General features: G+C 38.9%; 1 protein-coding gene and 1 long non-coding RNA gene across 2 annotated transcripts; one reads left to right on the top strand and one right to left on the bottom strand.

Moving 5' to 3' along the window:
* Window positions 1-14,002: 14,002 nt before the first annotated feature.
* On the bottom strand, window positions 14,003-21,732 carry LOC129051501 (uncharacterized). Its single transcript, XR_008515815.2, has 3 exons — window positions 21,476-21,732; window positions 19,201-19,863; window positions 14,003-15,217 (listed from the first exon to the last, which is right to left on the bottom strand). It is a non-coding gene; the product is annotated as an uncharacterized LOC129051501 (long non-coding RNA).
* On the top strand, window positions 20,517-63,026 carry VAPA (VAMP associated protein A; the record flags this gene model as incomplete). Its single annotated transcript, NM_001133171.1, is given in 6 exon segments — window positions 20,517-20,865; window positions 38,084-38,236; window positions 42,404-42,507; window positions 43,275-43,355; window positions 56,706-56,879; window positions 60,349-63,026. Coding segments are annotated over 6 exon segments (729 nt in total). The 3' UTR covers window positions 60,508-63,026.
* Between the last annotated feature and the right edge of the window lie 9,063 nt (window positions 63,027-72,089).

Raw genomic sequence — 72,089 nt, 5'->3', positions numbered from 1 at the left:
TACAGATGGGGTCTCACTGTTGCCCAGGCTGGTCTTGAACTCCTGGCCTCATGCAGTTCTCCCACCTTGGCCTCCCAAAGCACTGGGATTACAGGCATGAACCACCGCACCTGGCCAAACATGTATGTGATTCATGGATGGAGAAAGGATTTTTCTAGACACAATTGCAATTAAAGAAGTAGATTTGAACATATAAAACAATTCAACTTTTTTTTTTTTTTGAGATGGAGTCTTGCTCTGTTGCCCAGGCTGGAGTGCAATGGCGCGATCTTGGCTCTCTGCAACCTCTGCCTCCTGGGTTCAAGCGATTCTCCTGCCTACTCCCGAGTAGCTGGGATTACAGGCACCCGCCACCATGCCCGGCTAATTTTTGTATTTTTTAGTAGAGACGGGGTTTCACCGTGTCAGTCAGGCTGGTCTTGAACTCCTGATCTCAGGTGATCCACCTGCCTCAGCCTCCCAAAATGCTGGGATTACAGGCGTGAGCCACTGCGCCCGACCCCAACAATTCAATTTTTTAAATAACAAAATATAAACAAAATTAACAGGAAACAGAAAAAGGAAATAATATTTGCCAAATGTACAACATTGGATTTAATACATGTACTATAAAAGTACTCTTACAAATCAGTAAGAAAAATAGAATATTCTCATAAAAATAGGGAAAAGACATAGTTCACATTAGAATAAAAACAAGTTTGTAATAAAAATAAAAATAAAGCCGGGCATGGCAACAGCTCAGGTCTGTAATCCCAGCACTTTGGGAGGCCGAGGCGGGTAGATCACTTGAGGTTAGGAGTTCAAGGCCAACATGGCGAAACCCCTTCTCTACTAAAAATATAAAACTTAGCTGGGAGTGGTGGAGCATGGCTGTAATCCCAGCTACTCCAGAGGCTGAGGCATGAGAATCACTTGAACCCAGGAGGCAGAGATTTCAGTGAGCTGAGATCATGCCACTGCACTCCAGCCTGGGTGACAGAGTGAGCTCCTGTCCCAAATATAAAAATAAAAAATCTTCACTAATAGGGAATAAATAGGAAAATGTAAACAGAAGTCAATGAGATTTTGACAGTAGGGATGTAGGGAAACAGTTACTCATGTACTGCCAATGAGAGTTAAGACTGCTACCAGCCCTTCTGGAACATAGCGGTATGTTATGGGGTAGAAAGATGCAGAACTTTGCAAACTAGCTTGTGTATTTGTCTGCTCAGGCTGCCATAGCAAAATACCACAGAAAGGATGGCTTAAACAGCAGACATTTACTTCTCACAGTTCCAGGGCCTAGAAGTCTGAGATCAAGGTGTTGGCCGTTTTTACTTCCTGTGAGGTGTCATCAGCAGCACAAGATCAGACATAGCCAGGTCTACACAGGCTTGTGTCTTTCCACAAGGTCACTTTATTGATGCTTACTCAATTAGAAAAGCCATGAGCCAGGCGTAATGCTGAGATGCCTGTAATCTCAGGAACTCGGGAGGCAGAGGTGGGAGGATCACTTGAGGCCTGGACAACATAGTGAGATTCTCGTTTCTAAAAGAAAATAAAACAGCCAGGCACGGTGGCTCACGCCTGTAATCCCAGCTACTTGGGACACTGAAGTAGGAAGTTCACTTGAGCCCAAGAGTTTGAGGTAGTGGTGAGCCATGGTCTTGCCACTGCCCTCCAGCCTGGGTGACAGGCAAGACTCTGACTCTAATAAGAATAATAGTAATAATAATAATAATAAAATGGTTTCCTATGTGCTGCACCCTAGGAGAAGTCCTCAGTCCAGCCTGTGAGCCTCATCTTAAGCAGTTATGGGTTGAATTGTGTCCCCCTGAAATTCATATATTGAAGCCTCAATCCCCACTGTGTGGGGCCACACAGTCTGTGCAGTCCAAGTTCCATCCGAGTCCAAGTTCCAAGCTAGGCTTGGGTGGGTCCATCTCTGTTGAGATCTCTCCACTAGTATGAATTGTGGCTATGCCTTTGTATTTTTCTGATGATCCAGAGCATAACTATCAGAAGAAATACACACATGTCTATGACAGAATCATTTCTCAGTGACTGAGTTGCTCAGCCCCATAAGGTGCTTCCTCCTGCAGGCGCACCTTCCCACTGCCCCCGTCGTCTGCAGGCTGCTGCTTTTCCAGCGCTAGGACTACTTCAGATTATTGTGTGCAGCGTCCTCACTTCATTCGTCTTCTCTCAACTTGTCCCAGCAGGCCTACCAGGGATAAGAAAATGGACTCATTGCTGAGTCATTTCCAGGCCTCCAGCCTGCTGAATTCTAGTGAGTGGTGCCTCCCAAATGGGAGATACGGGTTTACCTGTTACCCTCCTCTCGAGGGGCTGGCCAGAGTTCTGAATTTCATTTGCTGTACGGAGCGCCTTCCTCCTTCGTGTCAGTGGCTAGCTCCTCCAAATTCACTGTGAAAAGGCCGGATGCAGTGGCTCATGCCTGTAATCCTAGCACTTTGGGAGGCGGAGGCGTGTGGATCACCCGAGGTCAGCAGTTCCAGACCAGCCTGGCCAACATGGTGAAACCCTGTCTTTACTAAAAATACAAAAATTAGCTGGGCCTGGTGGCACATGCTTGTAATCCCAGCTACTCGAGAGACTAAGGCAGGAAAATCACTTGAACCTTGGAGGCAGAGGTTGCAGTGAGCTGAGATAGCGTCACTGCACTCTAGCCTGGGCAACAGAGAGAGAATCTGTGTTTAAAAAAAAAAAAAATTCACTGAGAAATGAAAAGAAAATAAAAAGCAGGTCAAAATACTGAAAACAGAATTTTCTCTTTTATTTTAACTGGACAAAAGGCACAATATGTTGCCATTGGCTATCTCTGTGTGAGGATTTTTTTTTTTTTTTTTTTTTTTTTGAGACGGAGTCTCACTCGTTGCCCAGGCTGGAGTGCAGTGGTGCGATCTCGGCTCACTGCAAGCTCCGCCTCCCGGGTTCACGCCATTCTCCTGCCTCAGGCTCCCGAGTAGCTGGGACTACAGGCGCCCGCCACCACGCCCGGCTAACTTTTTGTATTTTTAGTAGAGACGGGGTTTCACTGTGTTAGCCAGGATGGTCTCGATTTCCTGACCTCGTGATCCGCCCGCCTCGGCCTCCCAAAATGCTGGGATTACAGGCGTGAGCCACCACGACTGGCCTGTGTGAGGATATTTTTTTTACCTTCATTCTCATTTCGTTTTTTTCCTGATTACTTCATATAACAAAAAGAAAAACAATCAATTGAATATTTTGAAGACTCCAACTGTTTAGATACTGCCAGGGAACCCAAACAACTACTAGAAAATACAAAATCTGGGAAGCCTGAGCAATGGGGAATAGGTGAATGGCCCAAGCTCAAGAGTGTTCTGGCAGAGCCTCCGAAAGCTGGCCTTATGCAGATGTTCTGTATTCTAGTTGTGCATGTTGGGCCTTCCAGGCTTCAGATTACAAATGGCCTAAGAACAGACCAAATCAGAAGTTCTTCTGTTTGGAGGTGAACTGCCTAAGTGATCATGGGTGTTATGGGATAGGTGATATATTCATTTTTTCGGTGCAACTGACAAAAGGCCAACTCAAATCTGCTCCAGCAGAAATGGAGAGGGTATTGGATCTTGAAAATGGAAATTCTAAGGAGATCAACTATTTTAGGCAGATTCAGGGATTCAAACAACATCAGAACATGGTTTTCTACCCCTTAGCTCTGCTGTTCATCTTGATTTTATCATCAGTTGCTTCCGTGGCTCATAATCACAGATAAAAACGTGAGTCTGTTTCCTAATAACCCCAACAAAAGTCCCAGGAATGACTCTGATTGGCTGTATCATGTGCCAATCCCTGAACCTCTCTGTGTATTTGGAAGAGTTGAAGGACTCTGATTGGTCAGGCTTGGTCACTTGTGCACACTCGAAGCAGGGTCAGACCCATCAAGCCTTAGGAGCTGAGTGGATTACCGTGGAAAGTGGGAGGAAGGAAGAGCTGCCTGCAGTCAGGCACATAGATTGCAAGGGATGGCATTTGAGCACTCAACATTAGACCAAGAGTCCACATTAAGAATATGGAGAATACGGTCAGAATCACCCTTATCCCACTTATAAATCCCCATGAAATACCAAACCCAATAAGAAAAGGTTGTACTTTTATCAAGTTCCTTTTAAACACACTTTCTCGTTTCACTTTCATCCTGATTTCACATTCAATCTGATTTCCTTGAATCTGTAACTGTCCGGCCTTAAAACTAAATAGTTATCTGTGCCTTATTCAAATGACAAATTATCTTATAATAGTCACTTTTGCTAACGTTGGCATATGGGATATAAATCAAAAGAGAATATGAAACCTGATGAGTGAATGCTTAGAAAGATCCAAAAGATGGCTGGGCACAGTGGCTCACTCCTGTAATCCCAGGACTTTGGGAGGCTGAGGCAGGCAGATCACGAGGTCAGGAGTTCGAGACTAGCTTGGCCAAGAGACTAGCCTGACCAACATGGTGAAACTCTGTCTCTACTAAAAATACAAAAATTAGCCGGGCGTGGTGGCAGGCACCTGTAATCCCAGCTACTCAGGAGGTGGAGGCACAAGAATTGCTTGAACCTGGGAGGCCAAGGTTGCAATGAGCTGAGATCGTGCCATTGCACTCCAGCCTGGGCGACAGAATGAGACTTGGTCTCAGAAAAAAAAAAAAAAAAAAGAAAAGAAAGAAAGATGCAAAGGATGTAAACAGGGTGAGTCAGTTCTGGGGTCTGTTCTTCTAAGTGATGCTTTTGAAACATGTTTTTCTCTAAATATGAACAATCTGGTTCTTCATAGACTATGCCTTCAGTGTTCAACACTTGTGTCTTTTTGAGACTCGAATGGTATTTCGAATAAATTATATTCAGCAAATACTAGAAAGTTATGGTATGTTGTTACTTATCTTTCTATCGTGATTTTTGGCAGATTTTTAAGTTTCCCAGAACTTGTAAGGGAACTGTGCAATGCTACACTCTATGGAGATAAAAGTTAACTAAAAAACAAAGCAAACCAAGAGATAAAAGGAAAAGTTAGGCTGCAAGTTTTGAAATAATAATGGCACTTGAACCATGAGATCCTTTAATACCCACAATGAAAATAGACACCCAGTGCAACAATGACAAATATTTGGATGTTGATACCACAGAGTCAGATAAAACCCAAGGCTGTAGCTTAAAGATTTAAGGAAATAAAAAATTTCAGATTCCAGGATGGAAAAAAGATAATTTATATGAAAATGAAGAAGTTCATGATAGAAAATGGTAGATAGGAAGAAGTTAGGGCCAGTAACGACAGGCAGTAGTTGAAATGAAGAAATGTGGATTGTGAAAACAAAAAGAAAATGTGATCGTTCTGTCACGTATTGATTTGAAGTGTAAATTACTTTTACACACACAAGTTGAGGGTCATCTTTGTTTAGGTTAAGATGGTAGTTTCAAGTAAGAGGGAGATACGGCATGGGGAAGGACAGGGAAGAGTAAGGTTGTCCCTGTACATTACGTTTCTGCTGACCTTAATGCTGTTTTCATGAATTCCTGGTTTAGAAAACTAAAAGTTCTCTGATCTCTGGAGAGGCACCTTTCTGGTAGGTCTTGAGAAAAGGTGGAAAAAAAAAAAATGCTGCTTCTCTCTCCCTGCCCTATGAAAGCCACAAAACGTTGGTGTTTAAAAGACAAAGCTAAATGCAACTCTAATGACTCATAGATCAATATCTTTCACTGACCTTAGGAAGATACATGAGGAAGTCACCAGTTAGCTAATGATTCTCAGTTTAGAAAGGGCAGAGGAGGCTAGCCGCCTCCCAGAGAAGGCTTTAAGGAAGACTTCCTTTAAGTCATACCAGTTAACATGGCTAGACTGTAATATATTGTCATGCTATCAGAAGCAGCTATATAACTGGAATTTGAGAGCATTCAACCTTAATGGATTTTTTTTTTTTTTTTTTTTTGACAGGGTCTTGCTCTGTCACCCAGGCTGGAGTGTAGTGGCATGATCATAGCTCACTGCAGCCTCAATCACCTGGGCTCCAGCCCCGGCCTCTCCAGTAGCTGGGACTATAGGTGCATACCACCATATATGGCTAATTTTTAAAAATTTTTAGTGGAGATGAGGTCTTACTATGTTGCTCAGGCTGGTCTCAAACCCTTGAGATAAAATGATCCTCCTGCATTGGCCTCCCAAAGTGCTGGGATTATAAACATCAGCCACCACACCAGTCTGAATTTTTTTTTAAGACAGGGTCTCACTGTGTTGCCCAGGCTGAAGTGCAGTGGCATGATCATGGCTCATTGCAGCCTCAGCCTCCCAGACTCAAGTGATCCTCTTGCCTCAGCCTCTCAAGTAGCTGGGACTACAGGTGCGTGCCAGTATGCCTGGCTATTTTCTTTTTTTTTAAAGATGAGGTCTCACTATGTTTTTGAGGCTAGTCTCAAACTCCTGGGTTCAAGTGATCCTCCACCTTAGCCTCCCAAAGTGCTGGGATTACAGGTGTGAGTCACCTTGCCCAGCCCCGTAATGGATATTGATGATTCCCACCCTATGTTCATTCCCCTAATTACTTTGATTTCTTACTGTGAGGTTAAAATTACTCGTAATTACTTTCAAATAATCTCCATTTGTTTTGGCATTTGAAGATTTTTAAAAAAGTATTTATAAGTCCAGATTATAATCCTATTTCACTTTGGATTGCTATTTTTGTGTATGTCAGACATAAACATGCTAAAATAACATTGGTAGTTATATAAATTGGATACCGGTGGTCATCATTCAGCCTCTTCAGGCCCACCTACGGCACTTAATTCTTTCCTTATGTGCTTAAAAAATGAAAGACCAAGATTTATTATGTGTGGTTCAGATGCTACTCGTGTTTATTCTTGATACTCAGGTTGAAGACAGAAAGATCAATGCATATCAGGGAATCGACTGCCACAGCAACGAGCCCTATTTGTAGCCCATAGACAAACGGTTTCAAATGCAATAAATATTCAGAGTTCCCAGGTGTGCTCTAGGAAATCTGTTTGCAGGTGAATACAAAACTGAAAACTCCTCTATTTTGAATTAAAACTAAGAAATTATCATCTAATTCTTGGGATTCTTCTGTGCTTTATTGACTTGCTTAAATATGAGGTCTTGATAACCCTAGTTTTATCTCCCTGAATGAAGATTACATTCCTTTTTAACAATTCAAGTGAAACACATCCAAATATCCCCTCTCCAGGAAGAACAGTGGTTGAGCTGAATAGCAAAGGAATGGGGGAGTTCCTTAAGGTCAGGGGGCTGAGAGTAGGGGTCCCTGTCATCCCAGGCAGCAAAGGAAGCAAAAGAAACGGAGAATGAAGTAGTGAGGTCAAGGCGCAAGAAACCATGAGGGGACTTCAGAAGTTGCCAGAACCATAGGGGTATCAGTGGGTTTGAGTCAGAATCTGGTTGCTGGGTATGGAGATGAGATGGGCGGGTGTGAGATGACATAGGGAAGATATGGGAAGTAGAGGAGGTGTGACCTGGGACCACCACAGATGAATGGGCTGAGGAGCGGTGCAGAGGTGGGTCATCCTGGCTTCAAGGGCCTCGTTGGACCAGATCTGCTCCTCCCCCTATCTGAGCATGTGCATGTCACCTAGCAACACACTTGCTATTTCTTTTCTAAGCAGATCATTGAACTTCACCACACATCTAAAGTAGTATTGCTTATGAAATTTTCAGAAACTGGATAGCTGTCACTAGATCATACTTACCAATATCATTGTAAATTAGGTAATATGATGGGTGGCAAAAAGTCCATCTGAAATACAGGCTTTTTAATCCCATAATGGGGCTTGCCGTTGCTTAAGACAAAAACAAAGTTTACTAATGAGTGGGAAAATATTGAGCATTTGGATCTGAGCCTGCCTTTGGCATCCTTTGCACTTAAATTTTGATACTTTTCTACCCTATTATTTTGTATACAAAAAGGGAGAAATGCAAACTCAAGTATCTAGGGATGAAATACCATGTCATCCAGAATTTGTTTTAAAAATAGTGAGGCAGGCTGGGCACAGTGGCTCATGTCTGTAATTTCAGCTCTCTGGGAGGCCAAAGTGGGAGGATGGCTTGAGGCCAAGGAGTTCAAGCCTGCAGTGAGCTATGATTGCACTGCTGCACTCCATCCTGGGTGACAGAGCTGAGCCAGTCTCTCTCTAAAAAAAAAAAAGATACCTAGAGTTGCACAGTAATCACTGGGAAATTTATGCACAATTTAGGCAGAATATTATTTTTCACCATGTCTCGTTTTTATAAGAGAATTAGAAACAGGAAATAATTTTCACTTTATATAAAACAACCTGTTGACTGAATTTTTTTTATATTTTCAACTAGTGGTAGTTCTATCACATAGGTACTTTTTTTGAATTTTATTTTTATTTTATTTTTTTTTTGTGAGATGGAGTTTCGCTCTTGTCACTCAGGTTGGAGTGCAGCACAATCTCGGTTCATTGCAACCTCCCCTTCCCGGGTTCAAGCAATTCTCCTGCCTCAGCCTCCTGAGTAGCTGGGATTACAGCTACCCACCACCATGCCCAGGTAATTTGTTGGGTATTTTTAGTAGAGACGGGTTTTCGCCATGTTAGCCAGGCTGGTCTCGAACCCCTGACCTCAGGTGATCCGCCCACCTTGGCCTCACAAAGTGCTGGGATTACAGGCATGAGCCACTGAACCTGGCTAGAAATGTTATTTTAAAAGTACCTAGGCCGGATGGCAGAAATGTTATTTAAAAAGTACCTAGGCAGGGCTTGGTGGCTCATGCCTGTAATCCCAGCACTTTGGGAGGCCGAGGCGGATGAATCGCCTTAGGTCAGGAGTTCGAGATCAGCCTGGCTAACATGGCGAAACCCCATCTCTACTAAAAATACCAAAAGCTGGGCGTGGTGGCAGGCTCCTGTAATCCCAGCTACTCGGGAGACTAAGGCAGGTGAATCGCTTGGACCAGGGAGGCGGAGGTTGCAGTGAGCCCAGATCGCACCATTGCACTCCAGCCTGGGCAACAAGAGCGAAACTCTGTCTCTCACACACACACAAATAGCTGGGCCTGTGGCACGAGCCTGTAATCCCAGCTACTCAGGAAGCTGAGGCAGGAGAATGGTTTGAGCCCGGGAGGCAGAGGTTGTGGTGAGCTGAGATCGAGCCATTGCACTCTAGTCTGGTCAACAGAGTGAGACCATGTCTCGTAAATAAATAAATAAATAACATTTCTGTGCCTTAGGTTCTTTGTCAGAGATAATTTTAACCAAGTCATTAAACTGATGTGAAGATTATTAATACCAACTGTAGAGGGTTGAATGGTAGCCCCAAAGACATCAGTGTCTAATAAACCTGTAGATGTTACTTCATTTGGAAAAGAGCCTTTGCAGATGTGATTAAGTTAAGGCTCTTGAGACAAGGAGATAATCCTGGATTATCCGGGTGATCCCCAAATGCCATCACAAGTGTCCATAGACAAGAGACATAGGAGATTCAACACACGCGAAGAAGAAGGCAGCGTGAAGACGGAAGCAGCAGCTGGAGCAGTGCGGCCACAAATCAAGGCTCCGTGCCAGTAGCCGCCAGAGGTGAAGAACAAATTCTCCCCTGGAGCTTCCCAAGGGATCACGGCTCTGTCAACACCTTGATTTTGGACTTCCAGCCTTCAGAGCTGTGAGAAAATATCTGTTGTTTTAAGCCACCCAGTTTGTGATAATTCGTTACGGCAGCCATTAAAAAATGAATGCACCAGTGAATAAGTATTTTTGCAAAAGGTGTTTAAATGCAAGATAGCGATGAGGAATCAGCATTAGGATATATTTAAAGGAAATGTGTTCCTGCGTATGGAATAAGCATTTCTAGTATGTTTTCTTCTTCTTCTTCTTTTCTTTTCTTTTTTTTTTTACATCAAGCCTTCTTTTTTTCTTTTTAATTATTTTTAATTGACAAATGATAATTGTGAGATGCCATTTCACGCCAGTCAGGATGGTGATTATTAAAAAGTCAAGAAACAATAGATGCTGGTGAGCCTGTGGAGAAATAGGAACGTTTTTACACTGTTAATGGGAATGTAAATTAGTTCAACCATTGTGGAAGACAGTGTGGCGATTCCTCAAGGATCTAGAACTAGAAATACCATTTGACCCAGCAATCCCATTACTGGGTGGTATATACCCAAAGGATTATAAATCATTCTACTATAAAGACACATGCACATGTATGTTTATTGCAGCACTATTTACAATAGCAAAGACATAGAACCAACCCAAATGCCCATCAATGATAGGCTGGATAAGGAAAATGTGGCACATATACACCATGGAATACTATGCAGCCATAAAAAGGAATGGAATTGTATCCTTTTCAGGGACATGGATGAAGCTGGAAGCCATCATTCTCAGCAAACTAACACGGGAACAGAAAACCAAACACTGCATGTTCTCACTTGTAAGTGGGAGTTGAACAATGAGAACACATGGACACAGTGAGGGGAACAACACACATGGGGCCTGTTGGGGGTGGAGGCGAGGGAAGGAAGAACATCAGGACAAATAGCTAATGCATGCAGGGCTTAAAACATAGATGACGGGTAGGTAGGTGCAGCAAGCCACCATGGCACATTTATACTTATGTAACAAACCAACACATTCTGTGCATGTATCCCAGAACTTAAAGTAAAAAAAAAAAAAAAAAAAAAAATTTACATTCCCACCAGCAGTGTACAATGGTTCCATTTTTTCCACATCCTCACCAGCATTTGTTATTGCTTGTCTTGTGGCTATAAGTCATTTTAACTGTGGTGGAAAAAAAAATGATCAAACCTTTTTTTTCTTTTTAAATTATTATTATTTTTTGAGAGACAGAGTCTCACTCTTGTTGCCCAAGCTGGAGTGCAGTGGCATGATCTCTGCTCACTGCAACCTCTGCCTCCTAGGTTCAAGCAATTCTCCTGACTCAGTTTCTCCAGTAGCTGGGATTACAGGCGTGTGACACCATGCCTAGCTAATTTTCGTATTTTTAGTAGAGATGAGGTTTCCCCATGTTGGCCAGGCTGGTCTTAAACTCCTGACCTCAAGTGATCTGCCTTCTTTGGCCGCCCAAAGTGCTGGGATTACAGGCTTGAGCCACACCTGGCCTTTTAATTATTTTTAGTTGACAGATGATAATTGTGTATATTTATTGGGTACAATGTGATTTTTTGATATATGTATACATTTTTAAAAAGATTCAATCAAGCTAATTAACACATGCATCACCTCACCAACTTACCATTTTTTTGTAAGGACATTAAAGATCTATTCTTTTAGCAATTTTGAAATATGCAATACATTATTATTAACCGTGGTCACCATGTAGTACAATAGATCACTGAAACGTATTTTTCTAGTCTAACCGAAACTTTGTACACTTTGGTCAACATCTTCCCTTTCCCTACCCCTCTCCTTCCCTGCAGCCTCTGTTTCTACAAGTTTCCTTGCTGAGTTCCCAGACCTAAGCCAAGTTTACATTTGGAGCTCATGGACTGAAAAGATGGCCAAGTCCCCAGGAAGAAGTAGGCAACAAAACCACGGCTAAGAAAAACCATGATGATTCCCCCAGGACTGTCCCAAAGGGACCTATGGCCATTTACTTGGGTCACTATATGTTGGGGAGGAGGGAATACCCAGACCTTGAAAAGATTGTTGGACACAGGGACTTAGTTGACATGAATACCTCGAGATCTGAAATGTCATCTTGCGTGTGTCCCTTCCCCGTCCCACCTTAGAGCCCTGGCTAAAGTAATATGTTTTATATGTGTACAATCAGCCCCTCGGTTGCCACACATCTACTTAGTGGTCATTTTCTTGGGCCCTGGCTGCTGAAATAACACCTTTGGGTCCGTGGTGTGTGGGGTAGGAGCTATCACATTAGGGAAGGCTAAGTAGGAGTCTCTAAAGCTGCCCCCACCCCAGGACCAAAATAGTAAATCAAAGCACTATTGCATCACAGGGTTTAATGCCTATTAGAGCTTGAAAGGATACAAGGTGGTGGTCCCTCCTATCATGTCTCCTTTTGCTCAGCCAGTCTGATGCTTGCAATGATCTGATCGTAGAATACCACAAGCCTAACCAAGCTGCGGCCCTACTACAGCTGCCAAACAGAGCAGTATTGTTGCTAAAGCAGATTATTAAAACCTCAGGTACATGTTATGTGGCCACTGATTTGGCAAATGTGCTCTTTTGTATTCTGAAGAGCAGCAGTCTGTATTCATGTGGAACGGACAACAGCATTAATTTACTGTCTTGCTTCAGGGCGTTGTGAACTTTTCTACCCTCTGTCATCATACAGTATGAAGAAACCCAGACAGTCTGGACATCCTGCGGAACATTACAGTGATCCATTACATGGGTGACATCATGCTGATTGGGCAGGACAAACAAGAGGTAGCAAGCATTTGGGAGGTCTTGTTAGGACAGGGACCTGCCACTTCAGGAAAGTTTTTGGGGGTCCAGTAATCAGAAGTATGCCGGATACTTCCTCCAAATTAAAAGACAGATTCTTGCTTTTGCATCTCCCGCCACAAAGAAGGAAACTCAGGAGCAGCAGCTCCTGAACCAAAGCTGTATTCCTAGAATGGAATGTGGTGAGCAAAGACAGATGAGAAAAACTACAGGGGAAGGAGTTGGAGGGAGCTAGCAATGGGGTCTAAGGTTGATTTAAACCCACTGCCAAAAAGAATAGGTCCATCATAAGTCTGAAACTAGTAAAATAGTGTCTGAGGAGTTCAGAGCACAGACTACAGACAAGAGAATTAAAAATACGCTGTTTTAAAGGGCTAGTCTCGGAAACACATAGCTTCTGGGGAAGAAAAAGCAAAGCAAAAAAACGAAGGGAATTTGTCAATACCAAAAACTACATACACTCTTACCTTTTGAACTACAAGTCCCATTTCTAGGAATCTACTCTTTAGATATACCTCCAACATATGAAAATACATATGCACAAGGCTATGCATTGCTCACCACAAAGACTTGCAGTGGGTGGGCATGAGACAGGAATATTTTCACCTTGCATTCATCTACTGAACTGACCAATCTATAAACCAAGCTTGGGCTCTTTCTTCTTTTTCCACCCAGTTGTACAGAATCCTCCATGTGGCCATGGGTGTGAGCCTGAGGTTGCAAGCTGGGGTAAGCACTGTGGGTGATATGGGGTTTGGGCAACTTGTTCATTGATTGCTAATTGCAAGATAATTAGAGACAGCCTAAATGCCTATGCATGGGAAAGTGGTTGAATAACATCCACTGAGAGGAGTACTACGCAGCCGTAAGAACAAGGAAGTGCTCTATGACCTGTTATGGAGTGAAACTAGTATAACTAGCAAATATCCCATGTCTAGGATGTATTAAGTGAAAAAAGCAAAGCACAAAAAGGGCATAATATTTTACCCTTTAACTAAAAATGAGCATTATACAGCTTAGGCAACATGGGGAGACCCGTCTCTGCAAAAAATTAAAAAGTTAGCCTGGCATGGTGGCACATCCCTGTGGTTCCTGCTACTTGGGGGGCCGAGACAGGAGGAATGCTTGAGCTCAGGAGGTTGAGGCTGCAGTGAGCTGTGTTCATGTGTCTGCACTCCAGCCGGGCAACAGAGTGAAACCTTGTCTCAAAAACAAAAATGTATTATATAAGAAAATATACGTACATCTGCTCATTTGTGCCAAAGAGTAAATTAGGAGCTGAAATTGGTTACCTACAAGTGTTGGGTGATAACAGACGGGAAATATTGGTATTTCTGAGAATGGAGTCACAGGAATCAGGGAGAGATACTTTGCTAACCGTGTTCATACTTAGAACCATGCTAATTTTTACTCTTAGAGCCATGTTAATGCTTCACAAACTCCCAAAATAAGTGGTTAAAATAGTGGGGATGGGACAAAATGGAATGCGAAAAGTAATAAATGAATTTACCATAATTGTATTATGAATGAATAACCAAACCACACTGAAGAGGTGGGAGAGAAAAGCACTAGCCAAAGTTACTTTGGAAAACAGTATTTTATTGTATATTGTAAAGGAAAAGGCAAAATGAACTGGACACAAATATTGTACTCTAGTTTCCTACCTGTTTTTCACAGGGGTATGCAAGAATGAGACTCCTTCATATGCACATTATGATTCAGCAGATCAGTAAATTTATGGAAGGTGATGAGACTCAAATGTTATTAAGAACATCATAAGGAAGAGAAACTGTATCTCCAATTCATTTAGTGGAAGTGGATCATCGTAAAGGTCTTCATCATCATGGTCTTTACGCTGAGTGGGCTGAAGAGGAAGATAAGGGAGGAGTTGGTCTTGCTGTCTCAGGGGTAGCAGAGGTGGGAGAAAATTCCCATGTAAGTGGACCCACACAGTTCAAACCCATGTTTTTCAATAATTAACTGTAATTCAAAATAAAAATTAGAAAACCATAAATATATGTTGAGCAGCTTCCGCGTCTCAGGCCCTGTTGCAGATGCTAGAGATATGCCAGTGAACAGCATGAGGCGTGAGGCCCCTGCTCTCATGGGGTTTACATTAAGTCATAGGTCTCATGCTAATCACTCACCATTTGTAATAAAGACAATGAGAATTTACCCTGTACAGATTGAATTATTCTGACTGAAGGTTTACATAATTTATAGTGACACTCGGCTTCTGTCTTAATGATGTCACAAAAGAAAATGTAGAATCAGGGAACAGACATTGTTTACTACACTGCTGAACAGCTCTGGAATTTATATACTCATTTCCAAAAGTACATAGTTACTAAGTCTTCTTGGTGGGCACAATGTAATTTCAGCTTAATGCATTTTTTCTTAAATTGAACCATGCTGATAAGATTGATGTGTGATAAGCCACACCTGATAATTGCCCTTTACATGTAAGTCTAGAAACTTCAAGAACGATCCATACACATTTAATTAAATCTATGACTTGTATCTGAATTGTGACTTCATTTCCATTATTTAGCTTTACAATTCTTCAAAATCCACAATTCTATTGATCTTTGACCAGATTACAAATAGGAACAATGACAGCTGCCGTGGCCATGGGCTCAGTTCGTTTGTCCCAGTTGTGTATGATTGCCTTCCCCTGTGGGGAACTGGGCAAGGGGCAAGCCTGGTGGTTCAGTCCTCTGGAGTCCTGATGCTTGTTGGGCTTTTTCTTTTTGCCAGCATGCTCTGGCACTGGCAAACAAGTCATTTAGAGGGAGCTGAGGAGAGAGCAACAGAATCTGAGAAAAGCAGGCGATGTGTGAGTTTTCCAAGGGTTCAAGAATTTTTATCACAGCTGTAAGGTCAAGTACAACGTTGTGAGCCACTAAGGTGGATACATTAAGTCTCCAGGGTTTTCTCATTCCAAAAAAGAGCCTAGATGCAAAGGAGTGGCTTCCGCAACCCTCCAGGGTAAGGCAACCTTGGAGGAAGTCGGAATGGGGATAACTGAGCCATCCATGGTAATAACCATGGCCTCCTTTCTTACTCACCTCTCTGGCCACTTTTCTTCCACCCAGGCTAACTCATTCTACTTAATGAGATATTTGAAAGTTGCAGTTTCCCAAGAAGGAGTACAAGGTTCTGGTCATTTCTCTGTCTGTATTAGGTGACTTCCTATATGCCCGTGACCATTCATGCTCAAGACTTGGAGGTTCAGTTTTCAGCGCAGAGCAGCTGCTCCTGAGTTCCCACCAGAACACTCTATTGCTTATTTAACATTTCCTCATGAATGTCTCAAAGGCATCTTACATCAAACTGGCTTAGTGATCTTTCCTTCCCTGTACTCCAACATCAGAATCTGGTCCTCTGTCTCTGTGACTAGTACCATCATTCATTCACCTGCACACACCAGAAGAAGGGGAGTGATTCCTCATTCTCTTACTTTCTCTTATCACTCCTGTATCTAATCAATAGCTGATTGGTTATTGCTTCTACCACCGAAATATCTCTCAAATCTGTTCGTATTTATTTGCTCCATCTCCACTGTGTCTACCTTAGCCCAAACTGTCATTCTCTGCAATACCATCCTCTGTAACACCATCCTCTGTCTTCTGAATTATAGCACTAATCTAAACAGTTCTCCCCATATTCCCTTTTACTCCCTCTAATCCAATCACCACATTGTAGTCAAGAGAACTTTTAAGAATTGCTCCTATGACTCTATTGTTTAAACCCTTTGATGGTTTCCTATTTTCTTATGATAAAGACTCAAATCCTTAATATGGCCTGAAACAATCTGCATAATCTGGCTTTTCAGCCTCATCTCCTGCTACTCACTACCCACTTTACTCACCATAACACATCAGCCTTTCTTCTACAATTTGCAATGAGCCACGCTCATGTCAGTCTGGCCTTTGCATATGCTGTTCCCCTTTCCTGGATATCCAGATATCCTTCAGGATATACTTCTTATTACTCCCTGAAGGAGATAATCTCCAAACCCTCAACTCAGTTCCCACGGGTTACTCTCCCAGTACCCTAGACCTCTCATTCCTAGTGTTTACCACAATTCAAATGAAATAATTTTATAGTTATTTCACATTTGTCTCTCACTCTTGAATATAAGCCTATAAGGGTAGGGACCATGTCTATCAGCTCATGACTAATCACCAGTACCTGCTACAGTGCTGGGCACACAGCAGTAATTTAACATTTAATATTAATAAGGTAACAGTGCTGGAATCAGGCACTATTATAAGCTCTTCATGTGTAGGAACTCATTGAATCCTGGTAACAAACCCAGAATGTAGGTATTATTCTTCTTCTCATTTTACAGATGTAAAACAGGCACAGAGAGGTGGAGTGAGCTGCAAAGACCACACAGTGGAAAATGGAACTTGAACCTAGCAGTCTAGATTCAAAGCCTGTACTTTTACTTTACTGCCTCAATATTTATGGAAAGTATGCCTGTTTAAATGTTCACTGAAGTGAATTACTCAGAGAATTGCTCATAAACAAATTCATAATTATAGAGCACCTCTACTGTAAAGTTTAACATGTTTAACTATGTAGAAGGAGAGGGGTATAAGTACTTTGATACCATCCGTACTGAAAACCAAAAAAAAATTTGCCAAGTCCATAAGAGAGAACTTGTCCAAAGGTGAATACTATTAGTGATTCAAATAGGTTGAAATAATATTCAAAGCCTTTGTACTTCTTAGACTCATGAAAATTTGGTTGCTTGATATGCTGGAGTATATATATTTGCTAATACTTTAAGGTCTTTCTGTGCTGCATTAGCCAATCTAAAAAGAGCAAACAAAATGAACATAGGTCACATGGTTCATTATTCCTAGCTTAAATGTTAAACAATAGATAAGTCAATCACATTTTAAATTGTTGCCTTGATCGCTGTGGGTTGTCATTTTATTGCGGCTTTGGGAAGAGCAAAAATGCACAGAACAGAACATTGGGCAACTTCCCCTGCCCATAGTTGAGCTCTATTACTAAGATGAGATGCTGTCATCTGTGTTTTCATTTCCACATTTAACAACAAAAGTGGCACTTGCCAACTGTCATAAAGTTGTTCTGAGTAGGGTGTGATGATGTTTGTAAAGTTTGTAGTGCTGGAAGAAAGGTACTAATAAATATCAAAGCACAAACCACTTAAATAGTACACTATTTGATGTGAAGTAGATGATTCAAAATGACTCAGTGATTATTAATCTAATGCTCTAAAATATGAATAGGGGATTAATCCCAAGATGTTTCACATATTCTTAGAATATCAGAATTTTAAATTCTTATATGTTTTAAGACTATACCTACATGATTTTTGAAGAAATATTGAGAAGCGAAAAAACAGTTGATTCCAACGACAGATGACTCAAATGGGCAGAGATTTCTTAATAATATAGACTGGGAAACTAGAATACATCCAATTCAGGCTTCCCATTAAATCTATAGTGAATGGGCGATCATTCATCCTTCCACAGGGGAGTTACTGGGAATTTCCTCCGCATGCTATTCTGCTAGTTGACTATTTGCAAATGGGGGCTTCCCAAATGGTTTCTGGTAAGAGAAGTATCCTTCCAGCTATGGAGGGACTGGATCAGCCTAGGCTAGCTGGCCCATGGACGAGAGTTCTTAGGCCAGCAAAAAACTGGAGTTTGTGAGGGCCTTTAGGGTTGTCAATTCACAACTAAACCTATGTGGGACACCATCCTTTGGACTGATTGTCACTTTTAGCTTTTTTTTTTTCTTAAACAAAAACAAAAACAACTTGAACCCCCATTTTAATAAACAATTTTTTTTTGTATTCTACCTTAATGATAATTGACATTTCAAAATAAATTTTGTGAATAGAAAGAAATCACAGTAAAGGTAAATTTAGAATATGCTTCAAACTACTTAAGCACTCTATCCTCCTGCATCCGGAGTTGATTCCTTCCAGTGGGTTCCTGGTCTCGCTGACTTCAAAAATGAAGCCCCGGACCTTCACGGTGAATGTTACAGCTCTTAAAGATGGCACAAACCTGGGCCAGGCATGGTGGCTCATGCCTGTAATCCCAACGCTTTGGGAGGCCAAGGCGGGTGGATCACTAGGTCAGGCCTGTAATCTCAGCACTTTGGGAGGCCAAGGCGGGTGAATCACGAGGTCAGAAGATCGAGACCATCCTGGTTAACATGGTGAAACCCCACCTCTACTAAAAATATAAAAAAATTAGCTGGGCATGGTGACGGGAACCTGTAGTCCCAGCTACTCAGGTGGCTGAGGCAGGTGAATGGCGTGAACCTGGGAGGCGGAGCTTGCATGAGCTGAGATCACGCCACTGCACTCTAGCCTGGGGGACAGAGTGAGACTCCGTCTCAAAAAAAAAAAAAAAAAAAGAAATGATGGCACAAACCCAAAGACTGAGCGGCAGCATTTGTTGTGAAGAGTAAAATAAAGCTTCCACAAGGTGGAAAGGGACCCAAGCAGGCTGCCCCTGCAGGCTGGGGTGGCCAGTTTTTATTGGCTTATTTGTCCCTGCCTATGCCCTGCTGATTGGTCCATTTTATACAGTGCTGATTGGTCCATTTTACAAACCTCTAGCTACCTACAGAGTGCTGATATGTGCGTTTTTACAGAGCACTGATTGGTGCATTTTACAAAACTCTAGCTAGCTACAGAGTGCTGATTGGTGCATTTTACAATCCTCTTGTAAGACAGAAAAGTTCTCCAAGTCCCCACCCAACCCAGAAATCCAGCTGGTTTCACCTCTCACTCCCAGGAACTTCAGGGCTGAAAACACATTCCTCCTGGGTGGCACAGTCTTCTGTGAATGCCAGGCTAGCAATTCCAGCAGGCTGTTCCTGGATGGACTCTAATACCTGGATCGCACATGAAAACTTGGACTTGGTGCCTACGTCTAGACTGCTGTTTCATCTCGTTTATTTTCTAGACAAACTGTGCTGCTCCATGGCAGTAGCATCAATATGTCTTTTGTTTCATGGCGCTACCTAGGGATTTAAATTCAAACCGTATCACAAAATACAATAAAGGTTTATTTACAGCACATTGGTTTCATTTGACGTTCCTGTACCGGACTACCCTGGCAATCGGCTAAAGTTTTGTCAGCAAGTTTGCTGCTGGGATTTTTCTCATTTGGTTCAGTTTACTACAGCCTATCGTAAGTGATGCAGATGGAATTAGTTTCTAACATGTGAACGTGAGAACTGTTTTGGTTTGGGTCCATCATTAAAACTGAAGATTATTTGGGTTCGATGGTGTAGATTTTGACTTTTATTTCTAGTTTCTGTGTGCTTTGTCATATTTCCCCTTGCTTCCTAGACGAGGTGTGTTTCCTTATCTGATTTTGCATCACTGGAGAGAACTCAGGAAGCAGGAGAGGCTGGATTGGATATCACAGGGAATGCAGCCCTGCCAACAGAGAATTGGATAGAATTAGAGCAAACGGACACATCCCCCCACGCCTGTTCTCCACAGGGCAGATTTTATTAATATATTTCTAACATTGGGGCCTCGTTTCAGTCTTCAAAAGTTTTTTTTTAGCGCAAACTAGACGCGCTCTGAGAGCCAAAACTAGCGTCCGCGAACCCCACCCCATTCGCCTCCAACGGACCTAGCTCTCCTTTCCAGCTACAAACAGCCGTTACTACAGTTCCCAGCAAGCACCGCGCAGGGCCGCAAAGGGCCAGGCCCTCGGCGAAGGCCCCGCCCCGCAGGGGGCATGCCGGGAGTTGTAGTGAATGGGCGCTTCCCTACTACAACTTGTCCCTTCCACTGGGCATTCCCACTTGGAAGAGTGTGATGCGCTGCCAGAGCAGTTTCTCTAGTTCCGTACTCGGACCTCAAGGTGACAGAGGACTGCGCCTCCAGCACTGCGCTGCGCATCGCGTCGGTCCCGCGGACCTTTGCCCCGCCTCCTTCCACACCCGTTCCCTTGACAGCTGGGCAGCGCTCCGGACCGCGACAAGCCGCGAGCGCGCAGGCGCAGCAGCCCCGTGCCGCGCTAGGCAGGCCTGGAGGGCGGGACGAGCGCTAGGGGCTCCCGGCCGCCGGGGCGCGCACGTAGGCACGCAGAGGCCGTCACGTGAGTCGCCGAGGATCGCAGTGCGCGTGGCCGTGGCGGCTGGTGTGGGGTTGAGTCAGTTGTGAGACCCGGAGCTGCTGACCCAGCGGGTGGCCCACCGAACCGGTGACACAGCGGCAGGCGTCAGGGCTCGGGAGCCGCGAGCCTGGCCTCGTCCTAGAGCTCGGCCGAGCCGTCGCCGCCGTCTTCCCCCGCCCCCAGTCAGCAAACCGCCGCCGCGGGCGCGCCCCCGCTCTGCGCTGTCTCTCCGATGGCGTCCGCCTCAGGGGCCATGGCGAAGCACGAGCAGATCCTGGTCCTCGACCCGCCCACAGACCTCAAATTCAAAGGTAGGCAGAACGGGGACACCCCCGGGTGGGGTGGGGCGCGCGGACGGCTGGCTGGCGGCGGGGGGCGCGGAGGGCACGTCGGCGGCCCTGGCCCGAGGGAGCGCCCCCTCCCCCACGCCCCGGCGCCTGCCCATTCCCGGCTGCTTCCTTGCCGCCACCTCGGCCGGCCTGCCCCTTGCTCCGGCCAGCTTCATCCCCTCCCGCCCGCCCGCGCTGCGGTGCGCGCGCCGGCCGGGGCGAGGCGGAGGGGAGCCGGGCCCTGGCGCCGCTGCCGCCGCCGCCATCTTGCGGTCCCGCGGGGGCGCCTCCTGGGCGTCCGGTCCCGCCCGCGCCGCGGTCCGCCTGGGCCCGTGTCTTTGGCCCCAGAGGCCGACGGCGTGCTCCGGCGGGGCGTGGGCGGGTGGGCACCCGAGGGCGTGCGCTCTGGGCTGCGGCGGGGAGTGGGCTCTGGAGGTGGCGCAAGCTGCGTCTGTCGCCCGCTCCCGGCTGTCAGCGGCGCGGGGAGGCTAGGGCGCGGCGCGGGACCCCTTGGGAGTGAGAGCCGTCCCCCGGCCCGGGGAGAGCTCGGTGCAGCCGGCCCTCGGGTTCCGCGGAGGGCGTCGCTTCTCACCTTTTCGCCAGGTTTAGAACTCGGCCGTAAGGTGTAGGGCGCGCCGGGGAGGTGGAGAATTTTTGGAGGTGCCTGGCAAGGGCTGCCGGGTGCTGTTGGCACGGACCCAGGCGCGTGCGGGCACGGGCAGGAGCGATGCGTCAGCCGCAAACGGAGAGTTGTAGGTTCATAGTAGCGGGGCTTCCTGCCTTCTACGACATTTCAGTGTGCCACCCGCGTGCTTTTATTTAGCCCTTTAGTTGAGCTCCTCTGCTGAGAAACCTTTAGTGCGTGTGACTTTTTTGCTTTTACGTTTGCGGTTTCCGACAGATCCTGAGAAGGCTGATAAGGTGTCACCCAGCTCTGGAACTTTGTAGGTTTTTGTAGTACTGCCGGTGATAAGTTTTTAGTCTGACTTGGTGACCCTGGAAGAATCCCAGGGGCTTTTGGTCCGTTTCCTTGTCAATATGTAGTGTACTTTAGGAAAGAGAGTTAAAATGTACAGATTTTTATTTTTTTCTTTGTTCTTAAGGAATACTGAAAGAGTGTGAACATCTAATAGAAAGTAGGTTCCTACCTATCTTTAGTTAAGTGTAAAGTGAGTCCCGTTTTGGAAGTCTATGTCTTGTATTTCAGTTGTTGAATGAGAACAATTTTTGTGAGGTGTATAGCAATTCTAGTGCTAAAAGAAAAAATTAAATCCTTTATTGTTGTGTAAGGCTGAGTCCAAGAGAAAACCAACTACATTGTTTTCCATAGGAAAAACTTCAGTTTTAGGAATTTAAAATACATTCTGGAATTATGAGATTAATATTGCGTAATTACATTGCAAGCTTTTTAGTGCATTTACAAATTTCTTTGAATAGAAGTGTAAGTGAGCTACTTGTTGGGTAAGGATTTGGTTTTAAGAGAAGGTGCAGTGAATGTATTTTATTGCAAGTTTATGTAAGTTGTGTGATTTTTACGTAGTTTTAGCTGGGGGAAAACCTTTGAGGAATTATGAAAAGTCCTAACTCAGCCATTATCTTGGGATAATTTAATGTAAATCTGTGTGATGTGTGTTTTTTTTAATATTTCCTTTTTATCTTTTGATTGGCTGTGTTTACAGTGAACATTTCCTCTACTGGATAACTATGTGTAAATTGCCATTAGGGATTTATAAGCCTTTACAACCAGTTTTAGGCCAGGAAATGTCCACAGAGTTTGAAGTTTTCTTCTTAGGGAAGTTGTTATGTTGCTATAGTAAGAGAGTAATAATAGTGGAGAAGCAGGTTTAAAAAACAAGCAAAAGCCCTACACAGTGACTTACTCATATATTTCCTTTTTTGAGGGTATTGGAGAATTACAGCTATGGTTATAGAACTCATTGTTTTTGTGTTGCCAGTAAAAATAAGACTAGCCAGGGAAACAGAAAAGGTGTGTAGATGGTATAACAGAGACAAAACCGTGTCTGAGGAAAGAAGCCCTTTCTCTACGTGCCCCATCCCTCCCTTAGGAAGGCTTTAAGGAAAAGGCTTTTCATTTCAGGGGAGGTTTGGGCCAAGAGAGTAGTTGAGTAAACACACTGCTGTGAGAGAATGACTGGTACTTAAATGCCCAGTAGTTTGTTGTGTGTTTCAGTTTAAAGAGGAGATAATGGGGAGGATTGGGAGGTGGCATTTGGTGTTTGATTCCTTAATATGATCGTTTTAGTCAAAGGTAAATTGTTGGCTTTGATGGAAACCTTTGTGTATTTAAACGCACAGTTCAACACTGAGGAGATTGATTTAGAATGTACAGTCTACTTGTGCTTAGTTTATGATAGAAAAAAATCATTTAACTGACTTACCCTAAGTCATTCAAAACATTCTTTTTAAGTGAAGGACTTTTAAAAGACAGTTTTGCAGAATTCTTTGTCATCTTCTAGTAGGTTTATTTTAGTTACTTTGATTCTGAGTTTGAGATGGTTTCTCCAGGAGTGACTCAGGTAATTATTCTGAGATTGGATGGTTTTTCTTTTATACACCTAACCACCATCTTGAAGATGAATTAACGGTATGTTGCACAGTTTTGCAAAAGCAGATACCAACTATTCAGTACGTTTTTCTATATACCTCAGTATTTAAAAAAAAGTTTGTTTTATACAGTCGTTAACATACAAAAGTGCATTTATGATGATGTAATGAATTCTGAAGTAGATCTCTTGTGTTAGTAAAGAAAAAGAAGTAGACACTGCTTTACTTCAAATTCTCTTTAAACCTTGGAAGTAATTTAACCTAGATTTCAGATTTGAAACTTGGTGTCTTATGTGAAAGATTTTTTTTGTCTTTAAAATTTTTTACATGATAAAATTCCGTTTATAATGTATTACACATTTTATTTTTCTACCTATTAGCAGTTTTTTAAAATTTTTTTGTTTTTTGAGATGGAGTCTTGCTCTGTTGCAGTGGCTTGATCTCGGCTGATTGCAGTCTCTGCCTCCCGGATTCAAGCAATTCTCCTGCCTCAGTCTCCAGAGTAGCTGGAACTACAGGCATGCACTACCATGCCCAGCTAATTTTGAATTTTTTGTAGAGACGGGGTTTTGCCAGGCTGGCCTCAAACTCCTGACCTCAGGTGATCCGCCTGCCTTGGCCTCCCAAAGTGCTGGGATTACAGGCGTGAGCCACCGCACCTGACCCCTATTAGCAGTTTTGTAGAAAAGTTTGAAGAAGAAAGTTTATAAAATGCTAAAATAAATTTCAAATATATTCTTAATGATCAGAGAGAGACGAAAATAAACCAAAATCCTTGTGTTGAGAGTGGCCCATAACAATAAATCAACAAAGAAAATTAAGCTCTCTGAGGGATCAAGGGACGTGTGGTGTCAACATCAGCTAGTGCATCTTTGCATAGAAACAGCACGGCGGGAAAATTAGAGAATACTCCTCTGGATGGATATTTAGCACATTTTTAGGTGTTTCCAGTCAGCTCTTCATGTTTCCCAGTGGCTATGCAAAACGCCTGGGGCTCTAAAGACATGAATGTAATCTTTAATCATATTACTCCGTTCCTTAGTTTTTAGGTAACTCTCAATTGCTCACAGAATAAAAGTCAGATTTTTTTTTTTTTCACTAAGACATACGATCTCTTCCATGATGTGCCTTCCTCTTGTAACACCTGTTAATCTGTACACATCCATACTTTCTTCCCTAAGAAAGAAAAACCCTGCTCATACCCAAGGTTCTTTGTTCCTCTGTTTTTGTTGGCTAAGGTAAAATTCCTTATGACTCAGACCGTGTTCCATGAGATGTTTTCCCGCTGGTTTTCAATCACTGGCTGCATTGTTTTAACATATAAATACACCAGAGTCTTTCATTTTAAAAACAAATAAGCAGGCATGTACTTCTTTCACCATAACTCTTTCTAGTATGTGTCGCTCCCTGTGTTGCTCCCTGTCCTTCATTTCCTTTTCATTCAGACTTTTTGGAAAAATAGTCCATATTCACTGTTTTTCCATTTACTCACCTTTTATTCTCTCCTTAGTCCACGGTACTTTTTTCCTCTCACTACTTATTGCTAACTTAATCATTTCCAGTTTTTATCTCACTTGACCTCCCCCTGGCTCTTGACATTACCGACAGTTTCTCTAAAAAAAACCCTCAATTCTTCTGGCTTCTATAACACCATTGTCTTCTGATTTTCTTATTTGCTCCATTTATTGTCTTATTTGTGGCGTTTTTCTCAAATGCTCATGTTTCTGAGATTCTGATTTGGTTTCATTTATCTCACTCTGTGAACTTTCTTTGTTCATTTCATTGTTTTGAGGTTTTCTCTTTATCTTCCTTGCTCTCTGCAGATATTGCTACACCCCCAGGTCTGTTTTAATTCACATTTTACTGTCAGTCAAGAGCACATACTCAAACAACTTATTCACTATTTAGATTTGAATATTGCACAGATATTCTAAACTCAAAATATCCAAATTTTTTACTACCCATGCCTACTCTTCTTCCCATATTTTTTATTTTTATTTTTGAGACGGCGTCTTGCTCAGTTGCTCAACCTGGAGTGCAGTGGCATGCACGTTCTTGGCTCACTGCAGCCGTGACTTCCAGGGCTCAAGTGATCCTCCTGAATAGCCAGGACTATAGGTGTATGCTACCACGCCCAGCTAATTTTTTACGTACATATGGGGGTGTTGCTGTGTTGCCCAGGCTGATCTCGAACTCCTGACGTTGCGTGATCCTCCTGCCTTGGCCTCCTAAAGTGCTGGGATTACAGGCCTGAGCAATTGCACTTGGCTTTATTTTTATTTTTTAGTGGCATCATGATTACTCACATCAGAAACAATATGCATATCTAATAATTAAAATTTGTGTTTCTATTTTTGACATAATCACTTTGTCCACTTCAATGCGTTTCTACTTCCAAATTCATTTTTAAAATTCATTCAATTATGGATCTAATATGATTAGATTTGAGTATCTGCTACATGTCAGGTATGATGAATAAATATTGGCACTACAGTTGTGAGTGAAACACAAGCCATGTTTTCATGGGGCAGCTCTAACAAGAGAGATAGATACTAATAAAATCATCAGAAGAATAACGTGTACCGCTGAAGAGCTATATAGTGCTACGAGAATGTAAAATAAAGGTCTTCGATCAGGCTGTCACCGTTGAACTAAGATTCCAACAATCAGTAAAAGTTATCCTGGTGAAGAAGAAAGGAAAATGCATGTTGAAATATCCGGTAGCAGGAGGGACCGTGAAACATTTACCATACTGAAAGAGGTCGGTGTGGCAGTGGTGAAAATAGCCAAGATGAATGTAGTGCTGGTTTAGTAGGTCAAGTTAGGAGTTTTGTTTTTATCCTGAGCCACTAGGGTTTTTAAGTGAGGGGAGGAGCAGTAAAGATGGAGGGAATGGAATAACATCACATTTGCATTAAAAAATAATTCTGGTAGCAATGTAAAATTATACTAGAGGGGAGAAAGAGATGAATTAGGCAGCTGCAGCAGTACTGGCAAGTGGTGACCCCTTGGACTGAGGTCATGGTATTGGAGGTGATGAAAAGTTAGGTTAAATCAGTGAGACTTGGTGGTCTCTGTGTGCCCTGAGAGAAAAGGGTATGTTTGAGATTTCTGCTTATATAACTGGGGAAATGGTGGTGCTATTTGTTTAAGAAACGGTGGATGTCTGGATGAGGACAAAATACATCTTATTTGGGGGTGTGTGAGAGAGGTGTAGGAGGAAGACGTATGGTAGATGTGTTTAGGTCTTTCAGGATATTAACAAGAAGGTGGATTTGGTTAAATGGGTGTGTTACTTAAGGAAAGGTCTGGGCTTTGGATAATTTCCTTATTTCAGGTGATTACCTTTTATATTTACTAGTCAGCAGACATCTCCTTTTCTATTCTTTCATTTTTTCTTGAGATGGAGTCTCGCTTTGTCACCCATGGTGGTGTGCAGTGGCGCTATCTTGGCTCACTGCAACCTCTGCCTCCCGAGTTCAAGCGATGTTCCTGCCTCAGCCTCCCGAGTAGCTAGGATTACAGGCGTGCACCACCATGCCTGGCTAATTTTTGTATTTTTAGTAGAGACGGGGTTTTGCCAGGTTGGCCAGGCTGGTCTCCCTGACCTCAGGTGATCCACTTGCCTCTGCCTCCCAAAGTGTTGGGATTACAGGCGTGAGCCACCGTGCCCAGCCTCCTTTATTGTCAGCTCTTTACCCTGTCCTCCACACTGCTGCTAGAACTACGCTTTGGAAAAAGGAGGCTGTTACTGTTAGTCCCTTGGTTGAAGAACTGTAAATGTTTTCCCATTATGTACTTGAAAAATCCAAAATCCACTGCCTAACTCTCCAGCCTCAGTGTCTATTCTTTTTCTTCTGTCCATAACTTTGGCTATATGAAACCATTTTCCCAAACACTCCAGGCCACTGCAATGCTTTGCACAGTCTCTGCTCAGAATATTGTCCTCCCTCACGTCTGTCAGGCAGCCTCTTATTTGAAGAATCACTTCCTCTTGAGAAGTCGTTGATATTCTACCAGTCCAAGTTGGTCAGAGCCGTCATGCCACTGTTGAAGCTTGTGCTTACCTGTAATAACAGTACTTTCACATTAGACAGTAGTTATGCTTACATATTCTCCCCTCCCAAACTGTACTATGAGCTCTGAGTATATACCTGTTAACATTTGTAGTAACAAGTTCTGGCATCATAAAATGATTGTCCAGTAAGTGTTGATTGAGTTAATAAGACTCAGATGATTTCTCCAGTAATTTTTATTTTTTAGTCTTGGATCTTGACTCAGTTGGAGTTTTCACCTGCCTTTGCAGGTAATAGTGCTTTCAAAATTTTGTACTTCCAGAAAAGAGGTGGTAGGGTATTTTGTAAAGAGCTGACTAACCCTAAAGGTAGGTTGTTTCATGTTTGTGTTTTTTTTCATTTGTAAAGTGAGAGGTAGGACTAGGTGGTTTCTTGAGTGTTCTGTGTTTAAAAGTTTGTGTGAATATATGGCAATTGAGTACAGAAAGAAAATGCTATTTTTCTGTGCAGCAGAAAAATGCATATAAAGAATAGGGAAAACTATACTTTTAATCCTTTAAAAAGATTTTATTGTGTATATCTGAGGTATACATATAAGATGATGTTATGGGATACATATTATTGATAGTAAAATGGTTACTATAGTGAAGCAAATTGACATATACGTCATCTCAACATAGTTTCTTTTTATCTTACCTTTACTGACCATTTAGTGAAATCTTATTTGCCTTTCAGAGGTGGAAGTTAATACAGGATGGATCTTGCTTTCTTTTGATCATAAAGTTAGTTTTGGAAAAAAATTAAATGTGTGAGAGGACTGTTAACTTGCAAATGCTTGTTTACTGGTTTAATTCATTTTATAACTGAAATGTGACTCAAATTAGTAAGTTTTAAATTAGTAAGTTTTAAACATTTGAAAACTTTCAAACATGAGCACCTTATAATATGAACCTCAGTATGCCTTAATTTAGTAAATTAAATTTAAATGTAAATTTAATAATTGACATTTTACTATAATCATAATTGTTTATTTATATATTTTTGTTTGCCTCTGTGTTTGTATTTTTGTATTTTTTTGCAGCGGTCTCACTCTGACACCAGACTGAAGTGCAGTGGTGCTATCATAGCTCACTGCAGCCTTGAACTCCAGGGCCCAAGCGATCCTTCCGAGTAGCTAGGACTACAGGTGCATGCCACTGTGCCCAGCTAATTATTATATGTTTTATTTTTTGTAGAGACAGTCTTGCTATTTTGCCCAGGCTGATCTTGAACTCCTGGCCTCAAGCGATCCTCCTGCCTCAGCCTCCCAAAGTGCTGGAATTACAGGCATGAGCCACCATATCTGGCCTACCTCAGTATTTTTAAAACAAATCCTGGATGATAGCATAACATTTCATCTCTAGATACTAGAGTTTGCATTTCTAACCAAAAAAGGACATTTTCTTTGCATAATCATGATACTCTTAACACATAATAAAATAACAGTAATTCTTTGATATCCTCTAATATTTAGTCTATTACAAAGAACAAAATCACACTTAAGAGTTTATTAACAAGCAATCTCAATGGCATAGGAAATCAGGTATACCTGGCCTCACAGGAAGAGGCTGTTTATAATCTAGATTCAAGGCCAGCCAATACATATGCTGGTGACTGACCAGTCAAAATTTTGATGCCTCACCTTGAAACACAACTATAAATAGATGGTTATAGGTTTTAGACCTTCAAGGTCATATGGACTGGGAGACAAAACAGTGGCTGATTTGGACCAGTGGCAAGCAGAAGCAACTAATTGAGAGAAAAAAGACAGAGAAATGTAGGCAGAGAGGTCTTTTGATCCCAGGAATTCGTTTCTCTTGAATACAGCCTCTTCCTGTGATGCCAGTTGTACTTCATTTCCTGTGCCACTGAATTGCTTACATCTTTATGATGAACTCTTCAGTATGGGTTTTTTTAATAATAAAATATTCTTTGCTTAAATGAGATTGGATTTGATATTTTCTGAAGACATTTGTAACACATTATTTAACATTTCACTTTATAAAAAATAAATTCTGTAATCTGTTATAAATATTTCACTTTGTAATTGTTATTCTGTAACACATATTTCACTTTATAAAAAGTCTAAACTGGTGTCTTCAATGCTTATAAAAGAAACCTCCACATCATTTTTGTTGACTTATGCATCATTAATATACCATAGCATGCTTAGCTGCTTTTCTCTGGTGTTTGGATGTTCTTTATAACTAGTTATCACAAATGTTTGATACTGTTCTGAAAATTCAGATTTAAAGGAGTGAGGAGTTTAGTTACGTATCTTTCAGCCTTTTAAGGAAATGATTAGATTGAATTACCATTAAAAAGTAGGGATGTTAATTAAAAAAGAATTGTTGCTATGAGAGGACTTCTAAACGTGTGTTTATAGTATAACTTGACAAATTTCTCATGGGCCTATGTTTTGACAGCTCTTTTGTTTTGTAGCTGTATGTTTCATGTATGTGTGTATATGTGTGAAGTGTATATGAATATGTATATAATTTTAATTCTTGAATAATATGACATGGAGTGACTGTCATACTTTAAAGACATATAGGGTGCCTTTAAATCATACAGTGTGTTTCCTGTTTAGTTTTTCCTGTGAAAAAATTTTACTTTTTAAAGCCTGCAGGGCCAGAATCTCTTGGTCTTGTTTTCTGAGTACTGTTCCCACTGAGAAAAACCTCACTAACAACAGATCCCCAAAAAATCTGTGGTTCTGAATTTTTTCAGTTTTTTTCTTCCAGGATTTTACAAATAAGAGGATTTATAAGCAAATTAAGCTACTATGGGTACATGTTTAAAAGTCCCTTGTTATATAAAATCAATGCTAAATGTAGAAAATGGAAAAAGTATAGATATTATAAAGCCGTCTATGGCCATACCACCCTGAAAGCGCCCAATCTCGTCTGATCTCGGAAGCTAGCAGGGTCGGGCCTGGTTAGTACTTGGATAGGAGATATTATAAAGCCAATAAAAATTACTCAATCTCACAAAATAACCACTGTTAACATTTTGATAAACTTTTTATAACTATGCTGTGTATAACTATATATTTATATCTTGTATGTTTTTAGTTAAGATTATTGTGATCATTTTTTCATGTTATGTTTTCCCCTAGCAAGAACTTTAGATCTAAATAATAATAAAAAAAGTTTATTTCAGGTTCTCTGAAAATGTACCTTCTTTTCTATTTCTTTGCATCCTACCTATCTAGAATCCAAAAACTTAAACTTTAGATGTGGACCGCTTGTTTCTATTTTAATCAAGATGTTAAATTATTATTAGTAGCATGCACTAATTTCATGTTCATTCTTGAACACGAACATTGTTCTTTTACAAATAATTTACATATGTGTACATCTTATTGTTCTTTGGAAGTTTAGAGTGGAGGGACATAAAATTGGTATGATATGTTGCAAATCAAAGTGTTCTACTTCTGTGTTAAGACTATTGTTTATTTTCTCTGCGTTGTTTTCAAAATTATGTCACCAGGATTGTTTAGGTCAGACTGAGCAGTGTATGCATCAGAATACCTTAAAAAGCACTGCTAAAACGTTTAAGGTAGTTTTTTTTTAAATGTCAGTAAAGCTGTGATGGGTTTAAGATTGAATTATCTCCTGTCTTTACCACAGGGTAGAAGACGTTCTTTAAGGTGGTAAGTAAAGTTAATCACAATGTCACATGACATGAGAGAAGCCTTAGAGATCATTTTGCCTACAAATTCTAAAATGAAGAAGGTTAGACTGGGATAGAGAGGGGAAGTGATTTACCCAAGGTCCATCACCTAAGTAATGGTTTTAGCTGTTAAGTCTCAGATTGAACATACTACATTATGCTTTTTTTAAAAAAGTCATAGTATAACATCAGTAACAGAAATGAGCATCTCTCTTCCCCCAGAAGGCTGCCAAAAGAATGGAAAGAAGTGTTTTCATTTTTTATTTAGGTACCTGTTTATGTAAATGTGATGGATGAGTATTTATGCGACCAGAACAATACTACACTGTATGAAAATGGTGTAAAAGAAGTAAAAGACATGGTCCCTTCCTGTTGGTAACTTTTTCATACTGTTATTTTAGGCTCCCAGAGTGGGAATACTGGTTTATAAAAAATGGTTACATGACTATATTAAGTGGATTTTGGAGAGTTTTCATGATACATTCTGAAACTGTTTGTTGATTATATAATATGGATAAACTGATTGTATAATATGATTGTATAATATGTTTGTATAATTGTATAATATGGACAGTGAGGCAATTTCAGTAATTAAAGCCCTTAGAGGCTGAAATAAAATAGTGCAGTCTTGCTTTTCCATTAATCTCAGGATCCATACTTTTATGATGCTTGTGAAATCTTATAAAGAGATATGTTTTAGTGCTTCAATGACTAATTTTTTTAAAATAGAACTAAGACTCTTTTTTTTCCCCAGAAAGTAGTACTCTATTTGTACAAAAATATTTATACAAAAATATTTCTTCAGTACCTACTACACCAGGCATTGTGTTAGTTGCTGGGGATACAGCAGCTAATGAAACAAAGACCTATTCATGGAGCTTACATCAAGTCTGATATTTCAGTGTGTTTGAAAAAAATATATAGTAAGGGTAAATTCAAGTGACATCATTTAAAAAATTTGTAATAAGAATGTTTTAGGACTTTCTTGGATGTAAAATGTAAAATATTTTTTGAGTGCTTGATACTTAGGAAGTGTTCAGTGTTGACCTGTGTGACCAAGAGAAATACAATATCCATTTAAAAATCTTTTTCATATATTGCTAATTTGACTGCATTTTCATGCTTTATTGTGGCAGAAGTCTACCTGGAATACTTATGAATTAGAAAATAAATACCGTTAGGTTATACGTACAAAATTTATGAGAGTTCAGACCCTAGAGTCAGACCTGGTTTGACTTCCCACTTTCGTTGCTTTGAGTTATATGACCTTGGACTACTGTTTACCTTCTAAGTTGAATCATCTGTAAACTTGGTATATTAAAATGTAATGGAAGTATCTACTTCGTGGACTTGCGAGGGTTAAATAACATAGTTCATATAAAGTTATTGATACATGAGTGCCCAATAAACGCTAGCTGTTCCATTAGTAGATAGTCTGTGTACTATATAGTATTAATATATGTTTTGTATATATGATTACCTTAACATGACACCACAGATACTCAGCAGCATAACCCTTGTGTAACTGGGAAACAGTTTAATCAGTGATACAACTTAATTAGCTAAAACCTGTTGGAAACATTGAAGGTAGTCATCGCCTGCATTGCTGTGGGTACATTGTTTGTGTATTTGAACAGAGCACCCAGCATTCCTCATTAGTCTGCCCTGCATAGCTAAGAATTTACAAAGACCTTGTCAAGAACTGTGAAGGGACTGAAAATTTAGCCTGCTGCAGTTTTGTAGATGTTGGTAGAAGAAGTGAGATTTCCTGAGTTAGACAGTAGACATCATTGTTCATGGCACTGCAAGTGGAATGGGCTTTATATTTGTGTTGGTTTTCCTTGCCCTCCTCAAGTTCCATGGAGGTGACAGAGGTGTTCGGGTAGATGCTACTCACATAGTGAGTTTGCATCATAACTAGAAACCCTGAGCTTAGAGAACCGGAATCTTTCATAGTGGGCTGCACAGAAACCTACCTGACCTTTGTTCCAGTAGAAGACCTTATCTTGATTATATTGGTCAGTGAACAAACCTGCCCCTCTCCTCAGAAGGGAGTTGTTGTCTTCTAAGACAATTCACTATTTAATACATCCTTGAAAAGATAGTCTGGGTAAAAACCCCCAGGACTTTTCCTTGCAAGAGGTGCAGAAATGCTAGAGGCCCCTGGAGAATTGTCTCCTAAACACACCTCTGAGTAACTAGCCTAAATGGGAGTCACAGAGTTCATAAATTAATGTTCATGTGCATTGTCTGTTTATTCTTAAGCTATATTTTAGAAGTGTTTTCTGTTTTCTGAAATGCTCTCTGTGATATACTACTGCTTATCCCGTATTAAAATTTTATTCTTCTAACAAAACAAATACTAAAGTTGATATGCATACTGAGATGTTCAGGAGTGACTATACTGATATCTTCAGCTTACTTTGATGTGCATCAGAAATTAAGTGGATGTCTGGACAGGGCAGATAGATAAGCTGCAAAGTAAATACAGCAAAATGTTCATCGTAGAATGTGAGTGTATGAGTGTTTATATAATTATCTCAACTTCTGTGTCAAATTTTTCATAATAAAATGTTGGGGGAAAAGCTAGCTGTTCCCCTCCTCCACAATTGATTCTCTTTGCAGCTGAACTCAACTCAGCCTTTCAAGATAACTTCGTTATCAATAGTTCACATCAAAATATGGATGAAAACAGTTTTTAAAAACCGTTAGAGTGGTTCTTTTTTTTTTTTTTTTTTTTTGATAGCTCTTAGCTTAGTGGGATTCCTTTTAAGACTGGGTGGTTTGGAGAATAAAGGTCCCACTATTTAAAAGGAAGTCATTGTTCTGAGTGGTTGAATTTTACATATATGGACTGATTAAAAAGGGTATTTCCTGCTGGAAAAATGTTTTTAGGCAAAGGAGGCAGGCCAGTCTCACTTGACTGACTTCTGGGTGAGCTGCATTAAAATTTTCTAATATTTTTGACATCTCAGGCTCTAAGTTTTTTTAAAACTTATGTTCAGACTTTTTTACTGAAAGGCCACATTTGTGTATGTGTTACATTTCTGTTTGATTGTAAGAATTTGGGAATAGGAGTAGGATTTTGGCTTAATGGCAGTGACAGCTGTAGAGGAGTTGGGACAGAATACTTAGTGGCAGGAAATGGTAGGGCTTCCAAAGAACAACAGCCACATAATTGAAAGGTAGAAGTATTTTAATTGTAGATTTTTTTCAATATAAGAGTGCAAATAAATGTAACTTGTATGCAGTTTTCTTTTTTCATATGGGATAGTTCATTATAAACAGTGACATATCTCTAACCTAAGTTTCTATCAGTACTTTTGATTAAAATGGACTAGTTCAAAAATTGTTTCCTAAATGTTAAACTAAGCATTCATATTGGGCAAATGATAGGATTTCCCTCATTTATAGGGATTAAGTTTTAGAAATTCTCTAAGTATATTTATTACATAAATTGCATCAGATGTTCACTTTGTCATCGAAACTGCTTTTCACTGGTTTTTCAATTTTTCAAGGTTATTTCAAGGATCAGTTTTTCTAAAAAAGATTTTTATTGTTTTTCGTAAATGAAAGATATATACAGTTCAAGGAATTATCAAAAGTTAAATACTCATATAATCATCTCCAGGGTGAGAAATAGAACTTGGCTAGCATTCGGCAAAGCGCTCCTTTTACCCTCTCCCAGTTACTTCCACTGCAGAATTAACCATTATCCCGACTTTTATGGTGGCCACTTGTTTCTCTTGATGGTTTAATCATCTAAACCTTACAAAGGATATATTTTCAATTAGTGAAGCAGGAGATTGTTGGTTTAATTCAGGGGTTCTTAACTCTAACTTCATAACTCATGTTTATATTTTGTAATGCTGTTGCTGTCCTGAAATGAAATTCATATATAAAATGACCAGCATGTATAATTAAAAATGTTAAAATATGTTTGCCCTAGCTATAACATAAGGAAAAAAAAGGAAGTAATTTTATAATGGAATGCTCATTTTAAGTGTAAATGTTTGAGCGTGACTACACTAGAAGACATGATGAAGTAGTCAAATACTTGTACTCTACTTAAGTTTGTAGGTACAGTAGTCAGATGTTTGTATCTACTTAAGATGAGTAAGTTTGGATTTAAGAGAAGTAAGACGAGAGTTACCCGAATAGTACTGACAGTTTTGATAAAAGGGCAAAATAAGAATATGCCCTTTTAGGGCATATAGGTAGATTCATGTGAATATAGGTAGATTCATATGAATGTGTCACCTACAAATGCCAGCTGACTAATTCAGATGTGTTGTATGGGTGATTCAGGTATCATGAGTGGCATTGCTATTGTTAGAATAATCTTCTGTAATGGTGAACTCACCTTTTAACATTTTGAAGCAAGGAGTACACATTTTTCCTGTTCACATAATAGATGAATACTTGGAAAAGAGGTTTTTCACCAATATGAATTTCTGGAGGAGTATTTGAAAATTCAGTGCAATGGGAACATAGTACTTCATTGTATGGGTCTGCATTGCAGAATGTCTACCGTCCTGTTTCCTGCTCCCACCGTCCCACCCCAGTAGTACCACCCAATCATAATGCCTAATGAAAGGAACAGTTATCACCTAAAGGGTTATGTTTGTAGCACTTTCAGTAAGGTAAATAACTTCTCTTTTCTGAAGATCTTAAGGTAGATTTCTTCATCAGGCCTTTTAATCAGCAGCTCCTGGCGGGGTGGGGGTACATGATACAACTCCTCCATCCCTGAACTCAGCTCTCCAACTCATTTTACCTTCCATAAAAGTCAATGTAAAATTTTTGTGAATATTTACCTAGGTATGTTTTTCTGAGGTGGGATATGGCTTTCGTCAGGTTCTTAAAGGATTCTGTGACTCACAAAAGTGGACCAGATATTTCTTCCCATGACCTTTTTTAGCTATTAAATCTGGTTATTCCTTTGCTAATGGTCATCAGTACTTGATAATTTTCCATTTTAAACTAGGAAAGGGGCTCAAACTCTTAGCTGTCTGCTGGGAGCAACCCTCATTGAGAGGCTAGAGGGATACAATGGAGCAGAAAATCTCAAATTCAGTAGTTAAGTGGGTTTATTATAGATAATTCTACATTTTACTCGCAAGGTTAACATGTCCTGTTAAGAATTTTGTTTTGAATTGGTGAGGTGTATTTCTTTTGGTATGTTGTCATTATCTTCAGATAATTTATATTTTTATGTCTAGAAAGCCCACAATCTGTATTGACAATTTATAATCCCTGGTGGGCAGTATCATGAAATGTAAATACTATTTCAGAATTCGTACAACTCTTGTAGAGTTTGTTGATGAAAACTGGCCCGCAGTCATTTTAAAAATCAGTTTAAAAAATTATTTTACCTTAGTTTGGATAATTGGTACTTTTTAAAATTGGGGAGAATTAAAATTAAATTAATAAAACATTTAATTCTAAAAACTTACATAATTATGTTATGAAAATACATAAATATGTAATTAAAATAATTAGGCATTCACATTATGGATTAGGATTGTTCAAAATTAAAATTTTGTGACATCTTTTTGTCACGTTACTAAGAAATTGGATCTTTATTTTAATCTGTGCTTGCTACTAATGTTAAAGTCCCAGTCGAAATAGTCCTATAACATTTTACATTTTTAAGTGTTTGTAGTAATTATGGGTTTGAGAATGTTAAGAAATGGAATTTGCCTTTAAGACTTCTAGTTTTATCAGTTCAAAACGTATCTCCAGCCAGCCATTTTGTGGATTCATGTAGTGAAATGGACACATTGGAGTTTTTTGTCTTTACTCTCATACTAGTTTTGTGGTGGAGTTGTTAATCAGATGCTTTTCAAAAAGAAAATGCAAGCACTTGGGGTTGAAGAAGCAGCAAGGGGTATATGTTGTAAATGGAATGATTAGTTTGACCATATAATGAAACAAGCAGTTCAGAAGATGATACTTTGTCATATGTATGCTTTTTTTTTTTTTTAAATGCAGACCTGTTAGTTATATTAAAATGCTTTCTTTTCTATAACTGGTTCTCTGCCTTTATATGCTTTCTTCTAATTTTCACCCATTTTTATCTCCTTCCTCTCATCCTAGTTCCAAATTTTTATTTATTAGAAAATATTTTACTACTAACAAACTTTAAGCATAGCATAAAATCATTTTACTTCTTAGGGCTTGAAATAGGTGTCTTTTAATGACTTTGCCTTTGTAAAATTTTAAAAGACATGCTTATTCTTATTTAAGATTGAAATAAAGAAAAGAGAGCCTTTATAATTGTTGTCTTTGATTCCAGCCTTCTAGCTTTTTTAAAAAATATATAACTTTAAACGAATTGTTTTCAGAACGATTTAAAATTACTTTTGGAATACTTAGAACTGTGGTTATTGTTCCCAACTGGAACATGTTTTTATCTTCTTCCTCCAAATTAACAGGTATTTATTTTGTTGTCCAAATTAATCTGCATAATTTTTCTTCAGGCTTTTCTTCAGCAAAATGGATCAGCCTTTTGGGTTCTTTGTTTTGTAATTTTATGTTGTTTGGGTGCAGAACCAAAGCTTAAAAACTTTGTATCTAGAGCATATGGCATAATAAACACTTAACAAATACGTGAAATACAGTTGTAAAGTTCATAGATCAAAAGTTTCATAGTACTTTTTTGATAGAAATCATACATGTTTATGGTAGAAATTTTGTGAAATACAGGGAATGAAGAAGAAAATACGACTTGTTTTTTAAGTCTACCACCTGGAGAAAGGCAGTGTTAGTAGCCATTTGGGATATTTATGCCTACAAATGTCAGCACTTAATTAAAATTGAGGTTATATACTTTCAGTTTTGAATCCTTCGTTGTTGAGAATCCAATTAAATTTTGTTTTCTCTTTGATTTTTAAACTTTACAGGCCCCTTCACAGATGTAGTCACTACAAATCTTAAATTGCGAAATCCATCGGATAGAAAAGTGTGTTTCAAAGTGAAGACTACAGCACCTCGCCGGTACTGTGTGAGGCCCAACAGTGGAATTATTGACCCAGGGTCAACTGTGACTGTTTCAGGTAGCAAATCATGTTCTGAATTTATGTACATTTGAATTTTGACGTTTTATGGTTATGTTTTTGTTTAATAAGGTTTCATCTGGAGGGAGGGAAATAATTCGTATATTATTCTGGTTTTGCCTTTAAAGGTGTCTTGTTATAGTACTATGCAAGCTGTTTCAGAAAATTTCCCACTCTCATCTTCTGTGTAGGGAGTGTGGTCAGTTTATCAGAAATTATTGTCAATTACAAACTTTATATTTAGTCTTTATTTCTACAGCTAACCGCTACCTTCTCTGCCTTTGTTATTTTATCTTTGAAAAATTATATTATTTTTCTGATGGGTCATTCTCCTTCAGATCATGATGATATTACACATTGCATGCAGCTATAGAAGTGTCATAATTCTTTTGCTTAAAAAGGTGCAATGCCACTTTTTTGCCTACTCTGTCAAATCAGATGAGTCTTTATGCCTTTCATTGTAAATGTCAACAGTGTCCTGTGTGTGAAAAGTTTATTTTTATTTTACTACTCTCTTATGTGTTTACTTGTCAAAGAAGTATGCTTGCCATATATGGATTGCTTACTCCTGCTATGGAGTCGATACTGGTACCATACCTAATGCCCCCTATAAACTGTTTCTTTCTTTCTCAGTCCCTCTGACTTCACTAATATAGCTGAGAAATAGGAAATAGGAAGTAAATATGAGAACTTATATGGTCCCATGTGTTTTACTTCGGGGAGAACCTCTCAGGCCGCATTTACTCTTTCTTTACAGCAGTACTTCTCAACTCCCACTATGTGCTGTAATAACACAGGGAGCAGGAACACACATGGATTCATCTCTCCCAGATTGGAATCTCTAGGAGCATGGCTTAGAAATGTGTACATTTAGGCTGGGCGCGGTGGCTTATGCCTGTAATCCCAGCACTTTGGGAGGCCGAGGCGGGTGGATCACGAGGTCAGGAGTTCAAGACCAGCCTGGCCAAGATGGTGAAACCCCATCTCTACTAAAAATACAAAAAAATGAGTCGGGTGTGGTGGTGGGCGCCTGTATTCCCAGCTACTTTTGGGAGGCTGAGGCAGAGAATTGCTTGAACCCAGGAGGCGGAGGTTGCAGTGAGCCGAGACTGCACGAGTAAGACTTCGTCTCAAAACAAACAAACAAAAAAAGTGTACCTTAAAAAAAAAAAAAGCCTAGGTGATCTTGATAAGTAATCCTAAGATATTATAATAATTCCGTATCAGTTTTCAAGTTCACAGCAGAATTGGGTACAGAGAGAGAGAACCCAGGGTAGGCTCATTGAGAGAGTGTTTAGAGGTGGACCCTGACTGCAAAGGCCATGAAGGACAGACCATAGAGTTCTTGGTGACACTAAATCTTCCCTCAGCAGGTATAGCCAAAAACCTCAAGAGCTAGGAAAAAGATGTTTTAGTGAGTCTTGTGGTAAGGAGGCCTGGGAGGAGTGCTTTTCATGTTTCTTTGCTAAGTCTAATTCATCAGTTCCTGGGAAAGAGAGACGGGAAATAAAGATGAAGGAATGAATGCATGCACTCTGGATGTTGCTGCTTTTTACTACATCTTTAAGCCTTTAGCACAATTAGAAGAAGAGAGAATTCTTTCTTTTTTTGAGACAGTGTCTTGCTCTGTTGCCCAGGTAGGAGTGTAGTGGTGTGATCTCAGGTCACTGCAACTTCCGCCTCCTGGGTTCAAGTGATTCTCCTGCCTCAGCCACTTGAGTAGCTAGGATTACGGGCGTGCGCCAACATGCCTGGCTCATTTTTGTATTTTTAGTAGAGGCAGGGTTTCACCATGTTGGCCAGGCTGGTCTCGAACTCCTGACCTCAAGTGATCCGTCTACCTTAGCCTCCTCAAATGTTGGGATTACAGGCGTGAGCCACTGCACCTGGCCAGAAGATATAATTATTTCAATCCACATGGCTAAAAATAGTTTATTGGTACAAACAGTTATATCCCTAGGAATCCATACAACTATGCAGAAGGACTTTTTGAGGGGCCTAGATTGCTGGTTTCTGTGTATTAATATTTCTTGAGAAAATAACGTATCAAAGCACTTTCTCCCACAGAAACCTGGCTTATTAAAACCTTCAGACAAACTGGTTACTGATTACGCAAACATGCCCTTGGATTGTTCTACTTCAATTAGAATTTGGCTTTTCCAATTTTTAGTGTAGTGTATTTCCATTTACAGTCACTCAAAGCTGTGCTTCTTCCAGCAACCTTCTCTGATTAATTCTCTGTACTACATGCTCATCTCTTTTTCCCTGTGTCCCTTTGACGCTTTGTTTTTTGAGTTTGCTTCAATTTGTGCACATTTTTATATGTTTTTAAGATCGTCTTTGTCTTGTTATGTGGTCTGCAACCTAAATTAGAGTATAACTGCTATAAACTTAACCATGTTGTAAGTTTTCGTTTTATTCACAAATTTTTGGTTCATAGTGATTAGCTTATAATCATTACTCAGTGAAGGTTGCTAATGGAATTTTATTTAGCTTAAGCTGTATTCTGAGGCATTTTATTCAGTACATTTCCTGCTGCTGTGTATTTGGCCCCTTGAAAAAGTTGTCTTAACCTTGATAGCAGTTAATGGACTTCTCAGACACACCTTATGAATAAGACTTTATTACATTAATTATTATTTCTTACATTTATTTACCCATGTTTATCTTTTTGAAAGTGTGGAGATATATCTTAGAAATAATCTAAAGTTAGGGAAATAATTTCTATAATACTATGTACATATTTTGTGTAACTGTTGATTCATTCTTTATATAGTCTCATATTTGACTCATGTTACATAAATTTAGCATGACTTAGAACCACATGGAACCTTAGAAAAGTTAAAAGATGAGAAATTATAAATGCTTAAAAATTGCTCATGCCTGTAATCCCAGCACTTTGGGAGGCTGAGACGGGCGGATCTTGAGGTCAGGAGATCGAGCCCATCCTGGATAACACGGTGAAACCCCGTCTCTGCTAAAAATACAAAAAAATTAGCCGGGCATGGTGGCAAGCGCCTGTAGTCCCAGCTACTCGGGAGGCTGAGGCAGGAGAATGGCGTGAACCCGGGAGGTGGAGCTTGCAGTTAGCTGAGATTGCGCCACTGCACTCCAGTCTGGGCGACAGAGCAAGAATCCGTCTCAAAAAAAAAAAAAAAAAAAAAAATGCTTAAAAATTTTGAATGTTATTGAGACTGTAGAATAAATTTTAGAACTCAGGAGGCTATATGGTTTCCTTGTGTACTTTTGTTTTCTTAGAAGATTTAAATAAATTCATAAACTCTGAAATAGATGTTTATTTAAAATACATTTTTGAAAAATTAATTATATTAAAACAATATATGGGCCGGGTGCTGTGGCTCACGCCTGTAATCCTAGCACTTTGGGAGGCTGAGGAGGGCGGATCTCTTGAGCCCAGGATTTTGATACCAGCCTGGGCAAAATGGCGAAAACCCTTTCTCTACAAAAAATACAAAAATCAGCTGGGCATGGTGGCATGTGGCTATAGTCTTAGCTATTTAGGAGCCTGAAGTGGGAGGATTGCCTGAGCCCAGGGAGGTTGAGGCTACAGTGAGCTGAGATTGCGCCACTGCGCTGCAGCCTCAGCGACAGAGTGAGACCCTGTTTTAAAAAACAAAAAACAGATGGTAGTGAGGTTTTAAGTTACTGAGTATTTCTCCTTTAAATATCTCAGTTGTATAATTTTAAATCAGAAAACACTAAAATGAAGCCTAAATTCATAAGTAGTTTTAATAACATATTTAATCTGAGCTTATAGGCATTATAGTTAATGTTGGCAAAGTTTTGAAAATTTTCACAAGCTGAGTTTAGAAAGGGCAAAATCATAGATTCATATTTAATTTTTAAATGCAATTGTTTATTTTGTTGGTTGTGGAAAACTTAGTAAATTAGAAAGACAGACAATTTAAAAATACTTGGGATCCATTAAGTTGATTCTGGATTCTTAAACATTCCAGTGTTTGGTTTCTTGAACCCTTCTTGGTTTTTTTAAAATTTGCATATTTGTGAAGTAATAGGAATGATACTATTGCCAGATACTGTTTAAGGCAAATCCCAGACTTAGTATAATTTAATCTGTAACTGTTTCAATGTATGTCTTTCAGACATGCAGGAGACAATATAATGTATCCTTTTTTTCTTATTTAGTAATGCTACAGCCCTTTGACTATGATCCGAATGAAAAGAGTAAACACAAGTTTATGGTACAGACAATTTTTGCTCCACCAAACACTTCAGATATGGAAGCTGTGGTAAGTATAGAAGAAGAATTTATTTTGGGAAGTGGAGTTTAAACTGTGGGTTTTGTTTAGCAGTCAGTAGAAAAATCTTAATTTCTAAAAACTAAAAGTTAAATTTAGGGTTTTAAAAAACTGCCAATTTCTTCATTATAGATAATCCTAACTTAAAGAATGAAAGAATTTTTAAATAGTATTTTTTTTAGAAACAATTTAGAAATGCTGCTACTGGCCTGGTGCAGTGGCTCACACCTGTAATCCCAGCCTTTTGGGAGGCCAAGACGGGAGTATCTCAAGCCCAGGAGTTCAAGACCAGCCCAGGCGACATGACAAGACCCTGTCTCTACAAAAAAAAAAAACAAAAAAAACAAAAAAACCACCACCACAAAAATCAGCTGGGTATAGTGTTGGATGCCTGTAGTCCCAGCTACCCAGGAGGCATGGGAGGATTGCTTGAGCCCAGGAGGGGCCACTGCACTCCAGCCTGGGAGACAGAATGAGACCAACTGGAAAAAAAGAAAGAAATGCTGCTCCTAAGAAGAAGTCGTGTGGTTGCTAATGAGATCATCGTGATTTTAATGGATGGTGATAGTAACTCTAGGATTATATAAAGGTTCTGTGACATTAGCCGATAACAATGGCAGGGTGATCAATAAAGAGTGCACCAGTGTATTTCAGCCAAGCCAGGCAGCTTCACTCATCTTTTAGCTGTCCCGTGAGGTGAAACAAACTTACCATGATCATACCTCCTATGTCTCATGTTTGGTTTTGTTTATTTTTAGTGGAAAGAGGCAAAACCTGATGAATTAATGGATTCCAAATTGAGATGTGTATTTGAAATGCCCAATGAAAATGATAAATTGGTAAGTAGGAGAATGTAAAAAAAATTGAGAGTATTTGAAATGCCCAATGAAAATGATAAATTGGTAAGTAGGAGAATGTAAAAAAAATTGAGAGCTGTTGAGCTCTCAGTTCCTTTGATTAGTTTTGCTTTTATTTTTTACCTTTGAGGTATGTGTGATATGGCTATTTCACTTCATAAGACTCAGTGGTTAAGTTTTAAAAAACTTGGTATGCCTTTTTTTTTTTTTTTTTTTTTTTTTAAATAACATTTTGTTTATCCAAGAAGAAAGAAAGACTCACTTTTAGGTCCAGACTGCATCCTGGAGAAGAATCATTTAAGTCTACCAGATTTTTTGTGACGTAAACCACTACAAGTTCTTTTTTAGAATGAGACGTGTATACGTAATTTGAAAATACATATAAATTGCTTTTTGGCCACTGTGTACCAGCAGTTTGGGGATAAATTCACTTACATGGACAGTTTATTCCAGGTTTAGTTATTCCCAGGTATTTTGCTCACTTTTGTTTTTAGTCAAATCCATCTGATTGTATTCTTTAGTAAATAATTATTATGCTGCTCACTCATTAGTGTAAGTCAAATACAATTTGGGGGACTGAGGGATATATTTGTTTATTTAAAAACAAAAAGTAGTCTGTGAATGTACAGAGTGGGTTATAGTCACTTACCTTGTCCTTTTCCCTGTCTGGATTGCAAATTTGAATCTTTTCCTATGGTAAGAGAGACTTGAAAGATAAGTTTTTCTGTGTGTGTATGTGACTTAATACATACAATAATATGGATAAATAGAATGGTTTGGCACAATTTGGTTACAATCTGACATGACTACTGCCTTAATCTGGTGGCCATTTGCTCTATTGAAAAGTAAACATGCAGATTAAATATGTGGGTTCAGTTATTGTGTTCCTGTTTCAGGATAAGCAGAAATGAAAAGGTCTCTGGTAATTAGGTGTTGACCAAATTATATTTTGAATTTTTAAAATGCCTCTTTTAAGTGATTTTTGAGGTATTTGCCATGTGAACACGTATATTCTCTCTGTAAAGTGAGTGTCAGATGGCCTGTGTATGCTTCCCATTTGGAGGTTTTCTTTTTTGCTTAGGCGGAGGGAAGCTAATAGCTTGCCCAGCTCTTACTGTTGAAACCAAGAAAACAAAACAGCATGTTGTCTGGATTGACTTTTTAAAAAAAACATTTGGATATTTTCTCACTGAGAGTTTTATGTCATTTTTTACAGTAATTGGGTCAACGTAAATCTGTCTTCTATCTGGGCTTCTACTATGCTCTGGATAGCACACACTTTGAGATGTGTGAAAAGGGTTGGAACCCCAGGTATTTGATACTGCTGATTAAGAGTAGCTCTCACTGGTTTGGAAACCAAACCAGAAATTGATGGGAATGATATGGCAATGACAGTTGAACCTCATCATTTACACATCTTGAGTGAAAAGAGCAGTTATGCCTACCTATTGGTGTAGCCCACAGTTATCCAAGAAAGTAGTTTTGGGTCTGTTTTAGCGCTTGAACAAATACTGAATGGAGTTTCCAGAATCACCTGCGGTGGAACTCGAGCAGGAGTAGTTTGAGCCTGGAACCTTTTCAGAGCAGGTATTACTAGTAACCTAAAAGCTGTTAAGTAATTTCAAAGTACTTTAGAGAACATCTGAGTCTGAGCCTTGATTAGCTAGCTGCAGAATGTATTTTCACTAATTGGATTGTCTGGACTTGTATATTAAATTGTAGGAAATATCTGCTAAAGATAATTTTTAAGATTTGTTTTGAAAAATTTGAAGCACCTAGAAGAGTAGGTAGGAGGAGTACAATGAACCTCTGTGAACTTATGAGCAGCTTTAACAGTGACTAATTTGTGGTTAAGCTTATTATATATAAATCCTATTCTCATCTTAGGTATTGTTTAAGGCAAATCCCAGATGTGATATAATTTAATCTGTAACTGTTTAAATGTATATTTTTCAAAGTACTTTAAAAAAGAGATAAAAGAGTTTTAATGACAATACTGTTACTATGCCTTTAAAAATTTAGTATATCCTTAATATCAAGCTGTCCAGACAGCATTAAAACTTGTCACGAATGTCATTAAAATTTTTTTTTTCTGCAGTGTGTTTGAATTAGATGAAAATAAAGTCCAAATAGTTCTTTTTTTTTTTTTTTTTTGAGACGGAGTCTTGCTCTGTTGCTCAGGCTGGAGTGCAGTGGCACGATCTTGGCTCACTGCAACCTCTGCCTCCTGGGTTCAAGCAATTCTCCTGCCTCAGCCTCTCTAGTAGCTGGGATTACAGGTGCACGCCTGGCTAATTTTTGTATTTTTTGTAGAGATGGGATTTTTGCCAGGCTGGTCTCAAGCTCCTGACCTCAGGTGATCCACCTGCCTTGGCCTCCCAAAGTGCTGGGATTACAGGTGTGAGCCACCGTGCCTGGCCAAGTCCAAATACTTCTGTTGGATGATATGTTTCTTAAATCTCTTAGTTTGTTATGTTTCCTCTATCTCTCTCTCTTTTTTTTTTTTTTTTTGCAAATTATTGAATGTTTTTATTATTAAACTAGGTTTGCCTATAGACTTTCCCACAGAATTGATTTTGCTGATTCCATCCTTGTGGTGCCATTTAACCTTTTTTCCCTGTCCCTGGTATTTCCTGTGATCAAAAGTTTGAAATGAGTGGTTCTCATCCAGGGGCAATCGATTGGCTCCTCTGGGGACTGTGCTTGGAAACATTTTTGGTTTTCACAACTGAGAGGTAGGTAAGGGTGCTACAGGTAACCTGTTCAGTGGGCAGAGGCCAGGGTTGCCTTTCAACTTCCTGTGATGCACAGAACAGCCTCCACAACAAAGAATAATCTGGCTTAAAATGTCAGTAAAGTTGAGATTGAGACAGTATGGCCTAGGTCTGTTAATTCATTTAAGATTGTCTGATGGTCATACTCTTGTCATTCCTACTTCATACACTACTTACAATACTTGTGTAAGGAGAAACTTGTGCTTATGTAATATTTGGTTATTCAGTGGTAAAGTTTAAAAAGGCAGAACAAATGCCAAAGTTTCTCTTTAAAGGCGTTAAAAAATGAGTTGGTTTATAAGCATCCCACCTCGTGAAGTACAGTTGATTTTCCACCTTCCATCCTTTCTTTCTTCCCTGCTTGCTTCTATATTGATAAAACTCATGAATTTAAACATATTTGAGTTTTAACTCTTGGTAGTTAATTATTATTATTGGTGCTCAAATTGCCTGGTAAGGAGACTTTTCAAATTGGTTCTTGAGTTTGTTTGACCCTCATAGTTTTTGGTAATTTTCTTGTCTAATGTGGCAAGATTTTTCCAGGTCCAGACCTGGAAAGAAGCTCAGGGCCATTTCAGTGGGAGATGGTATTTCAGGACTACAATCTACCGGGTACCTGTGACAAAATTGATTTTTAATTTTATCAAACTTTCTATTCATTTTTTTGACCAAGGTAAGAGTGGAGGCCCATTTTTCATTTGAAGGTGCTTCTTCAAATGGTAAAATTTTAATGATAAAACTGTGTCAGCAGCATATAGGATGATGTGAATCCTTTTATTTCTTGGGGTAATGATTGCATTTTATGGTTGGATTATGTTGGGTAATTCAAAATGTGCAAAATTCAATACTGATCCTGAGAAGAATGGGCAGGTACTTCTATGAACCAGCTGAAGTGGTGTTTCAATATAGCAATACATAAATATAACTTATGACTTTGATGGCTCACTGGCCTTGTCATTATGATTTTTGATGGATGTTTTTGAGTGTTTATAATTTACATTTCAAGTTTTACACATAAAATGAGACTTAAAGATTGTAATATATCACCATTTCAAATTTATGTAATTCAAACTTGCAAAAATTGTGTTTATACTATTTAGGCTGGAAGTGGCCTTAATTGATTAATGTGTATGTTAAAGAGAGGCTAAAACACAATTGTGTTTTTATAAGGCAGTATTTCCCAGTGTATTAGGTTGGAAGCGTTCTGTAGTCAGGTGAGCTTGGGAAAATACTATAAATGTCTCCAAGAGGAATCACATTGTGTATTTGCCTATTAAAGGCTCTGAGAAAACGTAACGGTAAAGAAATATATTTAACTCAGTATTTTTTTTTTTATTTAAAATAACCTAATTAGGAAATATCTGATGTTCTGAAAAAATATACTTTGGGAAATACTGTTCCTGCCTAAACTCACTGTTGTAGTATTAACTAACCTGCAGAGTGTACAAGAAATGTTACTTACTGAGAAATGTGTTTAAACTCAGTGCAACCTGGCACAGACCCAACTCCATCTGGGTTGTTAGTTGATTATGTGACTTTCAAGTTAATCAGTTTAATGTTGCATCTCATCTTTTACAGAAAGTATGAAATCTTTAGGTACCAAATCTGAAGTCTTATGATAGTACAAAATATATAAGAAGTTTTTGTTTCTAACAATTAAGGATAAAACCTTTTATATCTATCTAAAGATAAACAAAACACCTCTTTCTTAATATTTTATTCATGTGGTAGGTAGTAAGACCCTATTGATAATTGTATTCTGCTGTTTCTAGGTCAATATTTTCTGTAGATGAAGTTGATAAAACTGGTTAAAAAAAGTATCTTTGACATGTTGGTTTCTTTCTAGTATCTAGATAAAATTAGTAGTTAATATTCCTTTTCTTTGTTTAGCATGAAATTTGGCTCTTTGGAAATTAGGGCATTATTGGATAGTGTGATGCATAGATACAGTTTGTTAATTTACTTCAGATGAATTGATAAAATGCTGTATGACGCTGAATCCTGACTTACACAGTTGCTGAAATGACACTCCCTTATTCAAAGAAAATACATTTCTAAATGTGCAAGGTTAACAAAAATGGTTTGAAAACTGTTGGTGATGTATTTTTTAAAAGTATGGAGTAGAAAATACACTTTTTGTCTTATAGTTATGATTGTGATATAGAGAATTCTTTGAGATCTTTCGACCCGTTATTCTTTTAGTTTATTAGTATGTTGTAAAAAGTATGTTAACTTAAGCAAAATCAGTTTAGTTTTTAACTGCGTTGCTGGTAACAACTTAGGATTTAACATAGAACTCTGTGGATGGCATTTGTATTTTATTCAGCTTTATTTATTGTTTAGAGCAGTGGACAAGTTCATAGGGGTTCCTTACACCTTTATTTTTTGTTTCAATATCTGCATACATTATTAAATGATCACCACAGTCAAGCTAATTAACCTATCACCTCAGATAAGAACCATTTTTATGGGTCACATTTATTTTAAAGAGTTGATCAAAATTTCATTTTTGGTAGCCAACTTAGAAAAATTTGGTTAGTGTTCAAAGCAGATTCTGCAATAGCTATCACAGTTGTTGATGCACTCTCCTCAAATATTGTAGAGATAACAAGTCTTGAACTCTGATTTTTTTTTAGTGTGTCTTAACCCCACTCCCTCACTTCCCCAGTCCCCCTTCCTGTCTCTTTGCAGAAGTATGCTGGTATTTAAGTACTGTATTAGTCTATTCTCACATTGATATAAAGAAATACCTGAGACTGGGTAATTTATAAAGAAAAGAGGTTTAATTGGCTCACAGTTCTGCAGGCTGTACAGGAAGCAGGGCGGCTTCTGCTTCTGAGGAGGCCTCAGGAAACTTCCAGTCATGGTGGAGGGCAAAGGGGGAGCAGATGCCTCACATGGTGGGAACAGGAGCAAGAGAGAGCGAAGGGGCAGTGCTACACTCTTTTGAACAACTAGATCTCATGAGAACTCTTATCATGAGAACAGTATCATGGGGATGGTGCTAAACCATTCATGAAGGACCCATCCTCATGATCCAGTCGCTTCCCACCAGGTTCCACCACCAACACTGGAGATTACAATTTGTCATGGGATTTGCTGGGGGACACAGATCCAAACCATATCAAGTATGTTGTATACGTATACCCCACTTGTTGGAGGATTTTGATCTTTTTATGGATGCTGTTAATTCTTGGGTGTTTACATGTTTGGAACACATGAAAAAAGAGTATGATGTTATTTTGTTGATTTCTTTAGACTTTTTAGGACCTTGATACTGAATATATAAGTAACGAAATGATTGAAGTTTTGTGGTCATCTTATAGGGTAAAAAATGGAGCCAGCTTTAGAAGCACAGTGGCTGAGTCCATGTTTTTATTTTTATAGTTTAAATAAATCATTTATTTGTGATAAAACAATTCTCATTTATTTGAACCATCACTAAAGTATGGGCTACTTTTTGGGAAATAGCCTTCTGATTTGGATCATAGATAAAGTGCCCCAGGAAACTTAGGAACCCTTTTATTTTAGAACAAAAGGACTCAATATTTTTTCCTGGATAACAAGCATAAGCAAATACTATCCTTAAGCACAGTAAGATGTGTCATTACCCTAGTCCTCGGGATCAGCAGGTGTGTGCCAATACATTTCATTTTGTTAATGGCCACTAGTGTCTTCAGTTGAGTTGTTGTCAGTGCTAGTACTGAAAGCCATTCAGCCTGTTCCCTGTATTGTTGACAGCTGGAGGCACATGATACGAAAGCGCTGTTGTACAAAATAGGGTTCTTTGAATTATTAGCTCTGTTTGGATTGTCAGCTCTGTATATACGTAGTGTCTAATTAGTGGTAGTGGTTATTTTTTAAGGATCAAATGTGGTTTTATTATTTTTGAAGTTTTATGACCTATTCAGTTCTTTGTGTTCACTTCTAAAAAATTTTTGAGGCCTCAACTCTGACATTTTCTAAATTTCTTAAATGTATTGCATTTCATTTATGTCCTCCATCTGACATTTGAAGGTGACATATTTCCTTTTTTTTTTTTTTTTTTTGAGACAGTGTCTGGCTCTGTCACACAGGCTGGAGTGCAGTGGCGCGATCTCGGCTCACTGTAAGCTTCGCCTCCCGGGTTCATGCCATTCTCCTGCCTCAGCCTCTCCGAGTAGCTGGGGACTATAGGTGCCCGCCACCACGCCCAGCTAAGTTTTTGTATTTTTAGTAGAGACAGGGTTTCACCGTGGTCTCGATCTCCTGACCTCGTGATCCGCCCGCCTCGGCCTCCCAAAGTGCTGGGATTACAAGCGTGAGCCACCGCACCCGGCCTTGAAGGTGACATATTTTCTAGAAAAAAATACTGATGTTTTTAAATGAAGACTGAGGGGCTGTAAAGAACAGGGATTTCAGGGGTCTTATAAAGACATTTTATGGTTGAATATACATTGTTTTCTGTTGAGACAGAGAACAAATGGGATATCAGTAAGTATAGTTAGGGAATCCCTTTCCCACCTGTTTGTATGATACAGTATTACTTCTATTAAAGGAATTTGAAAAGAAAGGAAGATAACTGTGGACTTAATGGTTATATGAGTCTTTAAGTGTGTTAATTGGCCTGGGATGTGTGTGAGAGAGTGAGTGTATTGGGGGATAGGCTTTAAGTACAAGAGAGGTTTATGAAATTGTTCAGATTGAGTGTTATCAAAGATAAGACATAAAAGTGCTTGTTTTTCAGATTATTGACAATTATTAATTAGTAAAAAACATTAAAAGCCACAAAGAATTAGATACTATTCATTTTAAAACAATGTAAGGCTGGCATAAATTTTAATAAAGTATGTACATTTAATAGGTGCACGTAATGCAAGTAGATTATAACTAATTTTGTTTGGGAAATATAAAAAGCGAGTTCAGAAACTGTACTTTTGCTTTAACATAACTATTATTAGTATTGTTTCTTATGCATTAATGTGTTTTTATAAAGTGTTAATGTTTAGAGCCTAATGCTTTCTGTGTCAGTCATTCCCAATATCATGCAGAAGAAATCAGAGTTTGGTGAGAATCTGAGAATATGTTTCCCATGCCATCTCAGGGTATAACTCCACCAGGGAATGCTCCAACTGTCGCTTCAGTGAGCAGCATCAACAACACAGTTGCAACACCTGCCAGTTATCACACGAAGGATGACCCCAGGGGATTCAGTGTGTTGAAACAGGAGAAACAGAAGGTTTGTTATAGGGAGCTAACAGACTTAGGAGTCTACTACTGTTAATGGTTAAGTTAATGTAGATATCTAGCAGTTAAGTGGTATTGTGAGTGTGTTGTATGAAGTAGATAGAATTGAACTATGCCTAAAATTACAATAATACTACAAAGCACTTAAAAATCATGCACACAAACTATTCTTTTCTAAAAAACTTCTGAACTTAACTAAAATCTGAGTAGTGAGCAGGACAGTATAAGTGTGAACATTATGAAGTTGCTGTAATTGTTTTTCCTTTGAGATTTGGGGAATATACTCTTTTTTTTTTTTTTTTTTTTTTTTTGAGATGGAGTCTCGCTCTGTCACCCAGGCTGGAGTGCCTGGCACAATTTCAGCTCACTGCAACCTCTGCCTCCCCAGTTCAAGCGATTCTCCCACCTCAGCCTCCTGAGTAGCTGGGAGTACAGGCATGTGCTACTATGCCTGGCTAATTTTTGTATTTTTTTGGTAGAGATGGGGTTTCACCATGTTGGCCAGGCTGGTTTCATTAAACTCCTGACCTCAGGTAATCCACCTGCCTTGGCCTCCCAAAGTCCTGGGATTATAGGCGTCAGCCACCACATGTGGCAACCCCACAGTTTTAACAGATTGTTTATACTTTGATTTGGTTTTGCAGATGATATGCATACTAAGGCTTTAAAAAAATTATCTAAATGTTTAATACTTTTTTGTTTTTGTGATTGGGAATTATTTACTTCTGGGAATCATGATCCTAAAGAAACAGTAAATTGGCTGTTTAGAGTGGGAAAAAAAAATTTCAGGTAACCTTGTTACTTAAATCCTGTCTCTTAATTCATAGGTTAAGACCTGAATTCTGTCTCTCTCGGTTTATGACAGTACTCTTGACTTTAGCCTTTTAACTCCCTTTATGTGCGTTTTTATCCATCACTCCTGTTAGTTGTAAGAATGTAGCCCCACGTTTATGTCCTTTATCTGCTTTGTTCTTCCCAAGGCTTCTTTGCAAACTTTTTCTTGTATTTCCAATTCCTAGTTCCCTCTTTTTCTGATTAACCCCTAGTAAAAATACTTGGAATATTAGAACTGAAATTCTGATGGTTAAAAAAGAATACAGAAGTATAGTCATGCATCTCTTAAGGATGGGGATATATATTGAGAAATGCGTTGTTAGGTAATGTGTTGTGTAAACATCATAGAGTGTACTTATGAAAACCTATATATGGTATTGCCTGTTGCTTCTAGGCTGCAGACTTGTATAGCCTGTGGCTATACTACAATGGTATTTGTGTATTGAAACAATCTGCACTGAGCTTATTCAACCTGCAGCCTGCGGCCCACACGTGGCCCAGGATGGCTTTGAATCCGGCCCACCTCAAATACATAAACTTTCTTAAAATACTATGAGTTTTTTTTGTGTGATTTTTTTTTTTTTTTTAATAACTCATTAGCTATTGTTAGTGTATTTTATGTGTGGCCCAAGACAATTTTTCTTCCAGTGAGGCCCAGAGAAGCCAGAAGATTGGACACCCGTGACTATACACAGAAAAGGCGCAGCAAAAATATGGCATAAGAGATAAAATTGTATACCTGTGTAGGGCACCTACTGTGAATGGATCTTACAGAACTGGAAGTTGTTTTGGGTGCGTCAATGAATGAGTGGTGAGTGAATGGGAAGGCCTAGGACATTACTGTACACTGTAGACTTTATAAACACTGTACACTTAAGCTACATTTATTAAAATTTTTTTCTTTAATCTTAGCTGTCTGTAACTTCGTAAACTGTAAAATTAAATTTTTTGACATAACTTAAAGCACAAGCACAGTGTATAGATAAAAATATCTTTTTAATGTCCTTTTTCGCTTTTTTCTATTTTTTAAATAAGATTTTTTAAAAAACTTCTTTTGTTAAGACTAAGACACAGCACACACATTAGCCTAGGCCTACACGGGGGCGGGATCATCAGTGTCACTGCCTTCCACCTCCACATCCTGTCTCACTGGAATGTCTTCAGGGATAGTAACACACATGGAGCTGACATCTCCTATGATAACAGTGCCTTCTGGAATGCCTCCTGAAGGACCTGCCGGAGTCTGACTTAGAGTTAACTTTTTGTTTTCATAAGTAGAAGGAGTACACTCTAAAATAAATGATAAAAAGCATAACACAGTAAATACATAAACCTGTAACATAGTCATTTATTGCCAAGTGTTCTGTATTGTACATAAATTATATGTGCATTGCTTTTATATGATTGGAGTACAGTATGTATATTTACATCAGCATCACCACAAACATGGGAATAATGTATTGTGATAAGACCTCACTAGGTAATAGGAAGTTTTCAGTGCCATTATAATTGTATGGGAACACTATCATATGTACGAATCATTGTTGACCAAAACATCATTATACAGTGCATGACTGGACAACACATTGATGGAGGATTACTGCAGATAGGCTAAATAATATAGTGGAAACTGGACAAGATTGGTTTATTGTTTTAGTTGATACATACCTTGACCTTCCAGCTTATTCTGAATTGCAGTGTTAAATGTAAGGTTACTATTCATCAATTTACTAAGAGTCACAGCATGTTGAATCCCTCTGGTTTGCTTGTTTCATGGTTCTCAGAACAACCAGTCTTCTCTTTCTCGACCAGTTTGAAGCAGCTCTCAAGAAACAAGCTGTTTTATTGGAGCCAAACCTCACTAATAGAGGTCCTGGATGGAAGCATATACTTAAAGTTACACCGGCTTAATTTTTTCCATCAGGCTCTTCAGATTGTCACTCCGTGCATGACTCAAACCCCACCCTCCCATCACACTTCCCCCATTACATATACATGTGTAGCATAACATATACATATGTAGCGTATGTATATGTAAATAAATTAGATTTTCTTGCACCTGTTATGTATGTTGACTGGTTTGTAAGGGGCCTAGGTAGTATGTGATATAACTTATTGGGCACACTTTTGAAGTGTGTTTTGGCTTCACTGTATTCTTTGCATTCTATTCTCTTTATGCTCCACATATTGGTTATCATTTCTTCTCCTTTTTGTTACAAAAGCAGTATAACATTTTTAAGAGAAATTCAACAAAAAAGAAAAATCTAATTCTATTTGCTTAGATAAATTCTAATCTAATTCCAAGTCTAATTCTATTAGAATTAGAAAAATCTAAATCTAATTCCAATCTAGTTATCTTTTTATGGAATGTCTTCTTATGGACATGTTATTTAAAATTCGAAAGAATGGAAAGCTGCCCATCAAATGCTTAACAAAAGTGAAATGTTTAATTTTGGCAAGGCATAGAATGGAATATTTAATGATGTCATTTAATAAAGTAATATAAATAATAGTTTTGTTAATTTGACAAGATTGTGGGAAATGACTTTTTCCCTTCACTCCATAATTTAACATTTTATGCAATGTAAAGAATTTAAAAATAATCAGTTGTCAAGCTTGATGATTCTTTTAGTTTTTTTCTCTTTGGTGTTGACCCCATGTATATCTTTTTTTTCCCCCTTTTGGAGACAGGGTCTTACTCTCACCTGGGCTGGAGTGCAGTGGCATGATCTCGTCTCATTGTAACCTCCACTTCCTGGGCTCCAGCCACCTCAGTCTCATGAGTAGCTCAGATTACAGGTGCACACCACCATGCCTGGCTAATTTTTAAAATTGTTTTTTGTAGAGACAGGGTCTCCCTCTGTTGCTCAGGCTGTTCTTGAACTCTTGGGCCCAAGCAGGCCACCCATCTCGGCCTCCCAAAGTGTTGGGATTACAGACATCAGACATGGTGCCCTGCTTCATCCTGTTAAGTTTTTTGTCAGTTTTCTGGTATGAGTGTGATACTTTTTCCCAATTCTTAACCAAAACCTGAAAGTTCTTCTATTGCCATATTGGTGGCCATTGCCACCTCCTTTATAGAGGGAGTCAGTGTGCCAACCTCATTATCAGAAGTTGGATTTGTGCTAGGTTAGAATTTGACCACACTGAAAATCATTTTGAAATGAGTTCTAACTACTATTAAGGAAAAGAATAAGAAAAAGTATTGGCAGGGTAAAATATATCTGAAACAGTTTTTTAATAATAGGGGTGGCTGTTATTAGATTGGTTGGGGTGGGAGAAATTGGGGTGAAGAACAAAAAAGCTAGCAAGAGAAAAACTCAGAGAAAGAATTGAAGTAGGCTTCTTTAAAACGTTTCTTAACTGGGAAGCTTGAAGAAAAATGGAAGAATCTGCGGACAGGTCACATACATACTGTTGTTCATTAGAGCTTCATTATAAATTTTCATTTTTAAATAGATTTTACATGGATTTAGGCATACTAATCAAATCACATCCCCTTCATAAGAATAACAAGTTTTGCCCTTTGAACAATCTGTTTATACTTAATATAAAATTGGCAGCTGGGATGGTGTGGTAGGTGTGCAGCCTCTGATAAATCTTATAAAATGAGTATTGTGGAATGCCATAAAGTTGATTTTGTAAATGTTTTTGTTAGTTTATAGCTGAATAAAGCAGATTTTACCTAAAATTATTTTAAAGCAAGTAAATTTAATTAAAATGAAAAAAGCTTGTTACACTAATACTGCTACGATGTGTGGTGACATAAATGCTGTTGGAGTAAAGGATGTTGGGGTACTTTAGACAACAGGCTGAAGAATACGTAGGTGCTGTCATAGATGTTTATCTCCAGGCCTTCAACACTAGCTTCAAATGGTTCAATGTTGGTGAGGATTAAGATTTTGGGGCTCATAGTCTTCAAAGCATGCTAAGTGCTACTGTGATGTTGAATCACGTGAATTAAAGCAAACAGCATTACTAAAGATGATAAATTAATAGAAGTTAGCTCTTTTTGGACATGTTTTTTCTTAGGTAGTTTCTGATTTTATTGGAATGATTACGATAATATCCCCCTAGCCCCCAGAACCTTATTTGAATTGCAGAACCAGAGCACGGAAAATGACCTTCAATGGATTTTGTTGACGTCATTCAGCATACTTTCATTGAATACCTACTCTTGACCAAAGTGCTGGTTTTAGGGGTAAATACAAAGAGAGATGGCTCTTGCTCTCTCAGCCTTTGAAGTATTACAGGAAGGAACTTGAACAATAATTATTAAGATACATAATAAAGTGCTATGGTAGAGGTACGTGCCAGGGATTATGGGAATAGAGGGAGTGGGCTGGTTGTTTAGACTAATATGACTGCTGACATGTACTGATTTCGGCCTTTTAAAGAGTTTTTCATAAACAAAGATGTAGAATTTATATTGTTATTTGTTTAAAACCTGTAAAGAGATTTGGTTGGTTAAAAAATTCCCAATATCTTTATAATGCAGAATGACATGGAACCTAGCAAAGCTGTTCCACTGAATGCATCTAAACAAGATGGACCTATGCCAAAACCACACAGTGTTTCACTTAATGATACCGAAACAAGGAAACTAATGGAAGAGTGTAAAAGACTTCAGGGAGAAATGATGAAGCTATCAGAAGAAAATCGACACCTGAGAGTAAGTTCTGTTGGTTGAAAATAAATTGATTGAAATGAAGGTATAGGACATGTGAGTGTTATTAGGCCATTTTAGCATTAGGTTTTAAATTTTTCCTTGGTTAGTTCTTCTTTTCCCCAGTGCCTTTGCTCCCCACCCTACTCCTCTTTTAACAGTCTTCCCATGTTTTCTCATTGCTGCAAGTTCCTTACCTTAGCACACATTCTAATTATTTGTGATCTGGCCTGCACCATTGCCAGCTTCTGTTCTTGTTTCTCATGTCCTTCCCATTTTGTGCCCTAGTCATACTGAACTGCCTAGGATTGTATTGTCCCACATCATAGCCATTAGTCACCTAGGGCTGTTGAGCACTTGAAATGGGATTTGTTCAAATTGAGCTGTGCTGTTGAGTGTAAAATACTGATGTTGAAGAGTTAGTACAGAAAAAGGTAAAATCTTTTTTTTTTAATGGTTACATACTGAAATAGTAGTTTGGGTATATTGGGTTGAATCAAATATATTATTAAAATGAATTTTACCCATTTCTTTTTACTTTTTAAATGTACTATTGGAAAATTTAACGTTACGTACGGGGCTCACATTTGAAGCTCACATTGTATTTGCGTGGGCAGCATTGGGCTGGAGTATGCTGGAGAAGCATCTGTTTATCACCCCTCTTTTGCTTTAGTGTAAGCTCTTCACTGTGACTGGAAAGGCCCGGAACCCTGTCCTTCCCGACACAGCACATACACACATTGATGTTTTGCTACTACAGTATATAGCCTTTGCTGGGATCCTCCCCAAAAGAAAAAAAAAAAGTCGATTTGTTGTGTCTGCTTTGTGCCTCCGCTATGCTGATCGCCTTCTACTGCTCTTACTTGTTAGAGGCCTTTCTCCGTGGGCAGTAATTGCCTCGGGGGCAAGGGCAGTGTGTCATTTATCTCTGCATTTACCATACATGCATGTGGTAGTCATTCATGTATTTGATTGAATAAATGGATGGCGAAGGAGGACTGATTTGAATATGTCTGAAATTTATGAATAATTTGTCTTTGACAAGTAATTACTTGTTTCAAGACCTAAATACCTGTACGTTGCTCTTGAGGCTTTGTTTGAAGCTCTTTGCAGCAAAGTAGATGATACAAAAATGTATGTAACTAAAATAAGCTAAATGATGGGAGTTATTTGATTATTCCTTTTGTTAGGTGTATGTAGGAACTACACTCTAAAGGCGCTGTGTTTTAAGTCGATCTGTGAACTCCTTTGCTGAAATGCTTTTTAAAGTGAATTTTTGTGTCTCTTCATGCTTGATATTTCATAGTACCCCCTCGAGGGGTGCCTGTCTGCTTCCAAGCACTTGTCTGGGTAGCGGAAAGAATATCTTTATTTCACACCTACACGCCATGGATCTTTTAAAGGATTTTGTTGGTTACTTTTACTTTATCTGCCATGACTTCCATAGTTCTGTTCTTTGATAAAGATGTGCTCCTTAGGGTGCTCAATAGATTTCTTTCAAAAGCCACTGTTTACCTCTGGCAGGGAGGGGAGAAGAGGAAACAGTGAGAATGACATAGGTGGGGCAGGGCTGGAAAATAGGAAAAATGAACCAGGGAAGTAGGTGAGAGAGACTTATTCCTGGTTTCTACTCTTTTTATGCTAATGTTCTGTATGAGATTTTATTTGAGAGATGATTCTGCTGTTGGAAAAGTAAAACAAAAAAACTGGGCTGGGCGTGGTGGCTCACACCTGTAATCCCAGCACTTTGGGAGGCCGAGGCGTGTGGATCACCTGAGGTCAGGAGTTCCAGACCAGCCTGGCCAATGTGGTGAAACCCCGTCTCTATTAAAAATACAAAAATTATCCGGATGTGGTGGCGGGTGCCTGTAATCCCAGCCACTTGGGAGGCTGAGGCAGGAGAATCACTTGAACCCAGGAGACAGAGGTTGCAGTGAGCAAGATCACGCCATTGCACTCCAGCCTGGGTGACGAGCAAAACATCATCTCAAAAAGAAAAAAAAAAAGCCCTTGAAGACCCACTGGCTTACAGAATTTCAGACCCTATACACAGGCCCATCATCATTTTTTGCCAGGTTAACTTTCTTGTTCCTGTCTGTTCACTATCCCTTTTAGTTCCCCTAGCCCTGTGGTTCTTAATTCACACTGCATGTGAATCACCTAGTGAGCTTTAAAAAGTTACAGTTGACCAGGCCCTCCCCAGACCTAATGAATCAGAATCACAGGAGTATTAAAAGTTCTGTAGATGTTTGTGATGTGTAGCTGAAACTGAGAATTACTGTTTATATAGGACTAATTAGCATGAGACCAAAAAAACCCAACTCCAGAAAATCCAGTAATGCAAATAAAACTGTGCCGTTAGGTGTACTCTTTTAGTTAGTGTTTATTTATAAGCACAATAAAAGAATCATGGGAGAAAATATTGCCTTGCACTGAAAAAAGTAAAAAACTGTCCTGCCATTTATCAGATTGGTTAACAGACACAGATAAAGACAACTGTGTAGTTAACAGGTATTAGTATTTTTCCCGGGGTTCACATTGCACACAGTGTCATAACAACCTCCTGCTTGGAGTGACTTCTGCTTTCTTCTGAGAAACCTTCTGCTCTAAAGACATAGTGCTGTGTGAAGCCATATCAGCAAGAATGAAGCAGCCTACTCTTGACTGGAGGATCTAAGTCATTTTGACGCAGAGAAGCACCCTCAGTTTCCAGTCCAGGTGCAGAGCTTCAGATAAGGGTTTCCTATGTACATTTCTTATCTAAATTTGTAGTTTCTGAAGAAACAGTATTCTTTCTCTGCTTTGCAGTCGAGACCTGGTGCTACCACTTTACACACAGCCCTCTGCTTTGCTTTGAGCGTATAAAAACACTGTTACTTAAATTTCACGCTAAACTGTTTCCTTCCCCCAAATTCTGTGATACCATATCTCTGTTTCCGGCAAGAGTACCCTCTTGTGCCTCTGCTGTTCCGGTTCCTTAGTTGCAGTGGGTCATTAAACCCAGCTGGCAGACTACAGGTCTAGGTAGTTTTTGGCTGATTGGGCTAGGACAGATGTAACTGATTTTAAATACCATGGGCCACCTTGGAAGTACTCTTCTTTAATTATATTTTTAGTGGAATTTCAAAAAAAGGTAAATATAGCCTATCTAACTTTTGTTTTTTAGGAATACATTTCTCAGCTCCAGTTTTAAAAAATCAGTGTTATTGAGGTATAATTTATATCCCATGGAGACACCCACTGTGAGTGTACAATTCACTGATACATAGAACTTTGCAACGGTCACTATAGTTCAGTTTTAGAATGTCCATCACCCCCGGAAAGTTTCCTTATGTGGTTAGCAGTTAATCCCTGTTTCTGTCCCCAGCCATAGGCAACCACTGATCTACTTTCTGTCCCTGTAGATTTTTAGCTCCAGTAGTCTCCTTAGTATGCTTGTTTTTAAAAACCTTTTATGTGTGTGTTTTTTTTCTAGGATGAAGGTTTAAGGCTCAGAAAGGTAGCACATTCGGATAAACCTGGATCAACCTCAACTGCATCCTTCAGAGATAATGTCACCAGTCCTCTTCCTTCACTTCTTGTTGTAATTGCAGCCATTTTCATTGGATTCTTTCTAGGGAAATTCATCTTGTAGAGTGAAGCATGCAGAGTGCTGTTTCTTTTTTTTTTCTCTTGACCAGAAAAAGATTTGTTTACCTACCATTTCATTGGTAGTATGGCCCGCGGTGACCATTTTTTTGTGTGTACAGCGTCATATAGGCTTTGCCTTTAATGATCTCTTACGGTTAGAAAACACAATAAAAACAAACTGTTCGGCTACTGGACAAATTGTATATTACCAGATCATCACTAGCAGATGTCAGTTGCACATTCAGTCCTTTATGAAATTCATAAATAAAGAATTGTTCTTTCTTTGTGGTTTTAATAAGAGTTCAAGAATTGTTCAGAGTCTTGTAAATGTTATTTTAATAATCCCTTTAAATTTTATCTGTTGCTGTTACCTCTTGAAATATGATTTATTTAGATTGCTAATCCCACTCATTCAGGAAATGCCAAGAGGTATTCCTTGGGGAAATGGTGCCTCTTACAGTGTAAATTTTTCCTCCTTTACCTTTGCTAATATCATGGCAGAATTTTTCTTATCCCTTGTGAGGCAGTTGTTGACTGAGTTTTTCATCCTTACAATCCTGTCCCATGGTATTTAACATAAAAAAAAATAAAACTGTTAACAGATTCTTGCTCGATAGCTTGTTTGTGTCTGTCGTGTTATTAGAGGGGACTCCACTATATATGGTCACTTGAAATTATGATGCAAAGGTTTCTCTTGCATTGAAACCCTCTTGGATATTACAGTATTTTTAATTGAAAGTCCTAATTCTGTTAAGGAAAGGAGTTGATTAAATTTTAAGGTACTACTGGTATTTTGGGAGATTATAATCAGTTTGTTTTCAAGATAATAGAAAATAAGGTCCATGAGAATGGAAGTTATGTGATTTCAGTGAGTTGATGTGTACAGCATGGCTGTGCTCCATCTGATTTACCCCATTCTTAAGTTCTGAGAGTAAGTTCTCAAGGAAGATTTAACTCTCTTTGTTTTTAAAGTACTTTTTAACCAGCCTAATAAGTCTTACTACTTTTCATAATAATATTTCATAATATAGTTAAAAGTAGGTGTTTTTTCGTGCCCAATTCGGCACTCAAAATAATGTTCATTATGGAAGTTTGGTAATACTGAGCAAGCCTATGGAATTTTCTTTATGAAAAATGATTTTAGCCTTTGCAAATGTTAACCATGTGAAACACATTTTCAGTATAAGTATGTGTTACAGGGTTTGATACTTTCCTGCACTTAGGTTTGTCCTATTCTTCATTTATTCATATTAGGATAGAAAATTTTGGAATCAGAAAATAGATCCAGTTTTTAGCTACATGCAGTCTAGTACAAGTGAATTTTTATTCTTAAACATAGGTGTTGGCTATTTTTTTTAAAAGATGCGCTCTACCTGAAAAGGAAATTGGATTTTAGAACTGGATGTGGTGCAGTGAAGTATTTTAGGCCCAGGTCTGTGTACACATTTTATAGAAGAGTGAAGTATTCTGAAGTATTTTGGTTGCCTTTTCATTTCAACTGTGTTTTGAATTTGTCAGATCACACATATATTGTGTTACTGTGTGCTGTGGTATCTTTTATAAAACCTCTTGCTTGTGTGCAAAAGTTCCTAAAAGGAAACACAAGTAATGCCTATCCATTACTAGCATGCTATGCTGCATACTTTACTGCCATTGCTGTATGCTTTACTGTCTTTGTAAAAATCCCCCCTTCCCCTTTTCTGGTAACTGGAAAAGCATGCTAAAAATAGTCTTATATTTTCACCCCATAAATGCAGAATCAGTAATTCCTTGGCTTAAAGCTCTTATATAATCAATATTACTGGTGATAAATACCAAGTTTGGTATCTCATAGCTATCTTTTTTTAAAGAAATTAAGTTCTTGAAAATTTAGCCAAATCCCGTTTTATGGGAATGCTCTTTAGAATTCATTTTGTTCAGCCCATTTGTTCTATGGTTGAGAAATCTGAGGCCTTAACGAAGGTTAAGAGAACTTTCCCCGTGTCTCACAGGTAGGTAGAGGCAGAGCTGGAACTAGAAATCTGGTCTGTTGACACTAGCTCAGTGTCTTCTGGTAACTGTTGAAAATTGTCTTAATTTGAGAGATGGCTGAAATAATGAACATAAAATGCTATTTATAATAACAAGTATATGTGAAATTTCTTATCATAAGACTACTACCGGCTTACTGTTGAATAGTTTGGTTATAGTGTTTAGGCTAGACATGCCTCCCACATTGGTAATAAATAAACATTACAAAATACAATGTATTTTTAGGTAGGCATTTTATAAAATGCATTATGCTATGGTTGCTTTTGAGATAGATTGTAGTCCGGGTAGCATCTTTAAAATGTATGTGGGCTTAACAGTTGTTCATATCAGGAGATGCTCTGATTGTATAGGTGAGACTCTGTTTCTGTTATTTTTAATTGCTGTATGAAATGTGATCAGATTATTTTACTACCAACAGTTATAGTTTGAAAGTCCAACTGTATTAATTGACTGATAATATGATAATATAGAGATTAAATTGTTTGTCTTCATTCCTTACATGTTTAGAAGTTTTTGCTTTGTCTGCCTGCTTACTTGTATATGTAAGCATGAGGGAAATACACTGTTGCTAATACTGAAATTACAATCAAGTAACTAAGGCCTTAAGTTCATATGTGGCACTGAATGCACTAGTTTCCTTCGTTCTATAACTAATGTACCTTAACTTCCCCCATTCTTGTATTTACAAGAAACTAAGAAATTATGTTCTGAGTGTGTGGTATGTTCCCTTAAAAAAAAATGACACTTGGAAGAAAAATATATGAAATTCAGAAATTCCAATCAAAGAAAAGTAATTCTCTCTCTCTTTTTTTTTTTTTTTTGAGACAGAGTCTTGCTTTGTTGCCCAGGCTGGAGGGCAGTGGTGTGATCTCACCTCACTGCAGCTTCCGCCTCCTGGGTTCAAGTGATTCTCATGGCTCAGCCGCCTGAGTAGCTGGGATTACAGGTGTGAGCCAACAAGCCCGGCTAATTTTTGTATTTTTAGTAGAGACAAGGTTTCACCATGTTGGTCAGGCTGGGCTCAAACTCCTGAATCCGCCTGCCTCGGCCTCCCAAAGTGCTGGGATTACAGGTGTGAGCTGCCGCACCTAGCCAAGAAAAATAATACTCTTAAATACTTAGATGTTCACCTAAAGTTGATATTATTTGGTATGAGAATTACTTTTGAACTGTAATCTTTCAGATTACACCACTTTGAAAACAAGTTTTAACAGTAGGGTAAAAATATAGTTTTTGAGGGTATTCCCCACTTGTGATCTTCTGCCACTTTTCAAGTAATAGTTTTCCTAGAGCTTTGCACATTCCCATTCACTGAGATTTTTAAAATTTCACCTTTATTAGAGGGAAGGATCAATGCTTATCATTTGGAAAAACAAAGATCAGAAGGTAAATAAATGATCTTTATTTTCTAGCTTTAAAGGGAAATTAAACCATTCATGAATAAACTGTTTAAAAATGTGAAGTGTCCTTTTCCTTTTCACAATACAAAAAAAATTTCAACGATTGTGTGGTTTGTGCATATATCCTGTTAAGCATTAATAGCTAATCACTGACTGGGACTTGAATTCTGATGGCAGATAGTCTCTTGCTTAGTGAGATAGAGTTAACTATTTTTTAGTAGGAGGTGAACAGCTGATTTTTCATTCCACATTTCATAGCCCACTATTGGTAGACTACCACCATGCTTCTTCACATAAGCAGTGGCATCTTGGGAATAAATGCCCAGCCAGTCCTGGGTTGGTGCAAAGAAGTATAAACATACATCACTAAGGAAAAAGAAAGTTTGTCTTCCCATTCTGACACAGTGTGTGCACTTTAGGCAATTTTTGGAAAATATAAAAAATTCCAAATTCTGCCTTTCAGCAGCATCAATTGCTAGGAACATTTCACTCACTTCCCTATAATATTAATGTTGTTTAAGCATAATCACTAATTATAAGTTGTATCCTATCTTTTTCCAACTTAATTTCTGTGGTTTATTGAAAACCGAGTGTAAATGTGACTGTAAAAGCATTTTGCTTTGTTTTTATAGTTAACTTTCTTAAGGTTATGGACATTTTATAATGTAACATTTGATTGGCCTGGCCTCTTGACAGTTCCCTTCTAGTTATGCATATCCTCCTATTGCCACATTTCTTGTTTTAAAACTTAGTTTCTTGTTTTCCAGTTGTTGCTATGTATAACACCCATCTTGAAAGAGAGTATATAGGAAGTTATTCAGATAACTTTTGTAGTGATATTCAACTATAGCAGTACCTTAACTCGTGATGAGCTTAGGAACATAAAAGATTATTGTTGCTTGAATAGCACCCCCAGAGATACTGACCTAATTGGTCTGGGGTGGAGACCTGGCATGGTAGTTTTTTTCAAGCTCCAATCATCAGCCAGACAGTTGCTTTACATAGGTTTTTAAATGCCAAAGGCAGATATGAAGTAGATTTAATTAAGACTTTACTTCAGCAATACAGGGGAACTTAAAATACTTGTTTTTCTTTAGATTGCCGGAGTCACTGTTAGGTATTAAAAGCTTTGCTTGTCAAGTTAGGATTGCTGAAATACCACTAAAGATTTTTGACTTGGGAATAAATGAGCTGTCAGCGCAAAAAGGCGATTTGAGAAATGTGGGCTTCAGTATTAATTGCCATTTTGCTGACATCCAGTGTACCTACCTACCTGAGAAATTTATTTTGTCCATCATGTATTTCTCAAAGCAAAAGGTGGTTTTCAAGTATAATGTCGTTTTCAATATGCTTATTACTTAGTTTTATGTCGGCTCATTTCATCATCATTGATAACTTGTGAAATAGATACTTATCTCCATCCTATGGAATAGGGGAGATGGGTTTAGACAGGTTCAGTTTGCTCAAGTCTACACAGCTGAAGTAGCAGAGAAAGTGGGATCTAGATGGTCTGATCCTAGTAATCTACCATATGAAGCAAATAGTTTGTGTCCTGGTCCAAGTCAAATATTGACTCCTCACAAACAGTAAGTATGGCAATTTTGTGATGCCTTTGATTGTACTTTACAGGGACTATTATTTGTGAAATGTCTTTAAGATTTTTGGTCTTAAATTTTTGAAGACCGCTTTCCCCCTTTATCTCCCAGAAAATTGAGAAGAAATAAACTCCTGCCCACTAACAATCTCAGTACGTGAACAAAACCAACATGAACATTCCTAAACAAGTGTGTTACTCTAAAGAAGGCTATAGAATTTATGGAAATAGCTTATGTAACCTTCAAGACTGGAGAACAGAATGTGACGGGCCTTTTCTAATGGTCCTTTAAGATTTAATGATTAAAGCAAGAGTTTTATTTTTTATAATTGAGTTTGTGGTCTAAATTCTTGATACTGTTTATAATTCTACAAAGAACAAAAATTGTTATGTACTATAGGCACTTAAGAACCCTGAGGAGAAATAATACAGGGTGTGTGTGTGTGTGAGAGTTACTGACATGTAAGTTCCAAAAAAAAAAAAAAAAAAAAAAAAATGGAGGGTTGAAATGGTAAGGAATTGGAATCTTGTATTTTCGAGCAATAAGAATTCCTAATCTTAGTATATTTCTTGTTTCAAGTAGAGGTTTGTTAGGAATTACAGTTGTGGGGAGCAAACTTACTTTCTTTTTGTGCTGTTTTAATCCAAAATGTATGTCCTTAATTGTATATAATATGTAGATAAATATATGAGGGTATTAAGCTACTTTGAATTAAATTTAAGGATATATTTCACATGAAAACAAATACAAACTTGAGAATCAAAATAAAGTTTTGCAGAGTATTTCTTTGGGTGCTTTTGTGTACTTTGCCATTGAGCAAATTTTATGAAGTTATTGGGATATTAAGATTTTTTAAAGTTAAATGTTAAATCAAGTAAATTATCTCTCCAAGGGAGACATGCTCTTGTACATTGGGACTCCCATAGAATCCCTCAGCTGGAGGAGTTTCCCTATGCATGTTTTAAGAAATTATGGAGATTGTACATTCGGCAATGAAGGAAATGCCTTAAGAGCCTTAATTTTGAATTGGACCAAGGGGTTCCTTTGTAAGATAGGTGGTGAGTAGAACGGGCATTTCAGGGAGAGGAGTATATTGGCATATGTACTTAAAGGTTCCCGATGTGAACTTTAAGGTGCTAGAAATTTGTGTTCATTGTTATAACATTTGCATCACAAGGTGATGGGGGGAGATAACAGCTACAATAGTATTTGCATTGAGTAGTTAACAAGCCTGTCACATCTATGCATTTGTTTGAGGAAATAGTGCAAATGTTTTCAGCAAATAATGTTTAAACTACTAAAATATGTAAACAGTTATTTCCATCCAATACTTTGATGTCTAACTCGAAGATGGTACATTGGAGATACCAATAGCAAATTAAGTTTTACATTTTCATAATGTGTTTCCCATACCACAGTAGTATGGAGATGAGGTGGCTGTAGAATAGTGTTTCCTTTTCCCTTTGCTTTGATTTCTTTTCCTTATGAAGTTTCCCCAGCTTTGACACATTATTCTTCCGTATCTGGTTTAGAGCCTAGATATGATTAAAGCCACCTTTATGCACTTCCCTGTCCACATTTTCGTCCGTCAAACCACTAACCTGAAATTTGTGTCATTCTTGTGTTTCAATATTTTGCTACATGTGTATGTAATTATATAATCAGTTTTATAGTGTATTTTGCATGTTTTAAAATGCCACATAGCTGTGTATCTTAGATGATTATTTGTCTAGCTTTACCTTCACCTAACATTTTTTTACACCCCAAACTTCCACCTAAATTCCCTTGGGGTCTCTCATGCATTTCATGTACTAATATATTGTTTTCTCCTATGAGTAGCAGCTTGGACCCATTGTAGTGACTTTCCGTTGCTGCCAGGGCTAGAACTGAAATTAGGACACCAGTCTCTAGCAAAGGCTGCTGAAGCCTATTGATGATTGCAGCAATGCCGCCACTGCCTGATGTTAGCACACAGTCTGTTGATCGGTCTGGCACAGATGTAGTTGATATCCCACTGAACATCTCAGCTCTTTCCGGAATCTCTTGTGGTTTGTTCTAGGACTCAGACATCAAGTCTGGCCAGAAGACAGTTGTTGAGACAAATGTTGCCCTAAAAGCCACTTGCTACATGTGACTGTACATAGTCACACATAATTTTAGAAGGAAAACGAGTCTAGGGGAAGAGAGATGAGGTGCATAAGCACATATGTGGAATCTTCAGGCTGCTTGCACATCCACACTGTTTATGCATGTGCTGCAGAGTGTGTGTGTGTGGAAATGGAGAAATGACACAAAGTCTGGCATTTTTTTTTTTTTGAAAATTCAAGATTTGGAACAAAGGTCTTACATTACCACATGGCAGCGATTTTCTGGAGCCAAGTAGCAGTTTCCCCTGTAATTCCCATCACTTGTTTTATACTCTGTCTTACTTGTTACCTCCATGATCAGTGTATTCATCTGAATTTGTGACCCCTGATTTAGACACTAATCATATGTTACAAATACTGAGTACTTCTATATTGGGTACAGGTTGGAGTAGGGAGTGTAGGGTAAGATTATACCAGATTGAAATACTGGGATATGGGGTGGATCCTGTTGTCAGGAGGCAAAACTATTTAAGCACTTGTACCTGGTCAACAGATAATTGGGCCCAGAATGTCCAAAACATTGTAAACTGAAATAGGCTAAAGTTTGAAGAGCAGTAACTGTAGAGTATCTATTATATGTCAAGTACTTTACATATATTATTTTATTCTCAGAATAACCTTTCAGATTTATTTATTTATTTACTTATTTTTGAGACGGAGTCTCGCTTTGTTGCTCAGGCTGGAGTGCAGTGGTGCCATCTCGGCTCACTGCAAGCTCCGCCTCCCGGGTTCACGCCATTCTCCTCCCTCAGCTTCCCGAGTATCTGGGATTACAGGCGCCCGCCACCATGCCCGGCTAATTTTTTGTATTTTTAGTAGAGACGGGGTTTCACCATGTTAGCCAGGATGGTCTCGATCTCCTGACCTCATGAACCTCCTGCCTCTGCCTCCCAAAGTGCTGGAATTACAGGCGTGAGCCACCGCGCCCGGCCACCTTTCAGACTTTTAAAAAACACAGATGAGAAGCACTTGGAGAAATTCACTGTCCAAACTTAACTGTCTTGGACAAGTCTGGGCCCTTCATCATACCATGCTGCCTTTAGGGAAAAAAGGGGGTGGGAATGACGGTGAAATTGATCTAATGATGTTTAATTCAATAAAAACGAGGTCTTAATTTGGTCTCAGTCACTTTTGAGAGTATAAAATAATTTTTTTTTCTTGTTTTGAAAATCTCAACATCAAAGAATAATGTGCCTAAAACTGAATTACCTAATACACCATACTAGTGGCTAGAAGTTGGCATGTGGCTGCAATATGGTTTCAGAATATAACCTTTTGAAATTCAGGCTCTTCATAGCCCACCTGTCAGCAAGTTAACCTAGATTTTTAGCTACGTCAATGGCCTTTAGCGTTATAGTTCCAAATATTAAGCATGAGAGAACCTTGGGAGGAAAGCATTTCAAAGTGGTATGAGTCTGGATGCTGAAATGAGATTGTGGGTTATAATTCCGGCTCTGTCAGTTTACTAGTTGTGACCTTGGCAGTTTTATTTCTCTGTTGTCCCAGCTTCCTCTGTAAATAGGGTAATAACTATGCCTGTTCATTGGATGTGGAGGGGATTAAAGAAGTACAGCTCTTAGAGCAGAACTTGGCACAAAGCAGATGCTCAAGAAATGGTAGCAATTATCATATATGTCCATATGAAGTGGAAAATTGGGAAGCTGTCTGATTATTTGGGTTAAAAATTAATATATCTGGACAATGGGTATTTGGCTTGAAGTTTTATTTTTGAAGTCATTAGCCAGGTCTGCAGCTGCAAGCATTATCTGTGTTAGGCAACAGCCTTTTATTGAATGCTAATAGAGGGGCAGCAGGACAAACAGTGTGGGTTTTGGAGGATAGACAGACTTGAATTTGGATCTCAACTCTGCCATTGGCTAGAGACGAACCCTGGAACAATTATGGAACCTCTTTGAGGCGCAGCCTCCTCATCAAGGACACCGTCTGATTTTTACACTCCTCTTTTGTAACTTTGTAAGGTTGTGGTGAAGACTGAAAGATATTTTAAAAATTACATTTTTACTCTATTCTTCAATCATATTGAACATGATATTGGGATAATTAAAAATTTTTAAATTTAATGGTAAATTTTAAAGCTTAATGGTAATGAATACTCTTGAGTTAGAAAATGTAAAAATGCTGTAAGGGTGGAGGCATTCTTGTAGGTGAGCAACCTGTGAGTGTTAAGAATGATGCATTTCTTTGTTGATTCTTTTTTTCTGCATATGAAAGTAACACTAGTGGATTATAGAGGTTTGGAAATGATAGAAAAGTATATAGTAGAAAAAGGTTCCAATATCTCACTTCCCAGAGATAACTTTTTAACAGCCTTTTTAATGCCTAGGAGCATAGCAGAGATTTTATATATATGTATATAATTAGTATAAATATTAATTTATACTAATAAATAAAAATCAACATGGTTAATTGATTTAACTAAATTAAAATTCATTTTTTACCTGGAAATAATTTTTGAAATTGTTGTAAGAAAAGGTGTAAGAATAGTAGAGAAGACACCCGCTTTGCCTCACTGCTTTATTGTTGGTGCTTCCTCCCTGCCCCTCCACAAATAAGTACATATACATTATATGTGCATACATGTATGTTCATATATACACATGCATACATTCATGTACATGTATACATGTACACACGTGTAAACATTCACGTGCATATATACCTATACACACATATACCCACATCTTCTCCAAACCATCCAAGAGTAAGTTGCATATATCATATTGTATGCTACTGGGGAGGCTGAGGTGGGAAAATTGCTTGAGCCCAGGAGTTTGAATTAAGATTGCACCATGGCACTCCAGCTGAAGACATGCATATATTATCCCTAACTATGTCAGTGTGTATTTCCTAAGGTAAGGTTCCCTTACATAAACACAGTACAGTTGTGAACTTCAGCAAATTGAACGTTGATACAGTTTTTTTCCCCAAATCCATTGTCTGTATCCAAATTGACTAAATAATGTCATTTATGGCATATTCCCCCCTCCAGTACAAGGGTTGGTCTGGGGTCACATGTTGTAGTTAGTTGTCAAATCTCTTTAGTTTCCTTGAATCTGAAATAGTTCCTCAGCCTTTCTTTGTCTTTTATTACATTGATGTTTTTGAAGAATGCAGTCCCTGCCTCCTCCTTTGGGCTTTCTTTGATGTTTCCTCAGTAGACTCAAGTAATAGATTCTTAGCCTGATTGCTACAGAAGTGACACCATGTCCTCCTCAGGGTATCATGTCCACTGGCACATGAGGTTCCCCTGCCCCTCATTTGTGAATGAAGACCCAGCTGAGGGCTGGGAAAGAGGAGGACTCACGCTGAGGTGAAGACTTGAATCAGATGGCCTGGCTTTGAATTCTGGCTTTGCCTTGTAATCTTGGGCATGCTTTCAACGTTGCTGTCTCAGGTTCTGCATCTGTAAAAAGGGGATTTAAGAAAGTGTACTGATACACACCTCATAAGGTTGTTATTCGATTAAATATACCTAGAGTGTTGAAAATAATTACTGGCACAAAGTTAACACCATATGAGTGCTAGCCATCATTACTGACATCAATTCTCTCTACAATATAATCATTACCGTTCTTTTTGAAAAATTAATAGTCTGAAGTGCTGAAATGCCAAGTGCATTGTTTAAGCTCATACAGGTAGGATACCAAGTCTCATGAAGCTAAATACTGTGCTGTCCTGTTCATATTTTTATTTGATTTTTGCAAGATCCATTGTAAGCACACCTAATTTCTATGGGATAGATCAGAAAGACCCCAGGAGAGTGTCTTCTTGTGTTATGGTGGGAAAGCCTCTGGGAGGCAAGTTGGGAGCTGCTCTCCACCTCGTCTGCCTAGAGAAGTGTATGCTGTGGAGGTGGCTCTGTGCCATGGAGAAATGGAGCAGAATTTACTCCTGTGGTGTTCAGCCATCACCAGGCAAAACATTAATTTTATTTGGATAAATCAGAACATCTGTGGATATTTGGAGCTTTTTAATGTAAAAATGGTGCTAATTTTCACATTTTCAAATAGACTCTCAGGCTTTATGATAAAGTTTGAAGTTTCTTTTTATATAGGTGATTTTCAACCGTGCTTGCACAGAACTGTGACACCTGGGGACCTGCATATTCCTTTCTTCTTTTCCATTTTTTGTTGAGACTTCCTTTCTGCTCATTAGAACAGGTAAAAGGAACATGGTGTCAAAAGCAGCCTAATTCCACTCTTCTTATTTGCTCAGACACAACTGATCTAGATTTCTAACAATGCCAATTGCCTTATTTTGGGAAACAATTTGGAGTTAACAGGGATTGTATTCCATTGATTTGCTCGGGGGAGACCCCAGCAATGTGGAAACCATTCTAAAATGTGAGGAATATGTATTAGCGGTATGTAAGTGACTGTCCACAAGAGGTAG

Source organism: Pongo abelii, chromosome 17 (assembly GCF_028885655.2).
Source record: "Pongo abelii isolate AG06213 chromosome 17, NHGRI_mPonAbe1-v2.0_pri, whole genome shotgun sequence".
NCBI lineage: Eukaryota > Metazoa > Chordata > Mammalia > Primates > Hominidae > Pongo > Pongo abelii.
The sequence above is the reverse complement of the archived record's forward strand: the minus strand, read 5'-3'. Positions and strand labels throughout refer to the sequence as shown.